We start from the raw sequence: 72,089 nt of genomic DNA, 5'->3' as shown, positions 1-72,089 counted from the left end.
ATGTGGGGAAAAGGAGGGTGATAGAGGTCTTGGGTCTTTACTCCCCAAGGTCCAGAGAGGGTAGCCCAGCAGGGGAGGTTGGCCTTGAGGAAGGCTAGCTCATCCACCAGGGCCAGGTTCAGGCATGAGTGGTGGGAGCTGAGGATGTCTCCCAGGTGGGAGAATATCTGCTCATTCTGGACATTAGTGGGGGGCAGGAGATGAGACTCATGGCCATGAAGGACAGGTTGGGCCAGATGGCAGCCTTGCATGACTAGTACTGCAGGGGACTGGAGTTTGGGGACTTGGCAAGGTACTCTTTCACCATCACCTCCACTGAGCTCTCCACCAGAACACGCCTAGCTTCCCGAGTGCCACTGACCTCCCAGCTCACCACTGGGGATCAGTACTATGGATCCTTCCTGGTTGGGGTCTTAGGGGCTGAGCTGTTGGGCTGCTCCTCTTCCTTCCCCTACATTTTTGACTCCATGTTCCCTCTGGCCACATCAGTTGGTCTGCAGCTCCACACTTCTTTACAGAGGTCTGCTTCCATTGCAGGAGCTCCACATTATGGAGAGCAATGCTGCCCTTTATACTGGGGTTGCATATGCAGGCCATTCTGTACTCCCTCCCCCCACCTTTGCAAAGAGGATGCAGCCAGCCAGCCACTCTTATCTGCAACCTCTCTGCCAAGGTCCTGGCCCTCAGGAGAGGAGCTGTCCCCTGCTCCAGTGCAGAGGCCAGTGCCTGGTCCAACCTGTGGATCGGGGGGATGGCTTGCCTCAGGAAGGCTGTATGGGAGCAGTGGTGTCCTGGAATTTGGGAGATGGTCCGCCAGTCATTGGAACTTACGCTGAGCTCCTATTCCCCATAAGATATGACTGGATATAAATGAGATTTATTGAACATAAACAAAGATTTATGACATGGTAGAAAACATTTACTTGAATTGAGTTTTGTACTGATGATTTATTTATGCAATTATTTAATTATATATTAAAAGGCTTGATTTTAAAATAGATATTATCTTTTGTAAGATTTATGCAATATATATAAATGCATATTTTGTAGAGATTATTAGATGTAGAGAATTTTGTGTGATTTGAATTTATACATAGTGTTGTTTACTTTCAATTGTACTCTGTGTAGTCCACAATGATCCTGTATATTATTATTTTTCCCTGCCATCCTATTTAACAACAGTGGGGGTTAAGGGCTGCTGCTATGGCATGAGATCCAGCAGCCTTAGTTATAATGCAGAGGATGGTAACTTAACAACAGCACCTCTCCACATCTGAAAATCACCTTAACCTGCAGAATATCAGTTCAACCCGCTGTAATAAGAACACCAGGATGGAGCCATGTTCTACAAATATTCCACATTAGGACTGGGCCCTAACAGAAATCTATTCATAGGGCACAATGACCATTTCTAGTTCTGGGTGTTTCAAAAGCAGGTTCTGCTGGGGGCTGGCCAGTGATGGGCAGCAACCTCATTTACAGGTGGTGGCTCTGAGCCCTAAGTCCACCAAACACCACCTAAATTGGGGACAGGTGTTCAATAATCCCACTGAGGGGAGTGTGTGGGTCCTCAACTGTGAGGAACCCACTGGCTGGGCCCCTCTGTCATCCTAGTCCCTGACTGCTGTATCTCCTCTCTGCACAGTGCCCAAAGTCTGGAGCAGGCACACCCATTTGATTCTCTGTTTTTTCTCTTTCCCTTGAATAACAGTTGGGGACTAGGAAGATCTGCTTGCTCAGTGGCTGCTGACTCCACTGAGGACACTCAGTGAAGCATTCCTGATTTATCTGCCTCTGCCTCCTCTAGGAAGCTCTACAGCCTCTTCTTATTCTACCTGTAGACTGTGGTCCAGACTGGCCTATGCTGTCTTGAGCTTTCCCCCCACTGGCTGCATTTTCAGTGCCCTGTGTTTTGCCTTCTCAGTCTTTATTTTACAGAGATAAGTATGGTGCCAGGAACTTGAAGCCTGGCTCTGCCTACCAAGGCAAGGGTCCAGCATCTCTGTCCCTTCTTCCCTTCAATATAACTTCCATTGCATCATACCAATGGTTCATTTAGCTTAGTAATATCCATCGTTCAGACTACCAAGGAGCAACCCTGGAAAACTCTCAGCCTTGGAGTTGCAGAACAGGGCCAGGTTAAAGGACAATTGGACGGGTAGTGCCCAGTGGCCCCCTTCTACTTATCATCAACTCCCCCTGATGCCTTGCTTTCCACCCACCCACTTGTTTGCCATCCCACCAGACTGTGCATCTTTCCTTTGCTCACAAGCCATCCCACTGCCTGCATCACATTCATGCCATTTCCTTGACAGCACTGGCTGGTGTGTACCACTTGTAGTGCTGTCACTGTGTTCCATCTGCATGCATTTCCACAGCAGAGCTCGGAAGCTGGGGACATGGGTGGTGGAGTAATTGACAGAGAGCCGCATGAGTAGGGAGTCAGCAACAGTAGATCACATGAGAAGCTCTGGAGCCCAGCAGCTATCCCACCTTGAGATCTGAACATTTGATTAATAAAAAGCAACATTCTAATCTCCTTCCCTTATGTTCTGTTGTACACTTGATCCACCATCTGCAAAGGGCTCTGTGTCATGTAGCTCTGTTGTAGGAACAGTTCTGTACAAACAACTTTTTCAGTTCTAAACATCTGGCTTTACACTTAAGCAGCTTCCTTTTGATTTGATGTTTAGAAATGTACTTCAGTGTTATAATAATTTTTTTTATTTTTCACTGTGTGCTTAATCATGTTATTGTGTGCATATACTTCCATTGTTCTTCAAACAGTGACAAGCTTTTAAGCTGAAGGCAACAGTGTATGGATGTAGATAAGAAGAGATATATGGCTTAGTTCAATCACTGAAGACTAGAACTGCAATGAACAGTGAAATTCAATTTTTTTTGTAATATAGATAAATAATGGCATGGATAGATGGATAAATTAAGAATCTGTGACAAAGATATTTATATCTTTTATTGAATTTGAAATTTTGGCTCACTTGCCCCCTGTCTGCACAAATATTGTTATTAGAAAAATTAGAATTGGATTTATTGGAGAAGGCTCTCAGTTTGCTCTGTTGCTGCTCATGCTCACCAATGTGTCATTCTGATACATGTATTTTTCCCAAGGTTGCAAGGTTCCTACGCAAATCATCATGTGCCAACATTTCCATTTGCTTTGTCCTATGATACGGTATTGATATAAAATCATCTTGAACCTGTTAATGATATTTCATGTGCAGTAATATCAAACTATTCAATCAGTTGCATCATTACCTTTAATATTAAACATATTTAGTTTAGTCAGTCATAACAAAGCACATCTAACTGTAACAAATCCTTTTTTATTTTTATATATCAATTTGTTTCACTTTCCTTCAGCACAGCCTCTAAAAATGTATCTTTTGTCTTGATGTTCTTGTTGTGTCTTGGATATTTTATTTTAAAGAATAAAAATGGCTTATACCGGGCTTGAATAGAATGGAAAATTTATTCCTCCCAAGTTCTTGGAAAGTATGCCCAGCATTTCACTGCAAGTGCTGGAACTTTTATGAAGGATCCTAGAAATTAGGCAACAAACAGGGCAATTAGATTTTTGAGACCACTCTCCTGTCAAAGCAGGATATAGTGCACTGATAGAAGGTATATCGGATATTAAACTGATACTACATTAGATCTTGGTGAAAAGGAGGAAAGGAGGGGAAATTACTTAGGATGCAATAAAAATATATATTTAAACTATTGTACATGGATTATTTTTGTGGTTTAAAATGAAACCCAAACTGTTCTCAGACTTAGGACAGTCATTGCTGAAAGTAAAACAAATTATTGATTCTCCTTTCCTTAAATTTTATTCTTCTTTTAACATTTCAGTTTCAGGAGCGGCTTGTCATGATGAAGCTTGTAAGTGAGCACAGTGACACCCTAGGAATCTTTATGATTAATATATTCTGTCTATATAGGACAGCCATGTTTAAAGAATGTGTGAATGGTCTGGAAGGAATTCACAATTCTACAAAGTTATATTCCCCAGAAAGGTGGTGCAGAAAATTTTGCAACGTGTAATTTCCCTGTGGATTATTTTCCTTTTAAAATTGCTTTTTTCATAAAATTAATAATGATAAATGGACACCATTGCTAAGCTCATATTGTTCTAGGGTTGCCAGCTCCCCACTGGCCATTCGCAGGGGATGGGGGGGATATAGATGCAGGTTGGGAAGCTCCTAGAGATTTAAGGATGGAGGCTAAGGAGAACAGTGACCTCAGTTGGGTACAATGTTATAGATTCTACCCTCCAAAGTATCATTTTTTTAAACACCATAACTGATCTTCGTCTGGAGATGAACTTTAATTCCAGGGAATCCCCAGGTCCCACCTTGAGGCTGACATCCCAGTATTGTTAAATGATTTATAGATTTGTAAGTGAGGAGGAATAAAGCCACAAATAGATCCAAATTAAAATATCAGTTTATGAAATCATGCATTTGACTGTGCATGTAAAATCAAAAACAAAAGCTAAAATTCTTATTCATATTGACCTCTCACATGGTGGAATATGAAGGGACAGAGATATCATCAATCTGATATGGAGCCAACAAGTAATGCATGCGATGCAACAAGGAGTAACAAAGTGAGTTGCTCCAGTGACCTCAGTAGAAGACAGCTGAATTCTATCAAAATAGATGAAAGGACAATCACATCCATGGCATATCATGCACAGTTCTACACACCATGCAGATAGTCTTATGTAAACCTGGCCCTCTGTGTGCATTATTCTTTCTATTCAAAATAGGGGTGTGTAATTGCATGCAATTGGCCATTCAGATGGAGGGCCCAGTTCTTGGGTTGCCATCCTTCAGTTGAGGCATAGAGCTCTTCTGAAATTACAACTGATCTCCAGACTTCAGAGATCAGTGTCAAGAAGCAGATCTTGCCATGAATATTTCAGTGCCATGAATAGGCTATTGATGTGGTGCTGTGCAATTGTAACTCTTGCTCTGTTTTGACTGTGTAAAGTGTATGTAACCATTCTCTCCTGGATTACAGAAGGCCTACTCATACAGTTTGCATACCTTCTCAGTCTGTGAAGGCCACCTGTTATCTGTTGTACCAGCAGGGCTTTTTTTGAGCAGGAGTGCACAGTAACACAGTTCTGGCTGGCTGGCTTGGCATTAGGGGGTGTGACCTAATATGTAAATAAGTTGGGTCTTCTTTTTTGTTACAAAAAAGCCCTATGTGAAACAATGGTGACATTGGGGGGTGAGGCCTAATATGCAATTGAGTTCCTGCTGGTTTTTTCTACCAAAAAAGCCCTGTGTACCAGTGTCTCCCAAATTTCTAGAAAACTGCCCTGGGAGGGGCTTTGCTCTTCTCTCGGGAAAATTGATTCCCGCTTCGCAAACCTGCCAAAACTTGCTTACGTAGTAACAGTTAAGGTAATAGTATAATTGTATGGGTTGACCCATGAGGGTCAGTTCTTCCAAGAAGTATCTTGGCTGTAACATGTCTCAGTAAAGGACCTTATTTGATTTACATCATAAAGGTGTGCTTACTGAGAACTCTGCAGAATTTGACAATCAGTTCCCCTGGAGGGCATACCACTTTGGAGGGCAGCTAAGCTTCTTCCCCTTCCCAAATTCCACACTTCCTAGGCTCTGACCTCCAAATCACCAGGAATTTCCCAAGCCAAAGTTGGCAACCCAATAACCGGTTCACACTCAAATGGTTAACGTGTTCAGGCTGCTCCACCACTAAACTGTTTCTTTTAATGCTGTATGTATGAACTCGGGGCCTGCAACTTTCTGAGAGCTTACATAAACATTACAACTTTTTAAATCATGTAGAAAGGTTTTTTAAAATGTTGCACTCCATCAGAAGAGCATTTTTCAGAAAGGAATAGCAGAAAGTCTTTGATCAAATAGGTTGGCTCAGTGATTGGCATTGTCTCCATCCCAGCTAAAGCACTTACTAACTAGAAGGGGACTAATACTGGCATGGAGATGGTGTATGTTTTTGAGATGCTATAGACTGGAAGAGACTTTCAGATATGCAGCCATCTAGAATGCTTTTGCAAACCTTCACACTGATGATGTAACAGTGTGAATGTTTTCTCAAGATGGCTTGGTCCATTCAGGATGTGGACATCCCTGGATGTTAAGGACATTCATTCATTAAATAAAAATACTATAAATCACTACTGAACAATTAGAAACATCATAATTCATTAAAATTTCATCTGTTATTTTCTTGTTAGAACTTCTACAACACAATGATTATTTTCTGGATTCCTTAAAGCATAATATATTGCTGGGAAATGATGCAGATGTCAATAATAAAAGATAAAATAACAACCACATTTATTGAAGCCATACACCCTAAGTTCTGTGAAGAAAGGAAAACATGTAAGCTTTTTGCCGAAACCAACTAAGCAGCAATATTTTTTCTGGATTGCAGAAACCAACTAAGAAGCAATATTTTTCTCCTAAGGATCATTTTAACACAAACTGAGCTTCTTTGAATCTTGTGTAAATGATTGTTGCCAAGTCACAACTGACTTACTGTGACCCTAGCAATGGGATTTCTAGGCAAGTGAGAAGCAGAGGTGGTTTGCCATTGCCTTCCTGTGCAAAGACTTCCTTGGTGGTCTCTCATCCAAGTACTGACCCAGCTTAGCTTTGAAGAGGCAATGGAATCAAGTTGTATCATACTACTGTCCCTCCATCTTTGAACCTTACTTTACAATTTTATTTACATGATGATATTTCCCTAAATCTAAAAGTCAATATTTAAAAATAGGGAAATACTTGGGGCTTGTCAATTTAGAGTTGTCAGCCTCCAGGTGGGGCCTGGAGACCTGATTTTACAGCTGATCTCCAGCTGGCAGAGATCAGCTCCCTTGGAGAAAATGGCTGCTTTGAAAGGTGGACTTTATGGCGTTGTACTATGCTGAGGCCCCTCTCTTCCCCTAACTCCATTTTCTTCTTGCTCCACCCCTAAAGTCTCCAGGTATTTTCCAACACAAACTTGGCAACCCTAATTTGATTCAAACTTATTATGAGCCCTTTCATATAAAAATTTGCATTCCTGCTCAGTCTTTCATGTATGATGTTTTCTGGCCTTAAAACCATCTCTACCTCCCTTTAAAGCTTCCAGCCTGATGAAGATTCTCTAACATACTGTTTTGTGTTGTTTATGCTCATGCTAAGAAAACATGGGCCATGGCTTCTGTTTTAACACTAAGGAAATTATTTAATAGTATATCATCTTTCATCCCAAGAAAATTTAATGATAGCATCTAAAGAAGTTCATAATGTCTACTGATCTGAATTCTTCAAAGTGATAATTGAAATACATTGTTGCTTCCCTATTTTCTGCAATCTAGAAACGATATTGGGAGGGGAAAAAAACCCCTTACTTGTTTATTTCTTCTTTGACAGTAGTGTGGGTAGTTTTGCTAAATAGGTTTGCAGCATCACCTTTTATTAGCATTGTTTGCATTGTTTTCCAGCTATATTTTGATGCTTTAAGGAACCCAGAAAGTAATCATTGTGTTGTAGATGCTCTAACAAGAAAAGAACAGATGCAAGTTTGGTGAATATTGAGTTTTAAACTTGTCCAGTAGTGATTTGTGGCTGTGTCTTGGCAAATATTTTTCAGTGTCATTGCATAAGCCAGCCCTGTCACTAGCATGGTCATCTGGGGAATAGAAGGCCTAACACTCTGATCTCAGTATTAATGGGAGCTGTTGAGAATGGCAAAGGTGATAAAGTATTGTTTAGTTATTGGTGCCATACTTTTGCTGCAGGATATTATTACAAAACGTCATGCTTTTTGTCAGATTTCAATCATGTCTCCAATAACAATGGTCAGGAAGTTATTGAGAAGAATTCTGAAATAATAGGGTTTTCTTTAAAAATGGCCATTAATAGAACTGCTCATAATAAGTTTGAATCAAATTTTAGGCTGCCTGAAATAGTTCCAAATGGTATACTATTAAGTCACAATATTGTACGTTTGTATCAATTCACTGTGATGCAGGGTTGTAGGCTAGCAAATCTAAAATATAATTATTTAGAAGTAAGTCCTGTTAATGGGATTGTGTCATGTTCTCCAGCCTGAAAAATGATGTGGATACTGCTGCCAAGTAGGTAACATCAGAAAGCCCCAAGGAATGTCTTTTCTCTTCCTGAAAAGAAAATCATGGACTCTGTACCACAGAGCCAGAGCTTGAACTCAGGGCAGGGTTAGGCAACTGCCAGCATCCAACTGGTTCTTTGGCATCCAGGACTAGATCTGCTGAGGCACTGGCAGCTCTGCTTGGGTCAGCAGTGCGGAAGAAGTCAACAGGCATGGGTTATGGCCATCATTGTCTCCCAGACCAATGCATTCATCAGCCAAGTCCAATGTGAATCCCTGAGATGGTGGCAGCACTGCTAGAACTCAGCTTGTTCCAAGTGTGCCTGGTCAATGACGTTTCCTCTTCCCATTTTGCTTGCTGGTGTGCCAATATCGTCATGGGTAGATGTTGCTTTTGTGTGTGTATATATGCTTGGGTCAAAAATGTTGCCTACCCCTGCCATATACTGGGTGCTATTGTAGTGATATAGCCACAGAATCCTGTTTTGCCCTGCCCTAGTTAGAGTCTAGTGACACCTTTAAGACCAACGAAGTTTTATTTTAGGTGTGAGCTTTCATGTGCATGCACACTTTGTCAGACATAATGGAATGAGACTTATCAGTCCATATATATAAGACAGGCAGAGCAAATTGGTATGCAAGTATACAATATAATGAAATCATATTGTACTGAACCTAGTACATATTCCTCTGAACTGTGTACAAAACCTTGTATATATTCCTCTAGTAGTCCATATTGGAAGATTGGAAGAACTGTGGGTTAGCATAGGTGATGGAGCAATACTCCCTCTAAGCTGTGGAGTCTTGTGAGCAAAATTTTTACTTTGTGAGCTACTGACATGAAAGTTGTGAGCTACTGCATAAAATAGTTTGCTCTGAGGTCATTTTTCCTGAGATAAGACAAAATTGTGTAAGCAGGAGGCTAAAAAACTGTGAACTAGCTCACACTAACTTAGAGGGAGCACTGTGATGGAGTATAGATGACAGAAGAAAACATAGATCATATGGAATTTCGAGATTAAATTTTTACTGAAAAGTCTGTTTTCTATATTGAAAAAAATGGATTTCTGCAGAAAATCTGTTCGTGTTTAATATTTTGAATATTTTCTTATTATTGCCTTGCTCACTTCAATTGCACACCTTTGGTTGTCAGTAGAGTTGCCAGTTCCCTGTTAGGGGGGAGTGATCTCTCCCACCTCTTGTTCCCCATCACTGCTTGGAGCAGCAGCAGCAGCAGCAGGATATATATATAACATATATAACACATATATATATGTTATGTATGTGGACTCAAGGGAAGACTTGGCGTTTCCACCTGGCTTATTGGAGCCATACCAACTGAGCTTGGAGACTTGGGAACAAAGGGCTGTAGGATTCAAACCCCCACAGCCCAGGACCAATCACAAGCCCTCACCGGTTTGAATGATCCAATAACGTGCTTGCATGGGAACCCAGAGAAGTTCAGCCCGTGGGCCCCAACACCAGTCTTGTATTGTAAACTTTTATTATGTGATTCCTATTAAAGAGCTTGTTATCACTTATTCCGAGACTCTGCCATGCATAGAACCCACTATATTATAGTGGAGATGAATGTGGGATTTGGATGAGCAAGGTCCTGGGAACCCTGGCACCGCCAAGCACACCGAGGTCCAGTGCCGCCGCGCAACAGGCACCATCGCCCAGCCTGATCATGGCTGCCACGTCCAGATCGCAAAACTCCATTTCGGAGTTCGACATGGCACAGCCGAGGCCTGGGTCAAAAGACTCAAGTACCACCTTGTGGCACAGCGAATCAAGGAGGATGAACATGAAATCAAGAAGGCCATCCTGCTGAGCAACTGCGGCATCGCCACGCTACAGCTAGCGAAGGGCCTGGTCGTGCCAGAGACACTTGAGGCGTCTTCCTTCAACAAGATCATCGAGATGCTGACTGGCCATTTCATCCCGAAGCCTACTCTCCTCACCCAGAAGCTACAGTTCCTCGACAGCTTTCAGGAGACAAATGAGACTGTAGCAACCTTCCTAGCCTGCCTGCAAGACTTGGGCAGGAAGGCGGAGTACAGCACACAGTTGGAGGAGAACCTGCTCATGAAATTCACTCACGACCTCAAGGATGAGAAGGCACATCGAAAAATCGCAATGGAATCAAAGCTGACCTTGGAGAAGGCCCTACAAATAGCTACCGCCACCGAGGATGCACACAAAGAAAAGGCCTGCTGCCCAGGGATCAGCACCTACCAGCTGCAACTGGCTGCAGAATCAGATGACTCAGACGGGGATGATGCCTTCATGCTGCATCAGGCGACCCAGCAAAAGCCCAGGCCGCGAGCAACAGAATCGACCACCCCCAAAACCTGCGCCAGCTGTGGGGAGCCACATGAGAGGCGCACATGCAAGTTCAAAAGCACGACCTGCCATACATGCGGGAAGGCCAGGCACATAGTTCAGGTGTGGCGGTCAGCGGTGCTGCGCCAAGGAAAACTTCTTCGCCAACAGAATGGCTGCTGCCATGAGGTCACACTAGTGGACGACATCCAGGCACTCACCGCTTCAGGGACCCAGGTATGCCAGTTGCCCATTCCCTCCCCGGATAAATACTACATGACTGTGTTCATGGAAGGCAAGCCCTGCAAAATGGAGGTAGACTCCGGTGCAGCCCAGACGGTTATTTCGGCCCGCACGTTCAGGGAGATGTGACCCGGTGTGGGGGGGGGGGAAGCTCAATTAAAACCAACCTCATTCCTTGAGTGGGACTTTCAAAAGCAGGAGGTTGCAGTCCGGGGAGTAGGCCTGGTCCACGTTAGGTATGGAAAGTTCAAGGGCGAGCTCCCCCTCATCGTGGTGGAGGGCGATCTGTGCAGCCTTCTAGGTTGGTCCTGGTTCCAGGCACTGAGCTTCCAAGTGACGGGAATCCATTACACCCCCATTCAAAGGGACTTTCAAAGGTTGTGCGAAGAGTTCCTCATGGTTTTCGACGGAACTCTGGGGATATATACTGGGGCCCCCGTAGCCTTACAACTAGACCTCAACGTGCAGCCCATACGGCTGAAGACCAGGCGGGTGCCACTTAGGGTGGCCAGACCGTCCCGGTCACCCGGGAAAGTCCCGGTTCTGGCCCCCAATTCCCGGCTCCCGGGCTGGCTATACCGGGACCATTAGAAGTCCCGGTTTAGCCAGCGGGGAGCTGGCGGGCAGTGCGCGCGGGCGGGGAAGGCGGCGAGTGAGGGAGCCACCGTCCCTGCGCGTGCGCACGGCGGTGTGGTGGGCTCTGCGCATGTGCGGGGCCCGCCACAATGCCGTTCGCACGCGCAGGGACGCTGGCTCCCTCACTCGCTGCCTTCCCCGCCCGCGCGCGGGGCCCGGCGGCCGTGTCGGAGGCCAGGGAGGCGGCGGAGAGGCCGGCGCTGGTTGCTGGAGGCCCGCGCGCACGGCCCGGCGGCGCGCGGGCCTCCAGCGACCAGCGCCGGCCTCCAGCGACCAGCGCCAGCCTCCAGCGACCAGCGCCGGCCTCCAGCGACCAGCGCCGGCCTCCAGCGACCAGCGCCGGCCTCCAGCGACCAGCGTCGGCACGGGCCTCCGCCCTCCAGCGACCAGCGCGGCGCGGGCCTCCAGCGACCAGCGGACCAGTGCGGGCCTTCGCTGCGAAGAAGGTAAGCAGGCAGGCAGGGAGGGAGGGGGCCGAAAGCGGGGGGAGGCGGCTGGCGGGAGGGGGCGGCCGGCTTTCCTTCCTTCCCTCCTTCCTTCCCTCCCTCCCTCCTTCCTTCCTTCCTTCCTTCCTTGTTTCCCTCCCTCCCTCCTTCCCTCCCTCCTCCCTTCCTTCCCTCCCTCCTTCCTCCCTCCCTCCTTCCTTCCTTCCTTCCTTCCCTCCTTCCCTCCCTCCCTCCTCCCTTCCTTCCCTCCCTCCTTCCTTCCTCCCTCCCTCCTTCCTTTCTTCCTTCCTTCCCTCCCTCCCTCCTCCCTCCCTCCTTCCTTCCTCCCTCCTTCCTTTCTTCCTTCCTTCCCTCCCTCCCTCCTCCCTTCCTTCCCTCGCTCCCTCCTTCCTTCCCTCCCTCCCTCCTTTCTCCTTCCTTCCTTCCTTGTTTCCCTCCTTCCTTCCCTCCCTCCTCCCTTCCTTCCCTCCCTCCTTCCTCCCTCCCTCCCTCCTTCCTTCCTTCCTTCCTTCCTTCCCTCCTTCCCTCCTTCCCTCCCTCCCTCCTCCCTTCCTTCCCTCCCTCCTTCCTCCCTCCCTCCTTCCTTTCTTCCTTCCTTCCTTCCCTCCCTCCTCCCTCCCTCCTTCCTTCCTCCCTCCTTCCTTTCTTCCTTCCTTCCCTCCTTCCCTCCCTCCCTCCTCCCTTCCTTCCCTCGCTCCCTCCTTCCCTCCCTCCTTCCTTCCTTTCTTCCTTCCCTCCCTCCCTACTCCCTTCCCTCCCTTCCTTCCTTCCTTCCTTCCTTCCTTCCTTCCTTCCTTCCTTCCTTCCTTCCTTCCTTCCTTCCTTCCTTCCTTCCTTCCTTCCTTCCTCCCTCCCTCCCTCCCTCCCTCCCTCCCTCCCTCCCCTCCTTCCTTCCTTCCTTCCTTCCTTCCTTCCTTCCTTCCTTCCTTCCTTCCTTCCTTCCTTCCTTCCTTCCTTCCTTCCTTCCTTCCGTGGCTCTCAAATATCCAATGTTCATGTCTTGCGGCTCTCAAACATCTGACCTTTATTCGGTGTTGCTCTTTTGTTAAGCAACTCTGGCCACCCCTGGAGTAGACAATACTGACTTTGGTGGACCCAAGCACTGATTCAGTGTAAGGGAGCTTTGTGTTTGTGTCTTCTGGTGCAATTTTGTTCTCAAATCCTGTATTTACTTCATCAGTATATGGGATAAGGCACTTTCTCAACTGTGCTGCATAATGCAGCCTATTTATTTTGTCCTGTTTGCTCTGTTGCCTCTATCTGCGCCACCTTCATCACTTTCGGGGTGTGGATCCCCCAGTGGGGTGGTCTCCGGACTCCCTCCGCCGGCTGTTTCTGATAGCCCTGCGCCCCCTCTTTCATTTGATATGTGTCCCATGCGGGTGCCACCCTCCTGCCGGGAGATGCCGCAAAATGAGCCCCCTTGAGGCTTATGGCGGCAGGGCTCGGGGGAAGCGAGCTAGACTGCTGTTCTTTTGAGGGGTTATAGAGTGCTTCGAGCCCGTCCCTGTGGCATCGGTCCCATGGTTGTGGGACCCAGGGGGCCGGCGCAGCGGCCGGCTGAAGCAGCCTGTCGGTCACTTCCGGGTTCCTGTCCTGCATCTCCACCTGTGTTATTAGTGACAGGCTGCTTCGGCAGGCCGCTGCGCCGGCCCCCTGGGTCCCACAACGATGGGACCGATGGCACAGGGACGGGCACACACATTCCTTCCCCCCTCAAGGTGTCCCTGGCTGGCCTGCAGATATTATGGCCACCCTAGTGCCACTAGCCCTCAGGCCCAAGATCGAAGAGGAGCTGGACTGCCTTGTGGCCCAAGGGGTTCTGGAACCAGTTGCTAATGCAAAGTGGGAGACTCCCATAGTAACCCCGATCAAACCCAATGGCAGCATACAAATCTGCGCTGACTATAAATGCACAATAAATAAGGCACTGCAAGGCCATGCATACCCCATTCCCGTGGTGAGCCACATGTTAGCATCCCTAACGGGAGCAAAAATCTTTGGGAAACTGGATTTGGCACAAGCATACCAACAGCTCCCTGTGGATGCAGCCACAGCGGAAGTGCAAACTATCATAAAGCACCGGGGTCAGCATGGCTCCGGGACTGTTTCAGAACTTAATGTATTCCCTTCTCAAAGGCATCCCCGGGGCACAGCCATTCTTCGACGATGTGCTGATTGCAACAGCCACTGAAGACGAATTCGGCAACCGCCTCCAAATGGTGTTACAGCATTTCAAGGGGGCAGGGTTAAAGGTAAAATGGGAAAAATGTGTATTGGGGGTGCCCACCATAGATTTTCTAGGGTAAATGGTGGATGCGAGCAGCATTCATCCGGCCCAGGACAAAATAAAGGCCCTTTGTGATGGGCCCGCTCCCACCAACAAGGCTGAGTTATAATCGTTCTTGGGAATTATCAATTTCTACCATGCCTTCCTTCCCCACAAGGTGGTGGTAGCAGAGCCCTTACACAGACTGCTGGACAAAAGGGCACTGTGGGTTTGGGGTTGTCGGTAAGCCAGCACTTTCCAGGCGGCAAAAGACATTTTGACTTCTAATAGCTTCCTGGCGCACTTCGACGAGCACTACCCGTCATGCTCATGTGTGACGACTCGCCCTACGAGGTTAGCGCCGTGTTGGCCCACAGGCTGCTGGATGAGCACGAGGTCCCAGTAGCCTATTATTCAAAGACCTAAAAAACAGAGCAAAACTATGCTCAAATAGACAAAGAGGGCCTGGCTATTGTGGCAGGGGTAAAAAAATTCCACGATTACCTGTATGGCCGGCCCTTCACTATCTTGGCGAACCACAAGCCCCTGCTGGGCCTGTTTGCCTCCGACCGACAGATGCTCCAAATGCTTTCACCGCGGGTGTTAAGGTGGTCCATCTTCCTTGTGGGGTACCTGTATGACCTTAAGTATCACCTTGGAAAGCAATGGGTCAAGCTGATGCTCTGAGCTGCCTGGCGCTGCCCTCCATGGACCCTGACCTGGCCCCGGCATTCTAGATCATTTCACTGGAAGCCCTCCCGGACAGCCCGGTGCATGCAAAGGACTTTGCCCGCTGCTCTTCCAAGGACAAAACTCTCTCCCGAATACTGAACTGGGTGTGGAGGGGGTGGCCAGAAGGACGGGTGGGCTTGGAATTCTCTATGTTTGCATCTCACCGGGATGAACTGTCTGTGCATAAAGGGTGCATGTTGTCGGGAAGTAGGGTGGTGGTGTCCCCAGTACTGCGGCAGCGAGTCTTTACAGCGCTGCATGAAACCCATCTGGGAATTGTACGCATGAAGGCGCTGGCCCGCAGCTATGTATGGTGGCCAGAAATTGACGATGCCATTGAATCCTGGGTGGCCCGATGTCACCCATGCCAGGAGACTCATCCGGCGCTGCCCCACACCTTGGGCCAACAGTGGGAGTCCACTTGCAACTCCTGGTCCCACCGGCACCTCGACATCGCAGGGCCCTTCCAGGAGCATATATTCTTTCTTATTGTGGACTCCTACTCCAAATGGCTAGAGGTAGTGCCAGTGGCCTCCACCTCCTCTCGGAAGGCATTAGGGGTGCTACGCAGGTTATTTGCCACACATGGCCTCCCCGACACGTTAGTATCGGATAATGGGACGGCCTTCACCTCGGCCGAGTTTCAGGATTTCTGTGGCCGAAATTTAATAAAACACATAAGGTCAGCCCCCTTTCACCCAGCCACTAACAGCCAAGTGGAAAGAATGGTGCAGGCTACGAAGGAAATGCTCCATCGAATCATATATGGGGAGTGGGAAGCACACCTTGCTGAGTGCCTCTTAGCGCAACATTCCACCCCCAGTACGGTCACTGGCCGCGGCTCAGCAGAACTTCTCATGGGCTGGCGGCTGACAATCCTCCTGGATCGCAAGCATCCAGACCACGTGCCTGACCTGCAAGAGGTACCAGAGGTGGTCCAGCCCCCCCGGGGGTTTGACACAGGGGACTTAGTGTTTGCCAAAAACTTCGGGGGGGGGGGCAGCATGGATACCAGCACGAGTATCCCGAGTACTAGGGGCCGTCATATATGAAGTCACCTCAGAGTGGTACTAGGGGCCATCATGTACGAAGTCACCTCAGAGTGGGGATTCACAATAAGGCGACACATTGATCAAATACATGCGTGAGAGGTGCCCGGGGGAAATGAAGAGAATGCAGCCTCCCTGGCTCCTGCTTGTGGTGAAACAACCCCTGAGCTGGAGGAAGCAGAAGAGACAGCCGCTACACCCATGCCCAAACCAGTGGAACAAACAGGACCACCATCAGCACCAGAAACCTCGGAGGACCCAGGCCAGCCAGCAGATTCCACCTCAGCACCAGGGCCTCCACCAGCAACGCCTGAAGAAGAAACCGCGTCGCTGCCAACACCTGGGCTCAGGCGGTCGACGCGAAAGCACCGCAAGCCTGCGTACCTAAAATACTGTATCCACTAGGGGCTTGTGAATTAAGGGGAGAGGGATGTTATGTATGTGGACTCAAAGTAAGACTTGGTGTTTCCACCTGGCTCATTGGAGCCATACAGACTGAGCTTGGGGACTTGGGAACAAAGGGCTGTAGGATTCAAACCCCCACAGCCCAGGACCAATCACAAGCCCCCGCCGGTTTGAATGACCAAATAACGTGCCTGCACGGGAACCCAGAGATGTATATAAGTTCGGCCTGTGGGCCCCAACACCAGTCTTGTATTGTAACCTTTTACTATGTGATTCCCATTAAAGAGCTTGTTATGACTTATTCCGAGACTCTGCCATGCATAGAACACACTATATTATAATGTGTGTGTGTGCATGGCATCACTTGCAGGACAAACCCAGACATGACATTTCCCTTCTCTAGGAATTGCTGGAGATTCTGTGGTAGAACCATAGCATTTCTAGCAATTCCTGGAGAGGATTGACATAACTTCCTTTTCTTCAGAAGTGACATTATGCTTTCATTGACAGCTGCCCACCCATGTTCCCCCAGTCTGCTGCTGGCTGCTAGTCTGAGCCTGGTAAACGTAGTTGTTAGTTGTAGGGCAATGAGTTTCTGTGCATGTGCTGCTTTGCCCAAAGAGAAATTACATCATAGGTTTGTAGTCTAAAGGCTGCATAAACAGTAATTACATCCTGGGCGAGGCTAAAAATTGATGGCTAAAAAAAAGACAGATTGTGATAGTAATCTGCAGTAATCCAATTCCAAATATTTTTACCACATGCTATTCTAAGTGGAGTTAAGCAGCCACCCTCCTTTGAAGGAGAAACTGTGGCTCAATGGAAGTGTCTCTGCTTCGCATACAGAAGGTTCAATCCTGAGCATTTCCAGTTAAAAGGACCAGGCAGTAGATGATGTGAAAGACCTCTGCCTGAGTCCCTGAAGAGCCAATCCCAGTATGAGTGGATAGTACTGATCTTGATGGGCCAGTTGTATGGTTCAGTGGAAGACAGCTTCATATATGACACCTCACGTGTGATGACAATGTCTGCAAATTCCCATTCTGTGTAGCATCTGGGATCCAAAAAAGGTCTGAATGTTCTGGCAAAGCCCTTCCAGGTATACATGTAGTGACTGCTGATTTTCCCATTGACTGTAATTCCTCATGTCACTTTTGCCTGCATGCAGTGCGAAACTTGTATCTAGGCTACATTGATCTTAATGGGAGTTCTCTATGGGCCTTCATGAGCATTCAAGAGAGAGGGGGAAGATAGGAAATTCATATGACTTTTTCATTATTCACAGATCGTTACAAATAGAGATAGAGATGTAGGGTTTATAAAGCATTTAAAATATTCTGTTTTGCTAAACTATATCCTAGCAAAGACTTTCTTGCCTCACCCTCGCATAGGAAGTATTAATGAGTTTGTACATGACAGTCTCGTGGCCAATAACAGCAGTAGGGCACGTGCTTGAGTTTTAATTAAAATAACCTTTCAAATTTATTTCTTTATTGATGGCAGAGATAACTAGATCTGAAACTCTTTCGATAAACACTCTAGATTTTTTTTTTTTTAAAAAGGTCTCATACCTCTTTATAGGAAAGGAACATAAAATTAGACTATGAGAGTTTATATAGCTTTTAAATATCAAGCTGTCAGGGCTTGTGCAGGTAAAATATTGTAACTGAAGAATGGCAAAGAAAGAGAGTTTATATTAGAGTGAAGGTTTTCAAGTGAATTCATAGCAAGGAGAATATATAATGGAAGCAGGCTTTTTGCCTGCGCTTTGGATCTCCTGACCTCCATTTCCAGTCAAGATTAGCTTGATAAAACCGACACAACCTCAATAAAACACTAACAATGGAACGAAGTAAATAGAAATCATATTAAGCAGCAGCAATATTGCATGAATTGAAACAAAAATTTAGGTATAATAGCCTTGGTGGGTTTTAATATTGTTTCCAATCACATCACAATATGAATCATATCATAGTGATTCTAAATAACATTTATCACCTTCAAATCTCCTTTCCTAGTAGACGTCTCACATTATTTGAGGGTGGCTTTTATTTTTCTTGGGGGGGAAAGAGAGAGAGAAGCTCATACATAATTAAACATGTTGAAAGCAAAAGAGGTGAAATACCACCAGAAATGGCAAGTTGCTTCTCCGCTTCCCGTTAAATAGTGCACTCCTGCATTTATCGTTATTTTGCGACATTTCAAGAAATTAAATAAATAGAATCAGGCTACCATTCAGCATGACAAAAAGCCTGATAAGGAGAGATAGGAAATTAAGAATTGCTGAAGAAAACCGAGTGTTCTAATTGCAATATATTCACAAAAAAATGAAAAGTCTTTGGGTCAAACTGAATAGGTTAAAGGGAGGAACCCTAAGGTCTGCCCTACATATTACATTTCTTTGGGGTTCCACACTTAACTAGGGGGAAAAAAGATTCTGTAGTCACTGCATATAACTCTTGGGGCCTATACAGACAAGCCAAACTCCACTGCAGCTTCTGTGAGAATAACTGATAGGCATGTGCTCACATATCCACATGACTTCACACACGAATGCAATGGAAAGCCATGGTTCTGCATATAAACTTTTGGTGATTGCTGAGGTCAATATTATGATAAAAACAGAATCTGAAATCCTACATAGCAGTAAGCTTGTTGAACCCAGTGGAGTTCACTTTGAGGTAACTATATACAGGCTTGTGCTGCACATGCCAAAGCAATTCTGTTTTGTGCCAAGGTGTCCTATCTTGTTTTGTCTTTTTTCATCCTCTGCAAATACCTTGTCATCATCATCTCCTCTCCCAGAACCTAAGGTAGGATATGTAGTTTGTTCCCTTAAAAATATGCATGTACTAAGTTTGTCTTCTCTCTATCCTTGTGCCAGAGAGATAGGCAAGTCATTGGATATGGAATTCCCCCCCCCCCACCCCATGAAACAATTCATTGTGTCTCCACTGCAGCAGATGCTTATGTGGACCATGTTTGCTAGACCAGAGTATGTTTGGAGAAAACTGGAAGATGAGATCAGGAATTCATTTGCGCTCAATGTGGTTATACATTACAAAATTAATAGTGGTGGTCTGATGTCAATCCATCTTGTGCATATCTTTAACTCCAAGTATATACAAAAATTTATAAGGTAACCAGCACTATAAATGCAAAAATGAGATTACATTATGCAAGGCAAGTTGTCTGCAGATAAATGGCACAGTTATTTGTGAGGAAAAAAGACTGAGGCTCCTGACCATTAGTGGGGCACTATTATCACCAATAGGACTGGAGCCTTGGGGTGAATCTGGATGCCTTGCTTTCCATGGAGGCCCAGATCACTGCGGTAGCCAGGTCTGCCTTTTACTATCTATGACAGGGAAGACAGTTGGCTCCCTACCTCTCTGTCCAGGATCTGGCCACAGTGATCCATGCAAAGTCACTTCCAGACTGGAATTCTGCAATTCACTGTATGCGGGCTAACCCAGAAACTCCAGCTGGTGCAGAATGCAGTGGCACACCTGCTTGCTGCATTGCTGATACGGGTGTGCATGCAGCTGGTGCTCTGCCAGCTGCATTGGCTACCAATTGAGTACCAGGTCCAGTTCAAAGTTTTGGTTCTGACCTTCAAAGTCCTGAACAGCCTTGGACCAACATATCCGCAGGTCTGCCTCTTCCCAAAAAGTCCCAGAGAGCTTTATGCTCCATGAATCAACATTTGCTGGTAATCCCTGGCCCAAAGAAGTCTACTTAGCCTCAACCCAGGCTAGGGCATTCTCTGTCCTGGCCCCTACCTGGTAGAACAAGTTCCCAGTGGAGATCAGGGCTCTGCGGGAACTGTTGATGTTCCACAGGGCCAGCAAGACAAAGCTGTTCCACCAGGCTTTCAACTGAGGTGGTGGATGTTTATCAGCCTCTGTCCTCCCTGCTGCAACAGTCCTGCTAAAATAATTCTGTCAAGTTGACCTGCTACCTTAGGACTATGTCATCTGTATTGTACCAGCTGGGGAATGTATGGGAGGAGTGGATGTAATTTGATATGTACACCCATATGTGCCCCAGAGAGCACTGAGATCTAGCTCTCAGAACTTACTAACAATCCCTGGGCCAAGAGATGCTAGGTTGAAGGCTACTAGGGAGCAGGCCTTCTCAGTGATGGCCCCACGTTGGTGGAACCACCTTCCAGAGATGGTACGAGCCCTGCGGGACCTGAACCAATTCCGCAAGGCTTGCAAAACATTTCTTTTCCAGCTTGCTTTCGAGATAGAACCCGATTAATCTGACGTGTGGACATCTAGCCATCTTGTGGATATTATGATTACAGTATTTTAGCACCCATTTTATACATTTTATCTATTTTAAATAATTTATTATGCAATTGATATATTTAAAATTGTTTACATTGTTTTACATGAATCATGGGATCTCCATGTCTGTTAGCCGCCCTGAGCCCGCCTCGGCGGGGGAGGGCGGGATATAAAAATAAAGTTGTTGTTGTTGTTGTTGTTGTTGTTGTTGTTGTTGTTGTTGTTGTTATTATTATTATTATTATTATTATTATTATTATTATTATTATTATTATTATTATATCACCATCTGCAGAATCTGAGTTTGGTTTTTAAAATGTTATATTGTTTTACTATATGAATTAATTTTTAACTCTGTATTTATTGATTGTTGTTACCTGCTCTGTGTCCATGAAGGGAAGGGTGGGTTATAAATCAAATATAATAGATAAATAATACATAGATCCTAAAACTGCAATTTTGGACAAAGACATATTTAACTTAAACTGTATTACATTCACTGCTATATAATAGAAAATGGAAATGAAGATGGTCATTTGCCAAAAACTCTTGGTAATTCTTGAAATTCTTGGTAATTCTTGAGAACGGTTATAGGCATTTATCAAAAATTGTATTGCCTTTTCCAGCTGGCTTGTGAAATGTTGTCTGGTAACTATGGAAATTAGCTTTTTTGTTTAAGTTGTACAAGTATAAGAAAATTTTCACATTGAACATGACAGCCTGAAAAAGGTAGAAATGTATAGGGATGTGTGTGTGTGGGTACACAGGCACATTCTGATATCAGCTGGCCTTTTTTGTGGCGTGCATTCTAGAACTTCATAGTCAAAACTACACAAAAAATGTGTTGCTATGGGTTGATTCTCTAGAATAAATTCAGGATTCTTAGGCAATACAGATGGGTGCTTACCATCAGTAGCAACGGGCATCTTGTTTTCTCTTATTCTCCAAATCTTCAAAACAGTTGCTCCAGGAGAAAGAAGATGAAGAGGAGGAGGAGGAGGAAAAGGAGGTTTTTATACCCCACTCTTTACTACTTGAAGGAGCCTCAGAGTGGCTTACAATCACCTTCCCTTCCTCTCCCCACAACAGACACCCTGTGAGGCAGGTGGGGCTCAGAGAGCTCTGAGAGAACTGTAATGGACCCAAAGTCACCCAGCTGGCTGCATGTGGAGGAGTGGGGAATCAGGCCCAGCTCTTAACCACTGTACCATAGCTGGCTCCCAAGGCAGCTAATGGACATTTTGTAATGCTAGTGGCTGGCACCCTCCCCCCCCCCCCGAGAGAAATCAGTGGGGAGAAGTGCATGTGCCCCAAGATACACCTACTTCAGGGATCTGTAAAATCAAACTCCTTCAATCTGCATGAAAATTAAGGGATTTTTAAAAACAGCTGTCCCAAACTGTTAAAAGTAATGATTCTGATAATTTGCTACAGTTTTAGAGCTGGGATTTGGGTCAGGGGGGCTTTTGACTGCTGGTTTTCAAGTAGGGCATTACTGGTTAAGAATTCCAATCCATGTTTTTGAGAGGGGTCTGAAATTTTGTGAACACTGTTTTCAGTAGAGAAACAATGTGAGGGTCTGGGGCAGCTGTTGTTAAAGGTAGAGATGCCCCTAACATAGTCTTCCATCTAATCTCTAAGTATCAAGCAGAGTGGATAAATGTATGTCTTTATATAGATCCCTGAAGTAGGTGCCTTTCAGTGCAAGTGCATTTACCTCCACAGATTCTTATGGGTGGGGGGAGGGAATGGCAGCAGCCCAGTAGGAGAGTGCTGAGCACCAGCTTTTTAAAAAATTCCCTTCTGCATCCATTTTTTAATCTCACAGTGACTCACAATAATTTTTTTGTTTAGCTTTTTGCTGAATACTCTGCATTCACCAATCCTTCTTTTGTTACCCTTACAGTATATTGCAAGATACTGCATTTTATTTTGTATTTGGGGAAATTAGCAAAAAGGCAGAGGTAGCAAGAGGTGGGGTAATAAATAGGATCTGACTACCAGTGTTTACGGATTTCATTCCCTCGAGAAACCTATTCAAAGCCAAGAACCAGGCCAATTTAAAAGGAAGTGAGTTTTATTATAGAAAAATAATAGAATTTAAATATACATACAGATCGAAGAGCATATATAGACAAGATACTGAAATAAAAGGGAGTAGAAGGTATGATAGGATGGAATGGGGGTTGAAAGCAATATGTTACCAATCTTGGAGAACGGTGCTGCTTTTCTTGGTACCCAAGGGCATGTGTTAAACTAGGTATATTTATACCAAAAATGTATCCTTAAGGTATGATAACATAAATGAAGGAATATGACAATGGTGTGATAGGATCTGAGGTGTTGTACAAAAGAAATATATAGTGTTTCCCAAGTACCAAACAAAAGGGCAAGATGTATCCTAATAGGTCTGAGGATGATGCTAGATGATAATTTAGTGAAACTGGGAAGTTATTTTTTTTTTCTTTTATGGCCTGGAATAAAGGATGAAATGCAAATGTAAGACAAACACTGGAAGAATTGCTTCATGAATAAAGTGATTAACTGGAAGGAGGACATACTGTAGATTCCATGGCATTAAAGGTATGGAGACAGGAAATACATTATCAAACATAATCCATTCAGGTTAGTGGAGATGGGCTAGATGTGTGATCCTTTGTCCACTCCTATGGCAGACAACAGGCAATGTCTTAGCCCTGATTGTTTAGACCTTGGGCATTGGACAGAGATTGCCCAGCTGCTGTTCCACAAAGGAGAGGGGAGGGGGGGTACCATATGGAGGAATCTGTCAGCAGTGTTAGCCCTGTTACTGAGCTTATGTATCTCTCACTTGCAGGCTCAATGTTGTCTTCTAGTCTCCTGGCAAGACACCTCTCATGTCAGTCCTGACTTTTCTGGGGTGCAAACCTGTTAAATACTTGGTTCAATGCATGAGGAGTCTTGTTGCTAAGTGATCACAGCTCTTTATTACTGATACAGCATGTTACTGGTAAAGCTATGACTGGAAAACTGGGCCTACGGGGCCAAGTATATATACTCAAAGTTCCTGTGCTTCAATGTCATTGGATCATTTGCAACAGCAGGGGGCTGGGTAAGCAGAGATTTGGATCGTGCTTCCCATTGTTTCAATGTCCCCAAACTCAGTTTGGGGACATTGAAACAATGTCCAATGAGCCAGGCAGGAACTAACAATCTACATTAAAGCACTGTATCACATACACAACGAAACCATAGGAGGTTCAGAGGTTTCCCAGGATGTTTGGGGCGTCTCTGCTCATATGGAAAGACTACCGCCACTGCAGGACTGTCACCATAGTTACATTTTGTTGTGGTCAGTTGTTTCCTTTCACAAAATAAGGAAGGCTTCCTTGGCAGAAAACTATACTCCCCTATTCTGTCTATGCAATTTTTGCAAATAGTTTGGTTAAAAAAAAAAAAGAACATGTGCATGTGAGAGACTGCAAATAACAAATCACCCAATTTTTACGATGTACATGTTTTCACAATGGGCATCCTCTGTAGGAGTACCTTCCTTAATGCTGACAAGGCAGAGGTTCTTTGGGTCAATAGAAAGGCAGACCAGGGACTCAAGATCACTCTTGTTTTGGGTGGGATTATGCTCCCCTTGAAAAGCCAGGTTTGCAGTTTAGGGGTGCTGCTCAACACAACAGTCATCTTAGAAAGCCAGGTGGTTGCAGTGGCTTGGAGCATGTTTACCAAGTTTCAGCTGGTGTGTCTGCTGTACCCAATTCTTGGTTCACTTGCATCTAATGACAGTGATCTGTGCTTTAGTTACATTTAGACTTGCCTCTTGCAATGTGCTCTGTTTAGGGCTGGCTTTGAAGACTGGAAGCTGTAGCTACTGTAGAATGCTGTGGATAGTCAGGGCCAGCTACCAGGAGCGTATAAACCCAATCCAACAGCAATTATATTGGCTAACAATCTGCTCCTGAGCCCAATTCAAGGTGTTGGGTTTTTTCTTTAAAGCCCTATATGGCTTGGGACTCGAGTTTCTTGCACTCCTGTACATTCTTGCCCAGTAATTAAGATAGTTCTACCAAGCAAAGAAGCTTGTCTGGTGGGCATACAAGTATGGGCCTTTTGGGCAACAGGCCCATAATGATGAAACAACCTCTCCCGCGAGGTGTGCCTAGCGTCCTTACTGTTGATCTTCAGGAGGAAGTTGAAGAAAGTTTTATTTAGGACTGCATTTGACAGATTTAGTTTTTATTTATAGGCAGTCCTACTCGGGGTTGTAGAATTCTGACTTGTAATGGATTTTTATAATTGTTGGTTTATTTATATTGCTTTATTGTGTCTTTTGTAATAATTTTACTTCTATTTTAAGCCACCTTGAGTTCTGCAAGAGAGAGGCAGCTAATTTTTTTTTTAAAATGAATGAATGAATGAATGAATGAATGAATAGGGGAACCTTCGTTAGCAATTGGTACTACTGCTATTGAAGGAGTTCCAGAAGGAAGAAGAACAGAGGACTGAGGTGTGGAAGTCTGAAGGCTAAGCTACATGATAAGTTTATGAGTTGTCTCTGGGATCACTTTGATGAGAATCACATGTCAGCTCCAAGAAAATTACTTTATACCTGATTTTGCTGATAAGGGGTGGTACAGATGGAGGAGAGAGCTCTTGTTTCCTCCTCAGCCTTTTTCCTGATCTTAAACCCCTCAGTGAGTAGTTATTTGTATCAGTTTGGAGTTGTACATGGAATAGTCAGAATAGCACAGCATGACATAGGCTGTGATCAGGTGAGCTGTTTGATCTGATATTGTTACTTCTTCCCTCCAGATAAAAAATGCTTGTTCAGTAACACCTGTATCCTGCTCCCCATCATCAATGCCCTGTTTTCACCCTCAGATTTCCTGACACTGGAGAAAGTCCAGTCTATATGGACTGAACTGGTCTCACAGTGCATTTCATGATGTCTGAACTCTCTCTTGCAAAATCATGCTGTCTGGGAAGTCAGATCACACACTTCCATCTGCATACCATTTTTAAAATTCAGTTAGTGATGTGCACATAAGTAGATCTTCACCCCACTGCTTACATGTTTTGTCAGGATTAGGAACCCCTGGGAGAGTTATTTTTAAGTGGAGACCCTCCTGCTCCAAAAAAACCCCTCTCCTGTTTCTTGGGGTTGGAAAGCTGTGGGAATAGTTCCTAGCTAGGCTCCCATATTGGCAGGGAGCCTGGGGAGGCCGTAATTCAGAGAGACTTGGGTAAGGTTGCAAAAAATTTAAAAATTCACGCAACCTTGCTTCTGAGAAAACATGGACTGAATATCTGCCCCAAAAGTGTGTGCAGGGCTTTCTAGGCATGAAACTTGATTAAAGTGTGTGTGTGGGGGGGTGGATGTTAATCATACCACAGAGATCAGTCTCCATGGAAAAAATGAATGCTTTTGTCCTCTATGGCACTGTACTCCACTGAGACCCTGTACTCCCCAGGCACCATGCCCAAATTTCCAGGAGTTTCTCTACTTGGAGCTGGCAACCCATCCAACTTTCCCCCATGCAAACTATGCTTCAGAGTTGCTGTTTGAGATGAATGACACAAGAGAACATGTTAATGGGGCTACTCTCATGTAAATCACATGATGTTTACACTCTCCTCCCATGTAATCCAAGGAAGAGAGGCAGAGTGAAGGAGGCTGAGAGGGGCTGCAGTATTTGGAGGAGGGATTATGGAGCTGTTAAAATGGAATGATGCTTTGAATGAACACTTGTGTGGATGTGTGAAAGACAATTTTAAAAAAGGATGCCTCCTGATTGCCCACTCTGTGATTACCGTGCGGCAATAAGCTGAATGGTCAGCCATGGAATGAGCATGCAGTGAGGCAGGTTAAGGGTGGCATCTTTGGACAAACCTTTCTGGAACATTAAAATAGAGACATGGCCAGACTGCGCCAAGCCTATCATCTGACTGCAGCCACAGACTCCTTCATGGAAGTTCCTTCCCTGGGGTTTATTTCCAAAGGTGATTAGAGAGGAAAACGTATCTCCTGGTTCCTTGCAAGGATTCAGTTGGAAGGAAACAATGCCACTGCCTGGAAAATCAGGAAATTGAAGAAAAACAAGATGTCTGCTGCTGCTGACAGAAGCACCTGAACACAAAAGAATACAGATTGTTGTGGGATGTGTTTTTCATAATGCTTAAGAATTCCAGCTTTGTGGTGCCATTTCAGAAAATCATGGCCCAAAACAAGAATTTTTAAATAATTTCAGCTAGGAAATTTTAGAGTGCTCACCTCAGTGATTTCATAACTACATAAACTTTTCTAATATTGTCATGAAGCCTAAGGGCTCTATGAGTGATACCAGATGGGTGTTTAAAGTCGCCTGGGGAACGGGAGGCAGGTGGACCAAAAAATTGTGTCCACACATGCACATCTTCCTCCCGTCCTACTCCTGCCTTGCTGGGAGCTGGCTCAAAAAGGCATCACTTTCAAAGTGTTACCTTTTCGATGGCGTGCCTCTGAGGTATTTCCCGGCCATCTGGAAAGCTGGGACGTGCCCGGAGAACCACAGACGGGATGCGAGAGTGTTCCAGATGCTCCCTGGGCACCCACGGCCTGCCCCTTTTCTGAGTCCATCTGAAAGCTCTGGGGCGCTCCATTTCTGGCCGGCTCTCTTTGGGACGGCTTGCAGCTGACCCAAACCGGCCATCTAATATCACCCTATGTGTTCTTTCATATCTGTGACTTGGTAGTATAAATATTAATATGTTGAGAAAGAACATTCCTTCCCCCCCCCGAAAAAAATATTTTCTCGTGATGAAATCTTAAATAAATATTTACTTAAATTTCTCTGTATCTTCCTGAATCAATCTGCCATGTTCATAGTAAGTAATAGGAAACTATTACTTATTACTATTACTTTAGTAACTAATATGAATAGTAACTATTACTAATATTTTAGTAACTAATATGAAATTTTAAAATAACAACGGTCATGGTGTTCATGCTGAGCCATGAATAATCTTGGATGGGCAGAGCTAAACAGAACAGGTAGTTGGCGTCTGGAGCAATATAACTTCTAGAGGCCACCACTGCCATTTATTTTTTAAAAGTACCCCCTCCCCCCTCTTCTATTAAAAAAGCTTGTGTGCTTCAAGTGGAATCTGTCATGTCCCAAATTATGGTCCCGGTATAGCCAGCCCGGGAGGCGGGAATAGGGGGCCAGAACCGGGACTTTCCCGGCTGCCCGGGACGGTCTGGCCACCCTAGCGCATGCACATAGGTTAAAACACCACAAAAAAGCAGGTAACAAAACAATCCGGTCCTGAGAAGGATTGGGGGGAGGGGCTACCATGAGTTAATACTGGGAGGCAGATGTTGCTGTGTGATCAGCCACTTTAAATCCGGAAGGAAGCAGCAGTGATATCTGATTATACTGTGTGTCTGAACAGGGCCAAGAAGAGACAGAAGTGGGATAAGATGTCTGCCCTTTACAGTCAGTTATCTCCACTCAGAGGCCATGAAAATGGCAAAAGGATAGTTCCTCTAGGTTCTGTAATGATATTCATCGGGAATGAATGTATTCTGCGTCCAGTTCCTACTTGCCCCTTTAATATGGTGGCAGGCAGTTAACTTTCCTGTTACCCACTCACTGCCAAGCCTATATATGTATGCAATACTTGTCCATCAGTTTGGGAACCAGGGAATAAAAGATAACATCCTTCTATTTTCTTCAAGGGAAATATCAATATACACTCTTCCCTACCTTTCCTCTCCATAATTAGGCACATTTGATGTCCTTGTGTAGATATACTGATTTGCAACTGTGTGATATATGTTGACAACTAGTATTTTCTAGTTGAAAACTTTGGATTCCAACTGGGTAAATATTGACAGTTACTGTGAGAAGCAAATGTATAAGAATAAAATCAAAAAGCTAAAATAAATTGCGATGTCTCATTCTCATGTCCAAGTAAAATGCAAGAATTTGGCAACATGTTGCTTCTATGTTTAATATAAAAGTAGTATGTGTATTGAATAATGTTTTTTTGAAGGTGCTAAAATATTTCAATTGTTTTACTTATACTGATAACTAGGGCTTTTTTATAGCAGGAACTCTTTTGCATATTAGCGTACATAGGCCCGGCACTAGGGGCTCTGGCGCCCCTAGGCCAGGGCCTGTTTCCCACCCCCCATCTCTTCTTGCGTACCTCAAATGCGCACAGCCCGATGATGTGACTGGCCTACTCCGCCTACTTGGCCTACTGCTATGTGCCTGCCCTGAGTGTACACCCCCCTGATGTGGCCAATCCTCCAAGAGTCTACAGCAGGCCCTGTAAGAAGAGCCCTGTAAGCTCGTGGAGGATTGACTGCCTCAGGGGTACGTGTAGCCTAATTTGAAAAGGAGTTCCTGCTACAAAAAAAAAAGCCCTGCTAATAACATTTAAGAGTAGCCTACATGAATTCTTAGAGTTCTGAATTTAAAAAGTCAGTGTTTGCACTTTGGCTATGATGTTGTCTTAAGTTGCTTTATACTTGCTGGTATGATTTATATATCACTGAGTTTTTCTAATTAATCCCCCCCCCCAGTTTATTATGGTAGTTACTATGTATTGTCACTTTATCTGTACATACTTATGTCTTTATATACTGGTGTTTGTGTGTTTAAATAACAGTGTTTCTAAATTAGTCATACTTTTTAAATTTGCAAGTATGTTGAAGTACTATAACATGATGGTTGTACCAGAATTAAATGAGCCCCATCAAAAGCTGAAAACTCTGGAAGCTAAACTGGACATCCTGAATTGACCATGCCATATCTATACTTGTGCAGAAAAATATTCCATCAAATGCATGATCAAATTTCATGTAAAGTAAGCTTCAACATTAAACCTGTTCCTGCTATTTTATATGTGACTCTGTGTGTAGATATATTTCTTGCTACTAGAGCAAAACTGATTTGTATGATGGTTCCCCATCATGAAATCACTTGGAAGGTTGTGAGATAAAATGTCGCTTAGGATAATGTAATTGGCCTTAAGGTACAGAAGCTGAATTATTTTCAGTGATTTATAATCTGGAAATTAAAGACTCACTCATTTTCTAATTTAATTCCATCTTCAATGGAAAAATGTTCACTCTGAACTAAATTGGCGAGTAATGTTGCTAATTCAAATGCAGATGTAATTTCGATTCTGGTAGCAGTTTGCTGTGATTGACGAGTCCCCAATGGATCATTATGATTCTTATCTCCCAATCTCACAAATTCTCCAGCAGTTGTGATAATAACTTCAGCTAAGAAGAAAAAGAGGGAAAAAAATCTCTGCTGCACTGTCAATTCAGACTTTGCATTTTTCCTGACATAGAATGGGGTTTATTTCAAGTCTATGCATGTGAGAGACAAATATGAGGTGTCGTTAAATTCTGTGTTATCATGAAGCTCCAATTTGATTGTTAACTGATACACATCTAACATGCATTTAAATATATTTAACATGTGTTTTACAACTTTCATTGTTAATTACCTGGGGCACTAAATTGCAGTTATAGCGATTTATTAAGTGTATAAATGATGAGACATGGCCAGTGATTTGCAATAATCATCCCTATTTTGTTTTTAAAATTTGCTGCTTTAAATGTTAAAAATACATTACTTTTTGCCTTTCTTTTTCATAAGGAAAGTTTGAGATTTTATTATTATTACATACCAGTAAAAACCTGCATTAACTCCTCCTCCTCCTCCAAGCAAGATATTTCCAAGCACTTGCCTGAGGCATCTTATACTCTTCTCCCTACTATTTCCACTTTTTTTCCTCTGGCAGACCTCTTAGCTCTCTCCTTTTCCTGCTTCCATCTCTCCCACCCACCCACCAGCCAACCTTTCCTTATCTTTCCCACCCCCACCCCATCTTCAGCTTTTTTTTCTTCCTTTCCCCTGGCAGCTTCTCCTTGGGAAAACGCTGGCTAGTTTCTGGGCTGAGTCAGGCCCAATTTTGTAGTGCGGGCTTGGCTGGCCCAGTTGTTCAATGAGAAACCTCTAGAACTTTCATGGAACACCACACTTTCTCCTGTATCCCCCTCCCCACGTTATTTCCTCTTTTGCCCCTCCTTGCAGCCCCATATCCTCACCTTTCATTATTACTTCTCTCCTTCCTTTCCACCAATCAACCAACCAGCCCCTCATTTTCAGCTATATTTAGTATTTATTTATTCATTTAATTTATATCCTGCCTAGTGGGAACCCAAAGCAGCTAACATGATTGTCCTCTCTTCCACTCTGTCCTCAAAATAACCCTGTGAAGTAGGTTAAACTGAGAATGTATGACTAGTCCAAGATCACAAGTGAGTTTCCATGGCAGAGTGGGATCTTCCATATCCTAGTCTGAAATTCAAGCTACTACATCACATTGGCTTTTGTGGGGTAGCTACTGTTGAACAGAAGGAAGTAGCAGGGCCTGGGTGAGTTATGGAAGTTAAGTGGTAGTGAGTTTCCCAGTGTTTGCTGTCAGGCCTAGCCCCAATGAGCCCTCCCTCTGCCTTTTAGTGACGGAAACCAAGGCTGGGAATGATGTGGTTGCTTAGCAATGATCACTGAGTGCATTTGTTTCTTGAAGCTAAAGGGAATACTTCTGTCATTTTGGAGAATTTTAATTGCCAAGTTTTGGGGATTTTTTAGATTTCTCATTTTTCTGCAAAGCTGGGGGTTTTCTCCTGTTTGTAGGTGTTACACGAAATGGTCTGGTCTCAATCTTGGGGAAATTAGCTATGAGACGCAGAAGCCAAGAAGATACAGAGATCATACACCTTTGTATACCGAGGCTGGGCTCAGTAAGAAGACTCCAGAATGAAAAGGATTTTGATAATTTTATTTTAAAAATTTGCCGAGTTACAATCACACTTAAGCAATCAAAGTATACACACAATTCAGAGCTAGGAAAATAAGAAGTGAAAATAGAGATGTTTAGGGGCAGTTGTAGAAGCAGTTATACCTGAGGATGGCTGGAAAAGGGAAATTGTTCTACACTTTGCAGACATTCCTGGGGCTCTCAGACAGGATGGCCCTATATAGATACCCAGACCATTTTTTGTACCAGGAACTCTTTTGCATATTAGGCCACACCCCCTGATGTAGCCAATCCTCCAAGAGCTTACAGTATAGGCTTCCCAACCCCCCACCCTGGCGGGGAACCCCCGAATTTGCAGCCTCCTCCCCCGCTCTCCAAAAATCCGGAAGCGGGGGGGAACATGCGTGTAGGCATCATGTAGTTGTAGAGCTCCTGCAGGTTTAGAAACCTGCAAACTGATCCGTTTGTCAAATGTGTGCCTTTAAGGCTGCGCAGGAAACAGGAAACAGGAAGGACTTCATTGGAAAGGGTCAGTAATAGTTTCCATGGAGAACGGCCCCTCCCTTTCTTTTGCTTTCATTTTCACAGCAAGTAGAGTTCTGCAGGAAGAAGATCTAGTAAGTATTTGTGTGTGTGTGAGAGAGGGAGGGGGCAGGGGATTCCCTGATTTGGAGGCCCTCCCCCCCTTTAGAAAGTGTGGGGGGAGGGAAATGTCTACTGGGCATTCTATTATTCCCTATGGAGAACGATTCCCATAGGGAATAATAGGGAATTGATCTGTGGGTATTGGGGGCTCTGGGGGAGCTATTTTTTAAGATAGAGGCACCAAATTTTTAGTATAGCATCTAGTGCCTCTCCCCAAAATACCCCCCAAGTTTCAAAACGATTGGACCAGAGGGTCCAATTCTATGAGCCCCAAAAGCTGGTGCCCCTATCCTTAATTACTTCCTATGGAAGAAAGACATTTTAAAAGGTGTGCTGTCCCTTTAAATGTAATGGCCAGAACTCCCTTGGAGTTCAATTATGCTTGTCACACCCTTATTCCTGGCTCCACCCCCAAAGTCCCCAGATTTTTCTTTAATTGGACTTGGCAACCCTATTACAGTAGGCCCTGTAAGAAGAGCCCTGTAAGCTCTTGGAGGATTGGATATATCAGGGTGTGCAAAGGAGTTCCTGCTACAAAAAAAGCTCTGTAGATACCATAGGAAGCGTACTCTCTGCTCTGACACTGAGGGTAAAAGGGAGATCAAGGAGGACTCTTATTTCTCCACCACTGTTGATCTCTCCTACCCTTACTCTTGAAGCCCCTCTCTCTCTACCAGAACACCTTCTTTTGGTCCAGCAGCATTGCCAAAGTAAGTGTGAAACCACTAGTGCCTGACTCTTGTGGTGGGGAAGATGGGTGTATCTTGTGCCAATCCTCCCTGCCACAGGGGTAGCTCAAATCTGGTTAGCAATGCTGCCAAATGAACTCCACCCTTCTGTTAGCAGTGTGGCTGGCTGGCCAGCTCCTGATGAGCAAAGGACTGAGATTGGACCAGAAAGCATACTCCAATCACCTGTCTGACTCTGTTTTCCTCCTCCCTCAAGCCAGCTGATCAGCAGTCAGGGCTTGGAGCACTTCAAGCCCAAGTCCTGTATCAGTTGACTCAGGACACGGAGACTTGGAGCAGAAAGTGAGTCTTTTGTGTTTTCTTCTCTAAGCATTTTGCCAGAGCCAAGCAAGATGATGGGACTGAGATGGAAATGTGTCTGATCAAGATCGCTCCCCTAAAATGGCCAGCAATTCCAAGAGAGGCTTGGGACAGAAACTGTTTCTGTCCCAAGTTTCCGGTCCCTACCTACTACCTACCAACTCCAGCAATGTTTCTGATGACATCTCATTACTGTGTTAAGTACTGTGATTCCTCATTTGGATTCTGTGCTTTCACAGACCTCCATTTTGGGAGATTTTAAGCCCCTTTAAACCCCTTGGGAATTGTCTGTGTTTTAGGGGGGAGGGGAATCACCCCAATAGTTCAACTGTGCAAATTCTTTAATCCATACCCTGAGGCCATGTTCAGAATTAAATATATAAATTTATATTGCTAAGAATGTGCTTGGTGCACGACACAGTTCTTAAAAACAGGTCATTGCCCCCCAATTACTTACAGTATTATTTCCAATTACTTACAAAATTACTTACAGTATGTCATGAGAGGTTCCTCTTTATTAATAGTACTGATATTTTAGATCTTCAGAGGTTTATTGGCTTATCTCTGAACTGAATATCAGACTTAAAGATATTACATGTTGTTCTGAAACAATAAGTTCAAGATTACTAACTTTGCCTTACATGTTAGAAATACATTCTCAGAATATAGTAAGAGTGCAGTAGAACTTTAAAGATTAAGAAAATTTGTGGGAAGTAGTATAAGCTTTCATGAGCTCATACCCTGCCACAAATTTTGTTAGTCTTTAAGACTGGACGCTTGCTCTTTTCTACTGCTACAGACAGACTAACATCTTGATCTTTTATTATGAGAATATGAATCTCCACTCTACTTTGCTTCTGTAATTCTAAAGTTATATTCTGGAATATATAAATATATAAATACTCTAGAATATATAATATAAAGAAAGATAGGTACTTGGCTTAGAAAAAAATCAAGTGGTTACATACAAGAATGTCTGGTATTCTATAATTCCACGGCTTTTGTAGAAAAGTACTGGCAGACTGAAAAAGTCGCTTACTTTGCCTATATACAAGGCCTGCATTCAAATACCTAAGTTATCTTATCATAAGTTTCCCGTCCCTACCTACTACCTACCAGCTCCAGCAATGTTTCTGCTGACATCTCATTACTGTGTTAAGTACAGTGATTCCTCATTTGGATTCTCTGCTTTCACAGACCTCCATTTTGGGAGATTTTAAGCCCCTTTAAACCCCTTGGGAATTGTCTGTGTTTTAGGGGGGACGGGAATCACCCCAATAGTTCAACTGTGCAGATTCTTTAATCCGTACCCTGAGGCCATGTCAATTTCAGAATGAACTAAGATTAATTTCTATAAAAACAACCCCAGCCCTGCTCCAACACACCTGGATTTCCTATAGTTTCCCTTATTCTACACCTTCCTCTGTAAACATCATATTCCCCATTAGTTACAAAGGATATATGTGAACCATATGTTTTTTTTTTTTAAATAGCCTGATTCACTTCCAAATTAGAATTTTTCAGTATAGTTAGTGCCAGATAACGCATAAAATAGCTGGGAAACGCTATTCAATATTGTCACTGTAGGGAACTCCAGAAAGGCAATCTGCTGAATACTTTTTCTTTCATATTTGATGGAGCCTTCTTCTCGTAATGAGAGAATGGTAGGTGAGAGCAGATTGCCTAGCAGCTGCATGATGCCCCCATCTAACAGGCCAGCAAAATTACTGGACCAGAGATCAATAGTAAGCATTTCTAGTTCTGGGGAAATAATATATTGATGTACAAGGACAATGAACTGAAAAGGATGGATCACAGAAGGACTCCAGCCCCCAAACAATGGCTCTTCTCCTCCTATGTGTGTTTGCATAACACCTTTTGAAATACAGACTTGACACTCATAGACTCTGTTCCCATCACTGAGGGCAGCCAGGAAAAAATGTTCCTTAACACAAGTCCTTTGCACATACAGTTTGCATGGATACAGGTGCCATGTCTGTGTGCAGGAAAAACATGGATGGGGAGAAGGGTCAGTATGCTCAGTCCTGTTTTCCTCTACACATGTACATCTTATACATCACATGTAGAGGGCTAGTTATAAAGCATATGTCAACTGTGAAAGAATGACAAAAGAGTTGTTCATGAAGGGTCTGTACCAGGAGATGATACACAAACAGAGTCATAGAAATGTATGAATTATTTTTATTCATTTAATTATATTTTCATCCACCCTTAGTATTTTTATCTTGTAGTGCTGAATGGTTTATGGCAACTTATTTGCATGAAGAATACGTTTTAGTTCTCTTATTGGATTAGCAGAAAGAAGCAGAGCAATACAAGCAAGTACACTCTTGGTAATTGTAACCGTGGATTGTCTTAAAAATAGTCTGCCAGATCTCATCATGCATTCCCAGTATTCCACATTAACCTTTAGCTCCTTTGAATTTAACACTGTTTGTACTATTAAACTGGTAGATAAGAAAGATGTGAAAGATTCTTTGAATTTCATTCTGTACATATCATTAAAATGTTAAATACTTAATAGAATAAAAATGACTTAAGGTATGGACTGTAGTTTTGAGAGAGCACAAATGTGCTCTTTCCCACAGTTGCAGCTTGCCTGCCTGGAGTGCCTGCTTGGCAGTCTAGGAACAGTTGATGACTGGCTGAGGAATGGAGACTGGAGCAGGAGCTGAGGCAATCTTTAGAGCAGCAGTGCAGTAGTTGGACAGGAGCCCTCCCCCCCCCCCCAGCCATCCCTCAACTTCATTGCTTTCCCTCTGGATGCAGAGGGGGGGGGAAGGAGCCCAAGGCACCACCACAAACCAGTGACTGGCTGGGAGAGGCATCAGGACTCACCTTCAGAGGCATCAGAACTCAGGTTGGGAAACACTGCCCTAGAATACTTGTTCTGAAGGTTCAGGGTTTGGTGAACAGAAGGCCTATCTAGCCTCAAATCTGAGAAGTATATTGTGGGAGAGGAATATTTCCATCACTTCTTCCCCATGTTGTGTGGAAAGGTCTTTGGAACTGGAGAAGGATACAGGAAGAACATCTAGACTTTGTGCTTCACACACACACACATACACACAGTCCAAAGATACTTTAACTTTCCAGGGGCTCTGCCTCCTTTGCAGTTTTAAATAATCCTTGGGCACAGAGATGAATGACAGATTTGATTTTTCTAAAAAACTGACAACTTGTTTAAACTTTTCTGACCTCCACCAACTGGAATCATGGAATTTGGGGGTGGGTTTACTTTCTTCTTGTAACTGTTATAACAAGATTTATACCTTAAACATAAGAGCATAAGAGAAGCCATGTTGGATCAGACCAATGGCCGATCCAGTCCAAAAAACCATGTGCCATCAGGAGTGGGGCCAGGACATTAGAAGCCCTCCACTGTGGCCCCTCTCCCAAAGCACCAAGAATACAAAGCATCACTGCCCCAGTCAGAGTCTCATCAGTACCCTGTGGCTAATACCCACTGATGATCTCTGCTCCATACGTTTATCCAATCCCCTCTTGAAGCCATCTATGCTTGTAGCTACCACCACCTCCTGTGGCACTGAATTCCATGTGTTAATCACCCTTTGAGTGAAGAAGTACTTTCTTTTATCTGTTCTAACCTGATTGCTCAGCAATTTCATTGAGTGTCCATCAGTTCTTGTATTGTGAGAAAGGGAGAAAAGTACTTCTTTCTCTGCCTTCTCTATCCCATGCATAATCTTGTAAACCTCTATCATGTCACCCCTCAGTCAGCATTTCTCTAAGCTAAAAAGCCCCAAGTGTTTTAACCTTTCCTTACAGGGAAAGTGTTTCAACTCTTCAATCATTCTAGTTGTCCTTTTCTGCACTTTTTCCATTACTATAATATTTATTTTGAGGTGTGGTGACCAGAATTGTACTCAGTACTCCAAATGAGGCCACACCATCGATTTATACAGGGGCATTATGACACTAGCTGATTTGTTTTCCATCCCCTTCCTAATAATTCCCAGCATACTGTTGGTCTTTTTTATTGCAGTCACACACTGTTGACATTTTCAGTGAGTTATCAACCGTGACCCCAAGATTTCTCTCTTGGTCAGTCTCCTCCAGTTCACACCCCATCAACTTGTATTTATAGTTAATATTTTTGGTCCTAAATATTACTTTACATTGTGGTTAGTATCCCTTTTATGTCAATTCTTTATGTACTTCTTGGATATTTTTATATAGTTCTATTCTGTATTCTTTTGTTCTGATTTTCTTTCATTATGGGTTGTATTGCTCTGTTTTCTCTTCTTCTCTTATCACTCATGGTTTGTTCACGCTTCTACTTTGATGATCCCAAATCCCCTAGAGGCTGTTTGTTTGTGTAAGATGGCTGCTGAGGCTGAGAAAAAGGCCAAAAGCTGCTCAACTGCTCATGTGAACTGTTTTCTCTCTGTCTGCTACCTTTGCAACACACTATGAACTGTAGCATCAAGAAGATACTCTATTTTTGAAATGTTTTTGCTTGGGGATCAAGTTGCACATTACAACAGAAACTGTGGTAGGTAAAAAATAAATGAAAATGTACCATGAAGATCCAAATCCCTCCCAACAAAATGAAGTCCCAGGAAGAGGACTCTGAGGAAGACAGAAATCCATCAACATCTCTACCAAACAAATAAAAATATTATTCTGAAAACTATATGCAAAAATCCTTCCTGTAGTCGAAAACGGGCAAGTCCACAGAAGGGAGAGATTATGGAAAGGGATTTTTAGACATGCTAGAATTTGGTACTAGAATGACAGAAAATATACGCTGGCTTCTAACTTGTTTCTGGGCCCAATTTCCACCAGCAGTTTTTTTTTAATAGGACCTGCAGTGTGTGTATGTGTGTGTGTGTGTGTGTGTGAGAGAGAGAGAGAGAGAGAGAGAAAATCTAGGCTTAAACTTTGCAAATAGCTGCCTGAATTCTACAAAAAATACATAGCTGCAGTAATGTGCACAGGTATTTGAACCATTTATTCTAATTACATCAAAACATCTAGATCCAGGTAAATACCCATGTTGGTCTGAAGCAATAGAACAAAGTTAGAGTCCAGTGGTACCTTTAAAACCAACAAAGTTTAATTCAAGGTGTGAGCTTTTGTGTGTCCTTTTGTTGGTCCACTGGACTCTAACTTTGATCTATCTATATTTTAGGCACGTGACATTGGACAAAGGCAGATTACCATGGAGACTGGGAAGCACTAACTATGCTATGCCACATAGATCCCCATCTTCTGTCTAGCCCCATACCACTTCCTTTTTATTCCTTTTGTTGTGCAATAGCTTTGAGCACAGCTGATTATAGCCATTCTTACTAACATAGCACTAAGGAACTACAATCTTCTGGCTTGATGTCTTCGATCAATACTTAAGCATGAAAAACCATGTGGTCGCACTGTCATACGCATTATGTCAGATTTGAACACTGCTTTGTCTATGTAGTGGCTTGAAAGAAGCAAGCCTTTAATCACCGGGTATATCTGAAAAACTGAGACTTTATTGCATTTTATTGAAGTTAGCTAGCCTGTATTATTCTACTTCACTCACAAATTTTCAAACTAACCTGGCCATTACAATAGAAGTGCAGCTTAAACATCCAGGGCATATTCTCCTCTTGATTCATGAACATAGCTTCCATTAATGCTAATAGAAGTTATGCACTTGCACTGAGAAGAGAATATATCATTTGAGCTTGATGATCATCTTAGACTACTAACAGTGCAGCTTGCTAAATTTTTCTTGCACAAAGCAGGAGGGGCCAACTTACCTTGTAACTCTCTGGAATTTGACAGTATCAGTCTGTTGTGCACATATTCTAAAATGAAGTGTGGCTATTGCTGCTAAAAGAATATTAAATTAATCCCTAGTAAAAATATATAGTATTTCAGTCCAACAAGGTACAAAGCCTTGATTCCCTTTTATTGGAGAACAAAAGAAATAACTAGAATCTGACTACAGATGTGTAGAGCAAAATAATAGAACAGAGGCATAAAAGTTTCCTCGTTTACTTATTAGTACAATATGTAATTGGATGGAAACAGCAAGACTCAAAAATTTGTCTTACCATAATGACTCTAATTTTTTAAAGATCGAAAATGAATCTGACTAGAAAATACCATTAAACTACCAACTTGGTTAAAATTTAAAGGGTAATTCACATATAATGCTTTTATTTAATAGCCCAATTTACAAAACGTCTAAAATTAATGCAGATCTTTTCAGGACAAAATCAGCTGTAACTGCACCAACTAATTTTTGCTCATTTGAACTGAATTATTAATAAGTGAGAAATATACCATATGTTCCCCAAAGAGCTGGATACATTTATTTCAAATAAAATTGCTGTGTTCGGTGGAATATAAGAGGTTTAAATGCTTTCGGAGAAATGGGTTACTTATATACTGATTTAATAGAGTATAAATCAGGCAGCATAATTAGGGACCCAGCTGGTTTCTAACCTAAAGCTGGCAGCTTTTGTTGGTTAAGTTCCTTTATCACCTGCATGGCTTTAATCAGCAATAATTTGTTCTTCTTGTAAAGTAACACAAGTTAATCAATAATTTTGCTGTTTGTACTATTCTGGAAGGGAGGGTGATTATGGCAGGTTTAGGTTAAACTAGTCAAACATTTTTTTCAGCTGCCTTGATCTTCTGAGTTACTTCAACTGCTCATGAGTTTTGATTCAAACTGAAAATTAAAGTGCATGATGTCTCAGAGGAGTAGCCTTTATCAGAAAGCATTTAGAGATAAAATATCATTTTAAGCCCTCACCATTTATTGGATTGTCATAGTGATCAGCTACCTTTAACATCTCATGTTGAAGTAGTCTTTGTTTGTATCTAGATGGACTGTAACAACTATTTTGATATGAGTACTCAAGATTCAAATCTGGATTTTATATGGATATAAAAGCATGCTGTCCCATCTGAGGCCTTCCCTTCCTTTCTTTCCATTAAATTTGGCTTGTAAGTTGGCCCTTTTTCTCAACTCTGCCAACCTAGCCATGCTGATTTATGTTACCATAACCTCCAAAAAACTTGGACATCTTCCAAACTTCAATTGGTACAAATGCAGCAGCACAACTCTTGTCTGGAGTAAACTATTTCAGAACATATAATTCCAGTTTTGCATTACTGCAGTTACAGTAGTTGCAGTACTGCAGTGGTTATCTGTACGCTCCCAGGCCCAATTTAAAGTGCTGATTATCTTCATAGCCTGATGCTGTCTTGTGCCAGTTGGTGGTACCCTCCAGTAGGATTGTCTGTAGGGCAATATTTAGTATACAGGCTTTTTCTGTAGAAGATCTGTTTTTTAGGAAAGGCCAACCAGAGCGGTTATGGAGGGTGACTTTACTCACTGAACTTAGGAAGACTTGTAGAACAGTTTTATTCTAGAGGACATTAGGTGGAGGATAAATTTTGTTGGCAGACTCAGCTGCATTTTTCATTGTATGTTGTTTGTTTATTATTATTTATTTGTTTTCAATATTAATATCCCACAATGCTCAAGATGGCATGCAAAATACAATCACATACATAAATCAAGTTAGATTTGCATCCAGTACATCAAATAAAAACTATAACAAATATTAGCCCTGACTACTAATCAGAAACATTCATTGGTCTTTTTTTGTAGCAGGAACTCCTTTGCATATTAGGCCACACACCCCTGATGTAGCCAATCCTCCTGGAGCTTACAGTAGGCCCTGTACTAACAATGCTGTAAGCTCCAGGAGGATTGGCTACATCAGGGGTGTGTGGTCTAATATGCAAAGAAGTTCCTGCTACAAAAAAACCCTGGTTACATCTACCAAAGGTGTATTGGAAGAGAGAGATACATACTATATCCAGCAGCAATTCCAAAGTGTGGCCACAGCTACTGAAAGTGATTGTGCATAGGCTCTACAGGAGCAGACCTCTTGAATAGTGTGAATGGTCAAAGAACAGCACCTGATGGCCTTACTTGGTGCATGGAATCATATGGGAAAGACAGTCCATGAGATATGTGGGTTCCAGGCATTTTGAATTGGGTCTGAAAGCAAATAGGTAGCACTGAAGATGCCAAAGCACAACCAGTCAACAATCTATCAACAGCATTCTGTATAGGGATGCCAAGCTCCCGGGCTTGGCGGGGATTCTCTCCCTTTGGGGTTTCCCAACTTGCCAGCCCACAGTGGGCCGGTGGGGGGATCCCCACCCCACATCACCAGTGTAATGATGTCACTCAGAAGTGATGTCATCATGCTGGCAACGTTGCATGCTGGCCACTCTGGGCATTTCTGGGAAAACTCTATGGTTTTCCTGGATACCCTAGCAATTCAGGAGAAAAACTCTACGGTACCATAGAGGCCATGGGGAACTTGACAACCCTAATTCTGTACCCCCTGAAATTTTTGAACAGTTTTCTATGGCAGCCCCATATATAATACATTACAGCAATCCAGCCTTGAGGTTAAAGTGACATGGATCTACATGGCAAGATAAACATAGCTAAGATAGGAGACCAGTTAGTGCACAATATAGATTGTAACACCCCTAGCCACTTTCCAAACTTGCTTTGCTAAGAATGACATTCAGACCTTTTTTTTGTGGAAAAAGCCCAGCAGGAACTCATTTTCATATTAGACCACACCCCCTGACACCATCATTATTTCACACAGGGCTTTTTTTGTAGAAAAAGCCCAGCAGGAACTTATTTGCTTATCAGGCCACATTCTCTGATGCCAAGCCATCCGGAACTGCGTTCCTGTGCATTCCTGCTCAAAGCCCTGGTGGCATTACTTCTAATGTTACTTCCATGTTTTTCACCAAGTTGGTGAAAAGGGCTGTTATGACATCAGCGTGTATTGTATCTCTATAAACTGCTTGTGAGTTATCTTTTGTCCATTTAATAGTTGGATTTCCATTAATTGCATGCATCTTAAGTTGCAGATGGCCTTGAATAGGCAGAAGATTTTGGATGAAAGCTTGGAAAGCTTTCAGAAGTGTCCAAACATGAAGTCTGGAGTAGAAATCTAGCTGCAAAGCGGAATATATATGGATATGAAGAAATTTCTCTGATAAAGAGACAGGAAATGCCTTTTTAGAATGTATCTGTAAAAGGTTAGAAATAAGTGACGTCTGCCGTTCAAGATTCATGAATCAATGAACTTCTAAGTCTACAAAATGAAAGGAAAGGAATGTTTCTGTTACAATAATGATGTTTCTTAATTTGTACCATTATTCCGCCCCCTGCAAAACAAGAACAAATACCAACAGGGTTTGATTTATGAGCTCACCAAAGATATATTTTCATTACATTTCATGATGTAATCACTATTCTTTTATTCCTTGATCCTTTCCCCTTCCCCACCTTTATTTTTTCCTCTGCTCAATTACCTGGGTGTAATTTTTTTTTAAAAAAGCAAATTCTATAAAATCCTCATAGCAGCAGCATTTGATGGAGTACATACCAAACAAATGATTTTAGACTTTGTTTAAACAGCCTGTCTCTTATTCACTGATGTTCTAGAGGAACAAATATGACTATCTTATTTTATTAAAATGTATTTAATTGTAATATTCATTATATTTAAAAAGAAATCATGGATAAATTAATACTTCGTCTCACCATCCCCTCATGTATGTTGTCCATTGTGTATTTGTGTGTAGAGAGTATAGGCTCATTTACACTCTCAAAAATTGTTTCAGATGAATATGTTTTTGGACTTTAGGATTATGTCCCTCCCATACCCACCATCTTCACCTTTGACATAATATACAAATACTGTGTGTGCAGACATGTAGATACCTTCACATACACAACAGAATAACTTGCAACTCCTATGCCACTAAGAATAGCATACTGAGCATATGGGATCCAGACTAAAATTTCCAATGGCAGAATGGATTCTCCCCTCCCTCTCTGCAGCTCATTGATCTCCATGAAATGCTACTCCTGTGAGATAGGGGACCTAGAGGAATGACAGTAGGGGTTCTGTAGCAAAAAGGGAGAACCAGCAGAAGTGGTTAGTTTAATCTAGATCCAGCCCTCTGTGACCAAAAATAATCCAGACTTGGGAATATGTGAATAAGTATAGTTAGCTGAATTCTACCAAGCAGTCCACCATATAACTTGTTTTAGGAAAGTTTAAAAGGAACAAGACAGTTGACCTATTGGAGTATAAACAAAAAAAGAAAACAAAAGTATAAACAAAAAAAGAAGAGAAAAAGCAAAGTGCATTTTGCGTTTGAGCTACTTAAAAAGTACCAGAATTAGAAAATTCTACTCTACAGTGCCTAAACTGAAGAATGGTCTAGATTTTGTACAGCTCAGCCATTGCTTTTAACCACCTTGCTCTGTCCTTGTGATCTGCTTCAGTGAATTTCAAGAAACCAAATCTGGAAAGGGAAGTACAACAGTGAATATGATGCTATATAATGCCATCACTACTAAGGGGATGCTAGCACCTCAGCTCTTGCTAGGAGATGTCCCAAAAGAATTGTGGATCTCTTGTTGTGGTTTGGGTATTTGAAAAGAGTATGCTGCAAAGTGTACTGGCAACACTCCTTTCAATACTCCTGAATCTAGTTTATTTATTTTCATGGCTTTTAAAAAATTGCCTAATGCTGTAGAACCAAGCCAGTATTGTACTTTGACTTCAGAAAAAACAGGAGCACTGCCTAAAAAGTAGTGCCAATATAAACACTAACTTGCATTTGAGTTGAATAAAAGCATTAGTTCTGTGCAGCCGTTACAAAATTAAATTATTTGTAAAAGACTATTGGTATTCTACACTTGCTAAATAGCTTTTTTTTTTAAAAGGCATCTGATATCAATAAATCCCAGTCAATAAACTCTTTTTGTGTGTCAAATGTCATGTTTACTGATTCAAAATTAAAGGCATTGCATTAATGAAAAAATATTAACAAAGCATCTTGAGAGTCAAATATGTCCTCATTAAATTCTGCCCTTTCTTTTGATTTTTCCTAAGAGTTGATGTGAACATTCAGAGAAAAGTGACAAATTCTAATTGGGTGTGACATCTGATAAAGCAGGTGAGTGATTACATTCTGAGTGCAAACTCATTGTGCATAGGAAACTAGTATATTAGGGATAAGGCTGCAATAGAACCTTTCACCTTGACACATTAAGGAAGTTTGGGTCTGAGACACAGAGTATAATTCTTTCCCTGTGTTCTGAGATGATACAGTCAAGCAACAATCTAACTACAGTTTTAGAAAATTATTTAACCAATATTCTTATGTCTAATTAGACTGAGGTCACCCAGCGGGCTTCCCTGGAAGAGAGGGGGTTTGAACCTGGCTCTCCCAGATCCTAGTCTGACTCTCTTAACTACTACATAACTGTGGCTCTCTGCTTCCCCCCCCGCCCCCCTGGTAGCCTCTCCCTGGGAAGACTGGCCAAGTTGCAAAAGTCATATGGTAATAAGTTGTTCAGATGACTTGTGTGGTGGCTGCTGTCAGGCCTGTCAAGTCACACAAGCTGTGTGGAGACACCATTGGGCCCAAGCAAATTGTGTGGTATCAGGTTGTAGGAACTGCCACATCTGAGTAAGTTATGTCAATTTCATGTTGTAGTAATTGCTTCTAGGCCTCTCCCTGATATAGGATTGCCAGGTCTCTCCTGGCAACTGGCAGAGGATTGGGGGAGGGACTGACCTGGAGAAAGAGAAAGGTCCAGGCCATCAAGCCTGGTGTGTCCAAGTTGGTCAGGTAGATGACCACCTACAGGTGCCACCTGCTCCACGGGGTGCCAGGTGCCCCTCCCACCTCCATCCTTTCCTGCAAGTGTCCCAAGCAACCTGCAAGGGAGGCTGAGCCACCAGCAACTAAAAGTAGCTTGCAGCAAGGCAAGAGGCAGTGAGGCAGGAAGAAAGCTCTTGGCTCCTTCCCCCCCTGCTCCACCTCTTCCCAGCCTTAAGTGGTGAGGGCACCTGGTGGCCTGTACCAGCGGTGGTGCAGTAGCAGATGCACTCCAGCATGCCAACTGGAGCCTGCCACCTCTGGGTTCAGGTGGGGAGGGGGGAAGGGTGTGCAGTGGGCAGGAAGTTGGGGGTAGGGGGTGGCTTGCCTGGGGCGGCAGCCCAGCACCAGCACTGCAGGCCATGGTGCTGGCATTGCACAGGAAGTGACATTATAACAGTGACTTTCAGGTGCTGCTCTACTATTTGGGCAACAACTTTATAGCAAAACAAGCTTCTACCATAGAGTTTTTGCCCAAATTACCAGAGTGTCACTCGGACGTTGCTGGCATGATGATGTCACTAGCTGTGTGATGCTGGCAATGTGGCTTAGGTTTTCCTCTTCCTACTGGTAAGTCTCTCTGCCAGCCAACTGATTGTCAGCTGGGGGGTAGGGCCTGGTGGCAGGGGACTCCCCACCTTTTACTGCCAGAAGCCAAGGTTTGAAGGCTGGCAATGTTGCCTACAAATTCCTGCAATGGCTACTGAAATCTCAGAGGGCATTCGTTTCTTAAATGTAAAGGTGCTGCTTTATTTTGGGTGGGGGTTAACCCACAGTGCATTTTTTTAAAAAAAATCTATTTTCCTTAGATATCTCTTCACTTATGGCTGGCCTAGTATTGCATAGCAAGGGGGCCACACAACCAAACCCCCTGTTCCCCACCACTTCTGAACAGGTTGTGGGGGGGATTTCAATATCACAATGGGTTTTGGGGGGGCAGTTTTTCAGAGCTTAATGCAATACTGAAATAAAGAGGAAATCCATAATATTCTGCAGAATGACATGTGTCTGTACATCCCCACCAACCTGACCCAGTGTAGGCCTTTGACAATTGCTTGGAGAAAGTTTTTTCTTCAGCCATTACTAAACATTGAAAGACAATGTCTGCCATTTCTGGTTCTGCTCAAATGCAAAGTTTTTCTCCTGTAAGAAATATTAGCTAAATATTAACAATGAGCACCTGGTGATCTCTTAATATTCAAGAAGTTAGACCATCTCTAACAGCAGCTTGAATCTGTAACTGGAATAAAAAGTGCCCTATGTTGAATAGGATGGAACAGAGAGGAGATGCAGGCTTGTAAACAAAATATGCCACTATGGTGAACTTTGATCTCTGCACGCAAGGTCAGCCATCTGCATTTTATTTCAATCTCTCTCCTATCCCCATCTACCTAATTAATGCATCATTTCCCAGCTAGCTACTTTGCAAAAAGGATCATATGAAAGTATGGTGGCATAAGAGGGCTGTCAAGTCTTTGGTTATGGTCCTGTAGCTCTAATTCAAGAATTAAATAACTGTCTTTTCTAAAAGTCATTACATGATTTATTGGAAAATTGGTGGAAACAGCCCTTGGGGGGTTGTGCTCCAATTCTGGTTTTAAAAGAGTGGCTGCCAGCGATGACTATTTGATTTCCTCATAACCTACTGAATAGCATTGCCTGTTTCTATGCTAATTAAATGTTTGAAATTCATTCTCCTATGGATTACATGCATTCAGTTAAGTCTTTTACTCATGCCTTAAGATGATGCCTATTTTGACTTTTTTGCTCCCTGAATTTGTTAAATTAAATGCTGTTCCTCAGCAGCTAAAGCTACTTACTCAGCAAAATTACAGGGCTGCTTTTACTGTTGTCCAAAGTGTTTCAGCAGAAAACTGGGGTTTGAGAATTACAGCTGTGGTAAATCATGTTGCATGAATGAGAAGTAATCTGTGATTTCTCTAGAATTTCTTTGGCTTGTCTTTAAACATAGAACTAATATGGGGGGGGGGGGAATACCCCTAAGATATTTACACATATATACATGTCATGCCATTGAATACATTATTTCTGATCATGAGATATGCCCTCAAACATATTGTCAGTATCTTCTTTTTTAATGTCATTCTGCTAAGGTACAGTCAACTGAAAGATGATTTTTAGAAGAGTAAATTGTAGGCATTGTGTGAGTGCAAAAATAACTTATGTTGGTGGGTGGTAAAGTTATTGGTATACCTAGTCTACTGTATTAATTCCCCTGAAAAGATGGTTTATACATAACATCTCCCTTTCAAACTGAGTGTCAACACCCAAAAAGACAGAAATAACATTTAGAATGGAACATTAGGAACATTTCATAAGAATTAATAATACAATATTACACCAATTCCAAATGATTAACTTGCAACACTGGAAAAGCCAACAGTCAGTAAAAGACATAGGCCATTTTCCCACTGACCTTACCAGGGAGCGACGTCCCTCTTCACCGCGCAGCGTCTGCGCGGATTTCCCACCAACTGCTGCGCAGAACCAGGAAGTGCCGCGGCTTTTGCATCGCAGATGTAGACCGCTAAAAAACAGTTTACATCTGCGACGCAAAAGTCGCGGCTCTTCCTGGTTCTGCACAGCAATTGGTGGGAAATCCGTGCAGACGCTGCACTGTGAAGAGGGACGTTGCTCCGGGGTAAGGTCAGTGGGAAAACGGCCATAGAGTTGGATCTCAGAGTTTGTCAGCAGAAGGTGTTGATGGCTGCAGATCTTTCCAGCATCCCCCATGTTCCAGCATCTAGAAAGTTGATTCCCAGGGTTACAGAACACACATAAACCAATAACCAGATGAGTCAGGACAGGGGTCTCAACTGAGGAGGAAAGATTTGGAGAAATTGGTCTCTTGTGTCTGTAGAATTGTCACTTGTGCAAGTGGGAGGAGCAGTTGATTTTGGTTCTTAAAGCTGCCCCACTATCTGTGTCACTATTAGTCCATGCAGGTCGCATGACCCTGGTAATCAACTTTTCTCATACAGGAAGGAATTGCTTTTGTAGAGAACAATGAAGGAAAGTTCCTTGACTCTTGTATACAGTGCTTTTTTTTTCTGGAAGAAGAGGTGCTGGAACTCTCAAGAGGGAAATGAAAGAGAAACACATGGATGCCCCTCATGAACTTTCAAACATTTTTAAAGAATTTTGTTTCCACAAAGAGGTTCTGGAACTCCATTCTGCTGTGTTCCCCCAGAAAAAAAAGCCTTGCATGAGAGTCACAGAGGGGCATTTCAGACTATGACTTGTATCTTGGGATGTCTTTGGGGTTCGATAATCTCACATATATCCCTGATTATCTCTTGTCTTTTACACTAAGTTTGTCCTGCTTCTAATTCTCACCTGTCCCAAATTCTCAATTTACATTTACAAGCTCCTAACCCATGTTCAACCCAAGGTCACTCACATTCTTGTCAAGTGTCACAAGGTAGCACTGTGGCTCAGCCTGTATAGTTCATCCATTCTGCGGGTGCTGATTGGTTGCAGTGTTTGCCTGCCTCTACCTTTTCCATCCTGGTGTCTCTTCCTTCTTCCCACCTTACACATTCACTGATCTCCCAGAGGCCAAGCAACCTTCGTCTTGATGTTTCCTTGAGTCATGGTTCACTTCTTGCAAGTATTATTGGTTTACAGAAACATCTCTGAAGTGCCATGTGCATAATTCATCTTACATCCTCCACCATGATCCTTGTTGCGTATGGTTGGTTGGAGACTGCTTTTGTTATAGCAGGCTGGAATTTCCAGGATGATATTGGATTTATACCCCACCCTTCACTCTGAACCTCAGAGTCTCAGAGCAGCTTACAGACTCCTTTACCTTCAGGATTCAGGGGTTGCCCTTACAATGGCTCCCCTCTTTTCTCCATGGCCGGGGACAAAGGGTGGTGATTGGGGGACAGTCATCCCAGAGGCACCCATGTAATTGTGGTGTGCTTCAGGGGGCAGTGCTTTCCCTGATGTTGTTTGACATCTATATGCGCCCCCTTGCCCAAATTGGCAGGAGATATGGGTTGGGTTGCCATCAGTATGCTGATGACCCCCAGCTCTATCTACTGAAGAATGGTCAGTCTACCTGTACCCCAGAAAACCTGAATTTGGTGTTGAAGGCCGTGGCAGGGTGACTTAAGCTGAGTCAACTGAAGCTGAAGCTGACAAAGACAGAGGTTCTTTGCCTGAGCTGTGGTGGCCAGGGAAGGAGAATCCCCCTGCCAGCTTTTGATGGTGTGCCACTTGAAGTGGCATCCAAAGTCAGAAGCTTGGGAGTGCTACTGGAGTGCTACTGGGAGCTTGGGAGTGCTACTGACAATGGTGGCCCAGATAGCAGCCACTGCCAAATTTGCCTTTTTCCGTCTTAGGCGGGCAAGGCAGTTGGTCCCTTTCCTTGACTGTGGCGACCTGGCAACTGATCCATGCTACAGTCACCTCAAGATTGGACTATTGTAATGCCCTCTACATGGGGCTGCCCTTGTCTCAAATCTGGAGACTACAGCTGGTGCAGAATGCAGCAGCTAGACTGGCCAAGGAAGCAGCATGGAACAGTGAAGACTCAAAATAAGGTGCACACACCCCCTTCAAACCCTTAAGAATCAGAGGGAAAATAGGCTTCCTAGTATCGAGATTAGTCCCAGCCTCTCTGGCCCATCCCTCCAGCATCTTTCGAAGCTGAAAGTCTGCTGTTTCCTCCCAACGCCTTGCTAGCAAAAGCCAGAGCAGACAGGCGTCCCCTAATGGATTGCACAGCCAATCCCTTACCTTTTAGAGAAACACAGTAATGGAGCAACTGCTCCAGCGGGAGGGGCCAAACAATGTGATATCTTACCTTAGCCCTAAAGTCCTCAAACTGTCACACGGCACGTTTGTAGGACTTCCTGGTGCTAGGCGCAATGGCTAGGCCTATCGCTCTGCAGGCCTCGGCTCTCCAATCAGTCATAGCTCCTGGGGCAATGGCACCAGCTCTCGATTGGCATCTGGGGCCAGCTGACAAAACCTCTCCATCTGTTTACGAGAGAGAGCGTCAGCTACCCTGTTATCTACCCCAGGAACATGCTTGGCTACAAACAGTATGTTAAGCCGCAGACAATGCAGAGTGAAGGCCCTCACCAATTTCATAACCCTTTGAGATTTGGATGAAAGGGAATTAATGACATGGAGCACTGCCATATTATCACACCAAAAATAAATTGTGCAATTGGCCATATAATTCCCCCACAGCCAAACTGCAACAAGAATGGGAAAAAACTCAAACGTTAAATCTTGGTTCAAACCTACCTGAGCCCATGACTCTGACCATGCGTCAGCGCACCAGTGTCCGTGGAAATAAACCCCAAAACCTAAAGACCCAGCAGCATCAGACATGACCTGAAGCTCTGCCTTAAGCCTCATGTCGTCTCTCCAAAAAGAAATCCCATTAAAGGACTCCACAAATTCTTGCCATACCCTTAAATCCTCCCTCATGCTGCTGATAACCTGTGTTCTATGTTGGGGCAGGCAAAGGCCTGCCATAGCATTACATAGCCTACGAAGAAAAGCTTGTCCAGGAGCAACCACTTTGTAAGCAAAGTTAAGATGCCCAACTAGCTGCTGGAGCTCAAGCAATGTGATCTTTTTCTTAAGAAGGAAGGAATTAATCCTATTCCTCAAATCTTCCACTTTTTGAATAGGAATTCTGGACAATTGTGCCAGGGTATCCAGATCAATCCCTAAAAGAAAATAAGTTTTTGGGCCAGACATTCCATTTTTTCCTGCACCAACGGAACCCCCAGTTCTGCAGCCAGCTGAATGAAGCCAGACAGCAGCCATGCGCAACGCCTAGTCCCTGCAGGACCCACAAAGAGTAGTCATCCAAATAATGAACAACATCCTGAGATCCAACTTTTCACGAACTTTTTCCAAGAATGTGCTGAAACACTCAAATGTCGCACATGAGACAGAACAGCCCATTGGCAAAGCTCTGTTCATGTGCAACTCCCACGGCCTGATCAAAGTCGGTGTACCTAACTGAGCATAAATGCTCAGGAATCCCATCATTAACTGACACACCCTTGGGGTAGGGAAGGTGGTGAATCAAACAAAATTCACCAGGCACCTTCTTTGGCACCACTCCCAAGGGGGAAACCCTAAGGTTGGGCACTGGAGGATTAAGAAATGGGCCCAAAATCCTGCCCTCTGCTAACTTCTTGGCAATCTTATCTTTAACTACATGCTCTAAACCTTTAACAGAACTAAGGTTCCCAGACTGAAATGCAACCTGGGTACCCTAAAAAGGCATTCTAAAACCAAACATGAAACCATTTAACAAGTAAACCCTATCAGCTCTTCGTGGGTACCTATACAGTCACTGCTCAAGAGGTCCAACCTTTATCAAACTGGGCCCCTTTTCCAGCTTGGTAAGTACTTCCACTCCCACCTTTTGGCCCTTACGTGGCCTGTCTCTTTTGGCCCTTACGTGGCCGGGCTCTGGGGCAGTTACTAAAGGAGTGCGGGCCACCACACATGGGGCATTCATGCTTGAACTGACAAGCTTTCCTGCTGCACACTCCTTGCGAGCCAAACTCCCAGCAAAGCAAGTGGGGTTGAACCACCTGCCCCGCAGAACTGCAGGAAGAGGATGATGAAGCAGAAGAAGTAGCCAATGTTCTAGCAACCAAATGACCACTGTCAGAATGGTCACCTATATTTGGTCGCGCTGGGGACATGACCTGAAGCCACAACTGCTGGTGGATGCAATCCCACTGAAGGGAAGGGTACAAAGCAGTCCTCATCCTGAATTCTTCATCATATTGAATCCAGGCAGGCGCACTAAACATCATAAATGATATCCATATACTGGATGAGCTCAGCCGCCTGCCAAGGCTGGGCATGTGCAACCACGCCAGCATATATAAAAAACCCAGGCAGCCAATTGGCCCAAGTCTGGTCCACTTTGAGCTTCTTCAATTTCTCTTTTTCTTTGTCATCCAACTCCTCTTTATCTTTCTTCTCCAACTCACGGAAGAGGAGGGAGAAAATGTCAACATACTCACCCTGTAGGATCTTATCCTTTGTTACAGGCAACAAATGATCGCCTAAAGGTAACGCTATGCCCTCAAAAGGCATGGCGGTAAATGGGACCGACCCATATGCAGCACTGAACTGAGGGGAACAGCCCCATCCCCCCGAAAAGGGGCATGCCATCCCTTGCTGACCAGCCACAGGCCAGGGTCCATGGGGCCAAACTGGCCCGTTGGCCATAACCAAGCTTGCTGCGGATCAATGCCCATGGAGGGAGAGGTACCTGAAGCCCAGCAGCAGCACCTGGCACCACCTGAGAAGTAGGGGCCCAAGGACCCCATGACCAAGCCATGCCTGTGTCTGACTGTGTAGTACCCCCAGCCTTACCCCCGGATCCAGTCGGCACCAGTGCTGACCCTGCTCTGGCATCTTCTGGAAAAAAAGCTGCACCTCCATCTGCACTGCCGGTGCCCTCGACTCCTCCAGCGCCAAGTCCTGCAGACCTGCCCTGAAGGATAGACAACCTAGTTATTATATCAGCCTGAATGCCACCTTAGAGATTTTTCCCTAGCTCAAGCCTGACCTCTACGAGGAAGGAATGCCTGCCACGTTTTCCAATGCCGAAAGCCTTTGCAGAATAGCTGTATTAACCCCCTCATTGCCCTCCTCATCGGAAGAAGATGAAAGGGGGGCTGGCCTTTTTGGCAGGGCCTTAGGGGCCTTGGGTGCAGCCTGCTTGCCTTTAGGCTTCTCATACCCTTTCTTCCCAGGCATTTTGCAAACCGAGATAAAAATAAAAACTAACAAAATGCCCATAAAAATGGTTGCCCTTGAATTCACTGAAACTGACCTAAAATGGCTGCTGTCCTAAAATGGCTGTCGCCAGGCTCCACTTAAAATGGCTGCCTACACCTTCACAAAGAACAACCACTTGAAGCTGATACTGGATGCCCATATGAAGCTGCCTTATACTGAAACAGACCCCCAAAATGGCCTCTGCTCCACTGCCTCCAAAATGGTCGCTGTCCTTATGAAGAAGAAGTAAATATGGCCGACCCAGCCTGAAGCAGCCCAGAAAACAAAATTTTGGTCCCGTACAAAATCCCCCTCCCCTTGGCCAAACTAAAAAGGAAAGGTGCACAGAAAAACACCACCACCCTGAGAAACCTCAATTCCTTAGTTTGGGGGAGGGAGGGGGGGGAGAAAGGGAAGAAATAACAGGCCGTGAAATGGAGCTTCTCTTCCAAAATGCCACCAGTCCAACGCTGAGAAACTCCAGCCATGGGGCCTTATCAGAGGCCTGATCACAGCAACTGAACTTGAGAAGCTCCTACAACCTCCGTCCAGGCCGCTCTTCAGGAGCGCGCCTTATCTATGATCCGATCAGGCAGCAGAGGAGCAAGTGAATGTGCTGCTCAGCCTCCCTGCCCTGAAACTGACAAACACAGCAGAGCTGCCAAAGAAGCCCCATCTGCCCTGATCTCAGCCTGGAGACTGAGGTAGGGGCAGATGGTGTTGCTGCTATCACAGCAAGCCCTGCCCCTTCAAAAGCATGCCCCAAAGGGCTGCAAAAGTCCTCCCTTTCCTCTCAGGGAGGCAAAGACGTTCCAGCAGCCTAGCAGCGTGCTGCTGGCTGCTAGAAACAAAATCTGAAGAAAACCAATCCAAAGAGGAGATTTTGGAATCAAAGGGGAAGAAGTCCCTTACCAGGTGAGGATGCTGTGTGGAAGACCAGTTGGTTTTAAGGCTAGCCAGTGAGACTAGCAGTGAAAGAAGCTAAGAAAAGGGACTGAGTAGCAATACGGCCTCTAAGCTGTGGAGTATTGTGAGCAAAAATTCTATTTAATGAGCTACTGGCATGAAAGTTGTGAGCTACTGCATAAATTAGTTAGCTTATTTCTCCTGAGCTAAGACAAAAATGTCACCTGAAGATATAGAGTCTCACCTCTTAGGTGAGGCTAGCATTATCAGTAACTGGGGACACTAAGTAACAATACATATTTTCTGGACTGGACAAAAAGGTGAATACAAGAGCTGCTTTAAGCTAAAATGCGTTGACAGCATTTTGCTTATTTTAAATGCATATAAAACATTGCTCCTTGTTCTAAAAAAGTAACACATTGTATATATCTGCTGAAAGAATATTGAACCACACTGGTAATTACGAATATAGACAACAGGTCCCTGTCCCTCCCCACCATGACTGTCACCCTGGTTATTGAAGATTTAAGGAATGAAAAAAGGAATCTAACTCATGCACTAATATTTGTTTACTTAATTGCTCGAAGGGTACCTGAAGTAGCTTACATGATTGTTTCCTTCAGTTCTGTGAAGTAGGTTAAACAGAGAATATGTGACTGACCCAAGGTCACCCAGCAACTTTCTATGGCAGAGGGGGAATTCATACCCTAGGTCTCCCAGATGCTAGTCTGACATTCTAAGTTCTACGCACCAGGGGCTCTGAATAGAGACAATGTCATCCAAGTTCTCCCAAAATATAGAAACTGGAAAGGGTTAAAAAAATCATCCAGCAACTTTTAAGAGAGTACTGTGTTCTATGGCAGTGGCCCTCAACCTTTTTGGCACCAGGGACCAGTTTTGTGGAAGACAATTTTTCCATGGACCGGTGGGGGCGGGGGAGGGGGTGGGGATGCTGGGGGTTTTGCTGCCCTAGATCGCCTCCATGTCCACATCCCATCCCTGCCCTCCGCATAAGGGTCTTTAAATAAGGAGTAAGTGAAGGTCTTTGCCTCACTCCGCGGCCTGGTTGCTAACAGGTACCGGTACCGGTCTACGGCCTAGGGGTTGGGGACCCCTGTTCTATGGTGTACACTGTAGAATTCACTACTACTGGATTTGGTACTGACCACTATTCAAGGAATTTAGGTTTCTGACTTCTAACAGGCTGTCTTGGAAATGGGAGAGGGAATGACAAAGTTTAGCTGAGGAAATAAAGAAGTACAGGCAACTGGTGCAAGAAGCGCTAAAAATGGTACAAAGGAGAGGAATATGTCAGAAACTATGTGTGACTTGGCTGGAGAGGCGTCTAAGTATGATACAAGGTATGAAGCAAATCAGCTAGGAATTTAATATTTATGTGTGGCATTTTTTGTCCTTCTAGGAATTTCTGCTGTTAAAGCCAAATGTTGTTATATTTTGTAATCAGCTTACTGAAAGACTGGAAGGGTTGTGGGGGTTTTTGGTCATACTTATCATCCAACTTAGGTCCCCATGGAACAGACAGATTATAAATGATAACAAATCTGAAAATAAATGTAAAAAAATTACTTTTACTGCGACTCCATCTTTGTTTGATTTTGAACAAGTATGACTGCCTGACCATTCCTTGAGAAGGTCAAATAGTTCAAACCAATTCTGGACCAGTGACGGGAGTGGGCCTCAAAGAGATAATGATTTTAAAAGGCCAATGTTCTTTCACAGACTTTCAACAAACATGAAAATGAACTAAGGTGAATCCTTTATTGTAAATTGATCTTTTTTTGATTTATGCCCAGTCCTGTTCTATCAAGGTATAACACCAAAAGGGCTTTGCTTTCCAATTTCCTGGCTTTTGTTGTTTTCAGTAACTAATGCAATGTTATTTAAATCTGGGGTTTTGTATTTAATATTATTAAACACCTCATCAATGGCAAGCTTGTAATTGGTTACAGTGAATGGGTGATTAAAGATAAAGTGCAGCCATGATTGCAAAACTATCACTAGCTTTGCAGATGACAATAATTATGTTGCTTGCACTGTTTGAAAATATTGCCTAAATCTCTTTCCCACATGTTGTTTGTAATGGAAAACAATTAGACAAAGGATTCTATTTTTCCCCCTAGGATGCCTTGGATTCAGATTGGCTTGATGAATAGTCTTTATACTGGCCTCAAAGCATTTGTTCCAAGTAAATTATATGTCATTGTGAATCCAAAAGGTCTGCTTCACAATGTTTATTGGGATAAATTAAATCTTCTAAAGATGGTAAACAGGCGGCCTCAATAATGATTCACTTCTGTATAATTTAAACTGAAAAGGATGTCACAGTTAGAAAGATGGAGATGAAGCAAACAACACTCCCTGCATTGTGTTACCAACACAAGAGCTACAATAGGGAAATTTAATTTGATACTGATCTACATGAGGCAAACATGGTAGCAGTTTCAAATGCTTCTTTGCAAGCGGCTGCTTTAGAATTGCAAATTTTAACCAAAACCCCCACCTGATTTGTTAGTTCACTATTAAGGTCTGATAGTGCTTTCCAGGAATACCTTTAGAAAATGGTTTCCATTCACACCAGGAAAGTGCAAGTGGAGCATACCATTTTAAAATGTTTGTATCTATATGTGTGTTTGTGCACTGATGATTATATAGGCAGTGACTGTGATCTATAACTCAGACAATGTACGGAGCTTGACTTACTGGCTGTGGAATACAGAGCTCCATAAGAACAACCTGCGCTCTCCCCTACTGGTGCTGACAATGGGCAGTCTTCCCTCAGTTTTTTATATTTTATTAAAATATTTTAAACCTGTGTATCCTTTTGTTCATGCAGCTAAACACAATACCACAATTACCAGGCAACACCCAACAGTCAAAACAAAATGATAACAACAAAAACCCATAAGCAACTTCCATACAAAACCAAATCAAGGCCCAAAGCAAACCAGAATCCTGGCATGTTAATACTTCATCCTCATGTTACTTTTGAATTTTTAATTCATGTTAATGAACATATGAAGCTGCCTTATACTGAATCAGACACTTGATCCATCAAAGTCAGTATTGTCTTCTCAGACTGGCAGCAGCTCTCCAGGGTCTCAAGCTGAGGTTTTTCACACCTATTTGCCTGGACCCTTTTTTGGAGATGCTGGGGATTGAACCTGGGATCTTCTGCTTCCCAAGCAGATGCTCTACCACTGAGCCACCGTCCCTTAAATGAATGAATGAATTAATTAATTAACAGTTTGGTGTAGAGGTTTGGTGTAGTGCAGAGCCAGTTTGGTGCAGTGGTTAAGTGTGCGGACTCTTATCTGGGAGAACCGGGTTTGATTCCCCACTCCTCCACTAGCAACTGCTGGAATGGCCTTGGGTTAGCCATAGCTATTGCAGGAATTGTCCTTGAAAGGGCAGCTGCTGTGAGAGCCCTCTCAGCCCCACCCACATCACAGGGTGTCTGCTGTGGGGGGGGGAGAAGATATAGGAGATTCTAAGTCGCTTTGAGTCTCTGATTCAGAGATAAGCGTGGGGTATAAATCTGCAGTCGTCTTCTTATTTTCTTCATCATGTTACTTTCATGTCACTTCCTCATCCTTTGTTACTTTTGAGATTCAATCAGGACCAGCCCTTGACTATCTGGCCCCCCAGGCAAGGCCAGGGCTGGCATGTGGGAGCCAGCCAAGTAGGCAGCTGCTGAGGGTGCCACCTGACCATGAGGTGCCTCCTCTCCTTGCTGCCTGGAGGCTTTCACATTCCCTGGATCTGTTGCAGACCCAAGGAGTGCAAAAGCTGGCGGAGCCTGCACAGTGCACTCCTCAGAGCCTACCTCCCCACACACAGTCTTCCCAAGACTTGGTGAAGTCATAGGGAGGCGTGGCAGTGAGCGTGCTCAGAGCCCAGCTCTGAACGTGCCCATTGCCATCCCAACCTCTCCAGGGCTTCTTGAGACTCAAAAAGCCTCAGCGAGGTCATGGGGGGCATGGCAGTGAGCATGCTCAGAGCCCAGCCCTGAATGCACCCACTGCCATTCCAATCTCACTGAGGCTTCCTGAGACTCAGGAAGCCTTGGTGAGTTCATGGGGTGTGTATGGCAGCGAGTGTGTTCAGAACCCGACTCTGAATGCGCCCACTGCTGTCCCAATCTCACAGAAGCTTCCTGAAACTCAGGAAGCCTTGACGAGGTTGTGGGGGGGGGGGGGTGTCAGTGAGCACGTTCAGAGCCTAGCTCTGAGCACGCCTGCTGCTACTTCAACCTTGCCCAGGCTGGGGGCTGGGAGCAGGACTCTGCCTGGGGTGGCAGAACCCCCAGTGCTGGCCCTCAGCAAGGCTAACTTCTGCCCCCCCCCCCGATAACCAGTTTTCAAAAACAGGTGAATTGTGGGGGAAATTAAAAGCACAAAACTTGAACTTGCTTCATGACCTGGATAGCCCAGGCAAGCCTGATCTTATCAGATCTCAGAAGCTGGGCAGGGCCAACTCTGGCAAGTATTTAGATGGGAGACCTCTTTGAAATAACAAAGTTGGGAGGGCAGGCTCTATTCATCAACCTTTCTGAATATCCTCCAGATCCCCAGTAGAGGTCAGTCACCAGAGGTTGACGTGACTTCCAGGTGTGTGTGCACACAAAACAGCAAAGAAACCAACCTGAAATTGTTACTTTTAAAAAATAATTGTGAGAACAAGTAATACATCAGTCCTTCATTTTCTTTCTCAAACAGAAAACAGTTTTAGCACACAAATCATGAATCATTTTGAATAATCTTGTGTTTGTGGATTGTAATGTTACAATTTACATCTCTTGAAAGAATCTCAGAATGAGCAACAGGCAAGAATAAAAGCAGTCTTGAGCTGCTGGCACAACCTTTTTTATTTTCTGAATTTTTTTTGAAAGTGAAACATTTTGGCAAACAATATTCTCTAGCTCCCACGCTAGACACCACTTGCACGGGGGAGAGCACATTAAAAACCATCTAGGATACACACACCCTCTTCCATCACAAGCATAAGTCAAACCACAACTCCACTGCCTGCCTTAAAATCTGGGTGGCTGAGAATGAGAAAAGGTTTTTTTTTTTTTTTTATAATTGAATTCTTAGACCCCAATAACTCTGTGGGTCTAACTACATTTATTGAACATGACTGTATTATTTCAGCACCAAAACAGCAAATGCAACTTTCTAAATTATTCCTGAAGCTCCAATGGTAAGTGTGTAGAAGACTCAAGACTATCTGAAGCAGTTCAAAGAGTCCAGATATCAAACAGGACAAACAGTTCTAAGATTACTTTCAGTAAAATACAACAATCAAAAACCTAACTGCCTCACTATCCTTAGAAAAATCCTACTCCAAGAGATGTGCACATCTGTGATTTTCAGGTAGGGGTCATTTTGAAGAAAAAGAGGTGCCGGAGGTCATTAGTATAATTCATTTGCATAACTCATTTGCATATGCCACACACCCCTGACATTACCAGAAGGTGTATTAAATTATATCAGCTCACCATCTACCTTAAAATGCTTATTGAATTATAATTGTCATAATAAATCCTTACTCCCATCATACTTTTTAAATCACTTTCTCTCATGTGGCCACATTGGTGTGATGAAGATTTCCATCTATCTGCTTTATATGTTTTAGTTATTTCCCCCTTTTTATGGGGAAAATGTTAGAAAGTTTCTCAAAGCTTAGAGTTCAGCAAAATTCTCACAGGGAGTTTGAATAATGGAGCCCAGAAGCGAATATTGAGGGGAGGGGTAAGAAAGAAAGAGGAGTTTCCGGTTTTGGTGACACGCAGCTAGAAGTGGCTCGGACCGACGCGTCTAGAATAACTTCTAAATCGGTTCATAGAAGGGTTGCCCCCGAAGGACGACTCGACTCTGGGACCCAGGAAGGGTCCCAGAAGGCAGGGGGCTTGAGTGGTAGAACGGAGGTGTCAGTGAAGGTGGCTGCTCCCTGATCTCGCTTGCTCCTAGCCTCATCGCTCTGATCGCCATTTTTAAATGGTAAGAGGGTCAGCCACCAGCTTCTTTCTCTTTCCTTCTGCACTCTACACTTTGGACCTTAAAATCTTCCAATATCAAGATAAGTGATATTGATCTTCCTACTATTGTAAGTGTTCTTTTCCTATACTATCTTTTGAATGGCAATATCTCTAACAAGCAGGAAAAAGGAGAACCAGGACTGAAGCAGATTTCAAGTGGGGCAAAAGACTGAGAAGGGGGGGGGGGAACTCTCCCTCATTCTTTTTCAATGCTTGCAAAAGTTTCTGCCTAACCTGGTAATATTGAAAATACCTGCATGAGGAGACCACACCAATCTTTAGTTATATAAGAGACTTGATGGCTGAATTTAACTGATCTGCTTTAAACCCCCTATAGGGGAGAAAAATGTTTTGGATTTTGGGAAAGATGCTTGCTTGTAAGTGTATATGGATGTGAAAGACAGCTAGCTTAAAAATACTCTGAAGCTTAAATTGAAGTGCTCTGAATGAATTTATAAGAGTTCTAACTAACTTTTAAAGGCTGGTGGGTACTTGATATTGACTTATAAGACATAGCAGGATCTCTGGCTGTAAGAAGAATACTTCTACAAATTTCCAAAGTGTATTTTTATCTATTCTTGTTGGATGATATGGATATAACCTTTTAAACTTGTTTTTATTTTTTCTTTACCTTCTTTTTATTTGTGGCTGGAATATTTTTTGACATGGTTTAAATATTTTTTTACTTGGGATTCCTTTTTTTTTGCACCCTTCATTCTTTATTCCTTTTTGTATCACTAAATAGGGGAACTTTTCCCTATTTTCTAGTATTTTTTGCCTTTCCTTTTGGGAGTACCTGATTTCCTTTCCTTTTGTTTGGATTATTGGCTTAATTTTTAAATCTGGATCTCACTCTTGGATTACAAATAGGGCATTCAGCCCTGGATTACAAATTTACACCTTGAAGTTTCTGAAATTTGAAGTTATTTGAAAGACATTGTGATGATTTGAATTTATACTGAATCAGCATTGCTAGAGGACTTGTAATAGTGAATTGTTGTTGTTGCAGTGGACTGAATTGTTTTGCCTATTGACTATTTAGTGTGGTTGGCTAAAAAGTTTCATTTATTATTATTATTATCATTGTTTTGGCTGCCACAAATTGCTGATAGAAGCTAGAAGGTTGTTTTCTTTTTAAAACTACTTTATAACAAGGGCATTGCTTGGTGGAGATTAGTTTATCTGTTATAAACAGGAACATAGAGTTTCAAAACAACTGCTGAAGAGGCATTATTGAACTTGTGGCTGTGAGTGTGCTTACTCTAAGAAGAATGGAAAATAAAGCTGGGATTGGTTTCAAAGAAACAATAAAAGAAAAAAAGAAAACAGAGAAGGAAAGCCACCATTCTCTTCACCTAATACTCCACCTGGGCCAGGGAAATTTACAGCCATGCAGGGAGATATGAAAGAAATGCAAAACACCTTAATGACTGCTATAACACAGCTGACTAGTACAGTAGAAAATATTGGTGAACAGATGGCAGAGATTAAACAAGAGCTTTTGGAGAATAGCAGACAGACAGCTGAGACCAACAAAGCCTTAAAAGTACTAGATGGTCAGGTGAAAGAGAATATCCAAAAGGTGGAACATCTGGAAAAAGAACAGAATATACACGATTCTAGACTCTTGCAGCTGGAAGTAGACAGAGCCGCCTACATGTTGAGGTTTCAAAATATACCAGAAGAGAAAACTGAAGATTTACAGAAAATTTTAAGTGAAGCCTTGGCTGAAATTTTACACTTGACTCCTCAGAGGATGGAAGAAGAGTTTGATCAAGTTAGACGGGTGCCATTGAGTTATACAAGATGAAACAAATTACCTAGTGAAGTTCATTTGAGACTCACAAGAAAGAGGACTAAAGATGACATTTTGAAGCAAGTAACAGACAGACCTATGATGATAGCTGGAAACATGGTGAAAGTTCTAAGAGAGGTATGTTGGCCAGTGAGACAAAAGAGGAGAGAATATCAAGCATTAACAGACTTTTTGAGAGGATGAGAAATATCCTACATGTGGCTAATGCCAGAAGGCCTTCTTTTTACCTACCAGGAGAACAGATACAGGATTGATTCCATTTTTAAAGCTCAGAATTTTCTGGATAGAGTGAAGGAAAAAGAAGGCAAGGAAAAGAAGGAGGAGGAAGAGGAGGAAGAAAGTTCTGGTGAAGAGAATCCAAATGAACCATGGAGATACCACACAAGATAGCATTCCAAAAAAGATAAGAAAGATAATGATAAGCAAAACCCATAAAGGCTTCAGTAGTTTCAATTAATGTGAATGGACTCAACTCTCCTGCCAAAAGGAGGAAGACTTTTAGATATTTGACAAAAATGGAAATGGACATAATTTGCTTACAAGAAACTCATATTTTAACTAAAGATCAACATCTTTTGAAAATTAAAAAACTTGGTAAGAACATAAGAGAAGCCATGTTGGATCAGGCCAACGGCCCATCCAGTCCAACACTCTGTGTCACACAGTGGCAAAAAATTTTATATACACACATACACTGTGGCTAATAGCCACTGATGGACCTGTGCGCCATATTTTTATCCAAACCCCTCTTGAAGGTGACTATACTTGTGGCCGCCACCACCTCCTGTGGCAGTGAATTCCACATGTTAATCACCCTTTGGGTGAAGAAGTACTTCCTTTTATCCGTTTTAACCTGTCTGCTCAGCAATTTCATCGAATGCCCACAAGTTCTTGTATTGTGAGAAAGGGAGAAAAGTACTTCTTTCTCTACTTTCTCCATCCCATGCATTATCTTGTAAACCTCTATCATGTCACCCCGCAGTCGACGTTTCTCCAAGCTAAAGAGTCCCAAGCGTTTCAACCTTTCTTCATAAGGAAAGTGCTCCAGCCCTTTAATCATTCTAGTTGCCCTTTTCTGGACTTTCTCCAATGCTATAATATCCTTTTTGAGGTGCGGCGACCAGAACTGCACACAGTACTCCAAATGAGACCTCACCATCAATTTATACAGAGGCATTATGATACTGGCTGATTTGTTTTCAATTCCCTTCCTAATAATTCCCAGCATGGCGTTGGCCTTTTTTATTGCAAACGCACACTGTCTTGACATTTTCAATGAGTTATCTACCATGACCCCAAGATCTCTCTCTTGGTCAGTCTCTGCCAGTTCACACCCCATCAACTTGTATTTGTAGCTGGGATGCTTGGCCCCAATGTGCACTACTTTGCACTTGGCCACATTGAACCGCATCTGCCACGTTGATGCCCACTCACCCAGCCTCAACAGATCCCTTTGGAGTTCCTCACAGTCTTCTCTGGTTCTCACCACCCTGAACAATTTAGTGTCATCCGCAAACTTGGCCACTTCACTGCTCACTCCCAACTCTAAATCATTTATGAACAAGTTAAAGAGCATGGGACCCAGTACCGAGCCCTGCGGCACCCCACTGCTTACCGTCCTCCACTGCAAAAACTGCCCATTTATACTCACTCTCTGCTTCCTATTACTCAGCCAGTTTTTGATCCACAAGAGGACCTGTCCTTTTACTCCATGACTCTCAAGCTTTCTAAGGAGCCTTTGATGAGGAACTTTATCAAAAGCTTTCTGGAAGTCAAGGTAAACAACATCTATCGGGTCTCCTTTGTCCACATGTTTGTTCACCCCCTCAAAGAAATGTAACAGGTTAGTGAGGCAAGATCTTCCCTTGCAGAACCCATGCTGAGTCTTCCTCAATAACCCGTGTTCATCAATGTGCCTACTCATTCTGTCCTTGATAATGGTTTCTACCAACTTTCCCGGTATTGAAGTCAGACTGACTGGCCTGTAATTTCCCGGATCTCCTCTGGAACCTTTTTTAAAGATGGGGGTGACATTTGCTACCTTCCAGTCCTCAGGAACGGAGGCAGATTTCAATGAAAGATTACGGATTTTTGTTAGAAGATCCACAAGTTCAACTTGGAGTTCTTTCAGAACTCTCGGATGTATGCCATCTGGACCCGGTGACTTATTAGTTTTTAATTTGTCTATCAGTTGTAGGACCTCCTCTTTTGTCACCTCAATCTGACTCAGGTCTTTCAACACCCCTTCCAAAATTAGTGGTTCTGGGGCGGGCAAAAAGTTCTTGTCTTCCACAGTGAAGACGGAGGCAAAAAATTCATTTAGCTTCTCAGCCATTTCTCTATCTTCCTTCAGTAATCCTTTTACCCCATAGTCATCCAAGGGCCCCACTGCCTCCCTGGTTTCCTACTTCTAATATATTTGAAGAATGTTTTATTGTTGGTCTTATGTTTTATTGTTGGTATTGTTTTATTGTTGGTCTTTATGTTTTTTGCAATATGCTTCTCATAGTCCCTTTTGCCTGCCTGATCACAGTCTTGCATTTGATTTGCCACAGCCTGTGTTTCCTTTTACTAATCTCACTTGGACTGGTTTTCCACCGCTTAAAGGAGTCCTTACCTTTACAGCTTCCACTACTTTGTTTGTTAACCACGCAGGCCTGGTAATTTATTTACAGCAACAGACATGAACAAGAAGAAAAGGGGAGTGGCAATATATATAACAAATAAATTTAACCCACAGTTGCAGTATGCTTCTGAAGATGGAAGAATTCTATTAGTGGAAATTACAATGGATAATAAAAAAAACTTACTTGCAAACATCTATGCCCCAAATGATCATCAAGAGAAATTTTTTCAAGATTTGCATCTTAAATTATCAAATTTGGAGTATGTAGAATATTGCCTAATAGGAGATTTCAATGCAGTTTCTGATAGACAACTGGACAAAAAAATGCACAAACAGACAAAAAGTAAAGGTCTTCAGTTGCCAACAAGTTTTTGGAAATTAGCAGAAGAAATGGATTTGGTTGATGTATGGAGAACAAGATATCCTAACTCCAAAGACTTTACTTACTATTCTTCTAGCCACCAAACTTGGTCAAGAATCAATATGTCTTGGCTCTCTGCAAGCATGATTAAAGACTCAGTTGACACAGAAATTCAAACAAGAGTTATGTCAGACCATAGCCCTGTAATGATAAAGTTCAAAGGTCCATGGATGAGAAGATCATGGAGGCTAAATTTTCAATTTTGAAAGATAAAGACTTTCTTAAAGAATCTAAGGTGGAAAAGGAATCTTTTTTCAAACAGAACATAACACAAGAGGTAAAGATGAAAGTAATTTGGGACACTGCTAAAGCTTATTATAGGGGCCTTGCAGTTAGATATAGTATCAAGAAAAAGAAAGAAAGAATTGAAAATTTTCAAAACTTAATGTCACAAGCTGGAGAAGCTGAAAAGAATCTTAAAAAACAGCCAACAAAACATGATTTTTAAAAAAAAAAAAGGTGAAAGAAATGCAACACAAATTGAATTTGATTCTTATGGAGGAGATGGAGATTAAATTGAGGTATGCTAGACAAAATTTTTTTTAACATGCCAACAAGCCTGGAAGGTGGCTGGCTTATAGGATGAGAAAAGAAAAGCCAAAAGAATAATTACGACACTGAAAGTTGAGAACAATAAAGAGAAAATTCAAAAGCAAGAAATATGCCAAATTGTGGAACAGTTCTAAAAAAATTATATGAAGATAAGCAAGTTCATAAAATAGATTTAGAAGAATATATCAACCAAAATAATCTCAATAAATTTACAGAAGAACAACAAAAAACTTTAAATAAGCCAATAACAATAAGGGAACTTGGAGATGCAATGGCATCTCAAAAGAATGGTAAAACTCCAGGTCCAGATGGATTACCTGCAGAATTCTACAAAGTTTATGAAGAGTCTTTACTCTTACCATTTAAGCGTCTTATTGAAAAGATTCAAGAGGAAGGCCAGATACCAGTTTCATGGCAAGAAGCTACAATATGTTTGATTCCAAAAGAAAATAATTATTTGAAACATATTAAAAACTATCACCCAATTTCCCTCTTAAATGTGGATTATAAAATTTTTGCTGCAATATTGGCACAACATTTGAAGATCTACTGGCTTTGGATACAAACAGGGGTAGAATTCTAGCAGGAGCTTCTTTGCATATTAGGCCACACACCCCTGATGTAACCAATCTTCCAAGAGCTTACAAAGTTCTTTTTTGTAAGTTCTTGGAAGATTGGCTACATCAGGGGTGTGTGGCCTAATATGCGAAGCAGCTCCTGCTAGAATCCAACCCCTGAATACAAACAAGAAGGATGTGTTGTCTCTGACTCAAATGCTGAACTATTAATTACTTTCTTCTGAATAACTGGCATATTTATGATGATATGCAGCCTTTGCCTGTGGTGTTTGATTTACAAAGCCTCTTGCATTCATATTGTTTTATGGAGCTTTTGACAATATGAAGTTTGCTACTGTGTAAAATATGAGTTTGAATGACATGCAGTAATTGTGCTTGGGATTTGTTTATGGACTCGAACTGATCTGAATAAAGTTACTAGAACATCTAAGTAATCGTTTTTGATGATGCTTCTTAGGGCTTTTCATATATATATGAAAGTTATCACTTGATGTTGCCGAAATCAGGCAATGATGTGCACGTAGGAGGAGGATCTATATGTCTTTTCCCTCAAGTTTGGCACTGGGATGAGAATTTTCACAGCATTTTTATCACAACCCCAGCAATTATTTGAATGGCCAGTTTTACTATTAACACATAATTGATTAAATGCATCAATTAATCCATTAAGCACTGCATGCTTGTCCCCCTTAAAAGAAAGCCCTATAAAATTTAGCAAAATACAAATCCCTACCAGTCTCTCCTTCAGTCCCAGTTTTGTCTTGGCAACCTGGAGCCTGATCTGAAGCCGCTGTGGCACAAACAAGGCATAGATGGTTAAGGGTGCCAATCAACTTTTATGCTTTTTATGGGCCTGGTAATAAGTTTCTCATATATTCCAATTGGTACATTTAGCATTAGCGGGTCCTGCTTTATAAGACAAAGAAAACATTCCTTGATTGCAGGTTTTCCTTAAACAGCAGATGGTCAAAGCCCAGGCAGTTTCAATGTGTTTCAACAATTAGGCATCCTTTTACCCAAATAAACCATTAAAAACCTTTCTCCATAAACAACTCTTTATTAATTCCTGTGTTTAATTTTACTACCCAGGATTGACAGGCTGCAGATGTATTGCCAGCAATGGAAATGTTAACAGATATAAAGGAAATTACAGGCAAATCTATGTTTATTTGTGAAGGAGGCCATTATTTTCTAATGGCACGGTTTGCATGCGTCTGCTGCTCAGAAGGCGAGGGGAGGGTCAGGGCAGATAAAACATAACAGGCTCATTGAATGAAAAACAAATATTTATTTTCCTCTTTTGTTTCTTAGAGGCTCATTTGCATTAAAACTGCAGTGCTTCTAAAGGCTGTGAGGGGAGAGGTGGCTTAGCACAGTCAACAGTGCTAATGTGGGTCCAGATTGGATCTTAGAGATGTTCCTATTCTTTACAAATGGCTTGATAAATGAATACAGAATGGCACAGCGTAGCCCATCTAAGACTCAAGTTTGTGTGGAAGGTTGTGTGCATTTATTTAGGGGAAAGTGGAAGGGGGGGGGGGAGCATTTGCTTTTCCCCCCAAACAGATTGAGGGCCAAACTAGATATAAAAGGTTGCATGTGTCTGTCCCATCCATAAAAAGGATTGTGCAGGTGCAATCCTTAAAAAGGACTGTGCCCTTTTTCTGTCCTTTTTTTGCTGTGCTCCATTTCTTGGAGCAGTCTAATTTTAATATTGGAAGTGAACCAAGCTGAGGGGAAAATACCTGAATAGACAAGGTGAAGGAAAGAAAGGGGTCCTCCCCTTCTTTCCCATATGCTCTTTTTCATGTACCAAACTGATTTCTCCTGGTTATATGTGGGCAAGGCAGATACATAAAAGAGTGCATGCAGCCAGTCTCATCTCATGCAGGGTGTAATGAACAGCTTCACTACCATTGAAATCAGTGGTGAGAGTTATATTGCTTTTAATGAAATTGGATTGCCCCCTTAATTGCCATATACACACAGTTAACTTTTACCCTCACTTTGGTATGTCTCCTATGAGCCATAATCTGAAATGCACCAGTGTAAGCAGTTTAGCAGCCCCATGGTGCAGAGTGGTAAAGCTGCAGTACTGCAGTCCTAAACTGTGCTCACAACCTGAGTTCGATCCCAGTGGAAGCTGGGTTCAGGTAGCTGGCTCAAGGTTGATTCAGCCTTCCATCCTTCCGAGGTCGGTAAAATTACCCAGCTTGCTGGGGGGAAGTGTAGATGACTGGGGAAGGCAATGACAAACCACCCCATTTAAAAATATGCCATGAAAACATCATAATGCGATTTCACCCCAGAGTAAAAAAAGACTGGTGTTTGCACAGGGGACTACCTTTGGGACTACCTTTACCTTTAAGTGCATAAGTTGCATGGATGCTGTCCTGTCATCAACAGTGAGTTGGGGAATTCACTGTGTAGGCAATGGGGAATCTCTGCTGGAAAGTGCCATTTTTAAAGTATTTTCATGTATATAAATTGCTGTACAGCTATTAGAATGCTCATCATACCCATAGTATGCTGGAAACAAATTGGGTTGGATCCAAAGGATTGTATATACAGCGCTATTAACACAACAGGACTTTTGCATCCCTCCCTAAAATGCTGCTCCTGAGGTATTGGGGGACAGTACTGGAAATAATTTCCATTATGTGCCTTTCCAGTGGCATAAAACAAATCAGAATCCAACTAATTTATTTTCTCTTTTTTATAACCTGAAATAAATTTCAATAAATTGAAGAAGATGAATGATTCTGAGGTCTGCTTCATACAGCCAATTTTCATACTCAGACATAATTTTGGGGTACAAAATGTATGCCACATTCCAAATTGATTTTGGAATAATTAGTAGAATTAAGTTTAAAATAACTTTGGCTGTTGATAGCCAGTTAAATTCTATCCTGTGAGTACCCCCAAAGGAAAAAAAAAATGAGGTTCACCTATTCAAGGACCTTTTAGCTGGTGATTTCTCTAATCCCAAAGGTGCTCTCATTAGTATTTCAGCCATCTGAATGAACACTTAGGATTTTTGGTGTTGAAATTAGCCAGTTGGGACTTTGTTGATTAAAAAGACAAAATCAAAATATCAAATTTCTGGTGCAACTCTTCAATCAGTTCATAAAATTTTATTTGGGTTCCATTTGAAAAAGAAAATGTGAAAAGAAAAAGGGACCTAGATAAGATTCAGCATTTGTTTATTAAATAATGATTTGCTGGGGCTATATTAAGTGTATTTTGCTCACAGTGAGTAGGATCTCCTTTAGATTCAAGAGCTATATAGGATTTCCACATGTGTGAGCTTTATTGATCCCTCCACAAGATGGGCCCATTTAAATTTGCTTGCCATTCTTGATGGGCTAGGGCTAGAAGTACCAATCAAGGCCCCCCTGCTATGCTGCTAACGATTCTGAGGTGCACAGTTAGTTCATGCAGAAAACTTTTCATCTTGTGCTCCTGTACTTGTATGGTTGGATCAGCCCATCTTCATTTGTAAACATGGATTATATGCATATTTTAAGGTGACCGCTAATTAAATTGAAGGATAGACCTTGCAAATACAGGCCTCCATATGCACTGGGGAGCACTTAGAGATCACTGGATTTTAAGAATGGCAAGTGGACTTACCTCCAGTGATATTTCCTGGATAGAAAATAAATTTCCCCTCTGGATCAGACTGGGTAGTGACCCTAGAAGCTTTTTTCCCCTTTGGTTATTTCATTGAAGTCTACATCATGTGGTATAAGGGTCAAAGTGCTGGACTAGGACTGACAAGGCCAAGATTTAACCCTCAGCTCAGCCATCAAGCTCATTGGGTCAGTCACTCTCTCAAGCTGTGAGAATTTCTTTCTTTCTTTCTTTCTTTCTTTCTTTCTTTCTTTCTTTCTTTCTTTCTTTCTTTCTTTCTTTCTTTCTTTCTTTCTTTCTTTCTTTCTTTCTTTCTTTCTTTCTTTCTTTCTTTCTTTCTTTCTTTCTTTCTCTTCCTTCCTTCCTTCCTTCCTTCCTTCCTTCCTTCCTTCCTTCCTTCCTTCCTTCCTTCCTTGTAATAAGGCCCATTGTGAAGAAAATACAATGGGCTCTAGAAAGAGACTCTCCCCCCACCCTTGCTGACTTCCACCCACCCAAGTGAAAGCATGCACTTCCCCACACACACACCTGAAGGAGAGCTGATGTCTGTCATCTGGAGAGCACTTGTAATTCTGAATGATCTCAAGCCCTCACCTGGAGATTTGTAACAGTGGTTCCTTAGGAGGAAATGGTATTATATCTGTCTGAGGTCTCATCCCTCCTCAAACCCCACCCCTTAAATCTCCAGGAATTTCCTAACCTGGAATTGGCAACCATATCTCCTTCTCTTTATCTGTCCCTCTTTCAGCTTTCCATTGCCTTCCGCCTTCCTGAAGCTTCTATATAGGAAAAAGACAATCTTTCTTCACACTGGTGAAAGCAGCTTACATCATTCTCCTCTCCCCACTTTGATCTGCACAGCCTTGTAAGTTAGGTGAGGCTGAAAGTCTGTGACTGGGCCAAAATCACCCAGTCAGCTTCCACAGCAAAAACCTGGGTCTGGCAGACCGCACTCTGAAGCCCCCCCCTCCAACCTTGGCTTTCACTCACCGCCTCAGCTTACCCTTGCTGTCTTCCCACCCACCCTGCAGCTGAAACAGACACCAGCTGTTCATTTCCCCCTGCCCCACATATGTGTATGTGTGTGTCCCCATGACTCTGGTGGCTCAAAGACCTGAAAGAGGTCCAGAATGCTGAGAAGGAAGAATAATGGGGTGTGTGCATACAGGGGGAGCATGATGATGGTCACACAGACACTGAAGCACATCATTCCTTTTGTTTGCAGTGCATTGTTGCCACCTTTTCCTGTCATATTCAGCCTTGTGGTGTTTAGCATCAGCATGAGCTTGTGGCATTTTTTTTTTTTTTTGGCCTGGCATGGTTGTGTTATAGAGTATGCTCCTCAAAGCAGGTATTTTATGTAGGGGTTTTTATCTGATTTCAGTTTTCCATCTTCTCACCCGTCCCTACAGCATCTACCTAGTAAAAGTACAGTCTTTCTCCAGAATGGGGACAAAAGCAGGAAGCAAGTGACCTCAGCAGGGTATAATGACACAGCCCTCACCTAGAGATTGGCGATGGTTCTTCAGGAGGAAATGCTAATTTTGAGAGTGGATTTTATGCCATGGTACCTGTCTGAGGTCCCATCCTTTCTCAAACTCACTGTCTCCGGGCCCCACCCACCAAATCTCCAGGAATTTCCCAACCTGGAGTTGGCAACTGCTAATTCACATTGGTTGTCATAGAGGGACTGCTGCTGAACAGGAGCAAGCAGCCGGGCCTAGTTAAGTCATGCCAGTGGGGTGGCATCAAGTTACCCAGAAGGTGCTGCCAGGCCTAGGGTAGCTAACCTCCAGATGGAACCTGAAGATCTCCTGGGATCAGAACTGAATTCCAGACAACAGATTTTTCTCCCCATCTTGGAGAAAATAACTGTAGACTGTATGCTATTCAATTTACCTGTGGCCTCACCCTTTACTGAGAAAAGCAGCCTGGGTTGGCTAGCAACAGCCTCTGGCTAGCACTTCCCAGGGGCCGCCTCCCTGGCCTATTTATTTATTTATTCCTCGCATTTATATCTCGCCCTCCCTGCCAAAGCAGGCTCAGGGCGGCTAACAACAATCAAACCCAAACAATAGAACAGTGAGCAAACAATTAAAATTAACAATCATTACCAATTAACAATTTAAAACAATTTAAAACCGTTTAAAATAATTTAAAACAATTTTTGGTGCTAGTGTTGGTACCATTACATTCAGAGATGTTGGGCATCTACTTATACTGTAGTTTACCTAAAGGCAAGTTGAAATAGAGCTGTTTTACAGGACTTGCGGAACTGGGCAAGGTCCCGCAAGACCCTTACATCTTCTGGGAGTTGGTTCCACCAGTGGGGGGCAGCAATTGAGAAGGTTTTTTCTCTGGTAGCCTTCAGACTCGCCTCCCTTGGCCTGGGGATTGACAGTAAATTCTGCGATCCAGATCTAAGTACCCTCTGGGGAACATGTGGGAAGAGACAGTACCTAAGGTAGACAGGTCCTCAGCCATATAGGGCTTTAAAGGTAATAACCAGCACTTTGTAGCGAATCCGGAATACTATTAGCAGCCAGTGCAGTTCCCACATCCTTGGCTGTATGTGCTCCCGTATAGAGAGACCCAACCACAGCCTGGCTGCTGTGTTCTGCACCAACTGCAGTTTCCGGATCCGAGACAAGGGCAGCCCCATGTAGAGGGTATTACAGTAGTCTAGTCTCGATCACAGTTGCTAGGTCACTGCGCTCCAGGAAGGGGACCAACTGTCGTGCCCTCCTAAGGTGGAAAAAGGCAGATTTCGCAGTGGCTGCTATCTGGGCCTCCATTACCAATGTGGGCTCCAGTAGCACCCCCAAACTTCTGACTTTGGGTGCTGATATCAGTAGTGCCCCATCAAAAGCTAGTAGAGGGATTTCCCT

This window comes from Heteronotia binoei, chromosome 6 (assembly GCF_032191835.1).
Source record: "Heteronotia binoei isolate CCM8104 ecotype False Entrance Well chromosome 6, APGP_CSIRO_Hbin_v1, whole genome shotgun sequence".
NCBI classification, from domain to species: domain Eukaryota; kingdom Metazoa; phylum Chordata; class Lepidosauria; order Squamata; family Gekkonidae; genus Heteronotia; species Heteronotia binoei.
This window is presented reverse-complemented; position numbering follows the sequence as displayed.